Source organism: Crocodylus siamensis, chromosome 4 (genome assembly GCF_052110815.1).
Source record: "Crocodylus siamensis isolate JL-2025a chromosome 4, ASM5211081v1, whole genome shotgun sequence".
Classification (NCBI taxonomy): Eukaryota; Metazoa; Chordata; order Crocodylia; family Crocodylidae; genus Crocodylus; species Crocodylus siamensis.
This window is the reverse complement of record NC_143398.1, coordinates 144363153-144434931: the sequence shown is the minus strand read 5'-3', so window position 1 is coordinate 144434931 and position 71779 is coordinate 144363153. Positions and strand designations below refer to the sequence as shown.

Here is a 71779-nt window from a genome sequence, read left to right as displayed (position 1 = left end):
GAAATGGTGAGTTTTTAATTGAAATGGTGGATTTTATTTTTCCATCACTCTATACGCACCATTGCCATGGTATCTGCAGTTGCCTGCTAAAGGTAGAAGTGACAAGGGGCCTGATCCTTTTTTTATTTTTTTGGCGGAGCCTGCCTACCACTCCAGGCCAGGGGGGTGAGCTGCTGGTGTGCCGAGTGGCTCCTAAGCTGCAGGTGGCCTTGGTCCCTCCCTCTGTGGCAGCAGTACCTCTCAGGGGTGCCTGGGTGGGCTGCTAGTGGGCTGGGGGCTGCCCCAGCTTGGAGGTGCCTGACTAGCACCCCATGCACCATCCCCATCTTTTTCAGCCACCAGCACACCCAGCTTCCCTCCTGCCAGCTCCCTGCACTGCCCCAGGGACAAGCCTGCCCAGAAGTGGCAAGGGGCCTGATCCTTCCTGTTGAAGAGTCTCTTTACCTGCCCCGGGGCTGGGGAGTGAGCTGCTGGTGGGCTGAGTAGCACCTAAACTGTGTGTGTGGGTGTGGGTGTGTGGGGGGAGGGGGTGGGTGGGCTGTCCTTCCCTCTGTGGCAGCAGCATCCCCAGGAGTCAGCTGGGTGGCCACTAGCTGGGCAGGTGCTGCCCAAACTTTCAGGTGCCCAGTCCAACTTCCCCAGAGTCCACCCAGGCTTCCAGCACCTTGCACACCATCCCTGCCACCTTTTCCTATCCCAGTGCATTGTGCCGCACCCCCCCCACCCCCCCCGCAACTGCTGTGCCCCTGGAGCAAGCCAGCCCTTTTCCAGGCAGTGCCAAGTTTCCTAGTGGCTACAGGCATGTGCTGAAGAGAGAAGTGGTAAGGGGCCTGATTCTTTTTTTGGCAGAAAATGCCCACCTCTCCTGAGGCCAGGGGGCGAGTTGACAGATTAAAGGCTGTAACGTTTCAAGTTGCAAAATTGCAAACTAAACTACATCAGAATATGGTTTAGTTTGTGATGGTCCAAACTCATTTAATCCCTGCCAGAGTTGCATACATTTAAAGGGTGATGCCATTAAGCCATGCAAAGGGGAATTTTCATCATGTGTACATAGTAACATCATCACATGTATAAGCACCCCTAATCACTTTTAAGATGGAACTCAATCAGTTCCTGAAGGGTAATGATGTGGTTGCCTGTGATAGCAGGCTGTAGATTCAGTGACACAAACAATCCCTTCCAATCCTACATCCCTTTTATTACAAAAGACGTGACATGTCAACAATAAAATATTCCACAAGTTTGGACAAAGCTATTTTGTATGCATACTTAGATCCACAGCTGGTGAGTCACTTGTGTTCTGTTTTTTTTAATACAGTGACCATATGCAATCCCACTGCATTTTATAACATCTACGGGAACATGAACAACAAATCTTTTTCTAACAATAATAGGAAAAAATAGTCATTAATGTCTTGAAAAACTGTCATATTGTGTCATTTAGTACCCATGGATAAGCAAAAGTAGTAATCTAACCTTCCTGGTTTCAAAAGGGCAAATTTTAATAGCCTACGGAGAATGATTAGGAAAGTTTGAACTGAAAGCCTTGTCACATATTACACTTAGGGTGTGTTAACTGCACTTGAAATGCTAGTATCTGAGGCTTCAAGCAGTAAAACATGGGCTAAATGCCATCATAGCATAACAAAGTTAGGACTCTTCTGGCAAGGAGCATCTCTAGAGCATCTCTAGAACATATTACCTAACACCTGTTGAACAAATGTCCAACTGTTCCACAGTGGTAATATGAGCAGGAGACTTTGGTGTGGTGAGGGGGCTTGGGAGTGTGGGTTTGGCACACTCAGCCCCTACAGCACATCACAGCACACTGGAGTTTTCAAGGGCTCTAGTGCTTAGGACATTTTATTTTATTTAGATTGTAGTATGCATTAATGTTTTACTGCTTAGACAACTTTCTAAGCTGTGGTAATGCATACTGAGATCTAAATAAAACATGCAAGGGTCTGAGAAGCTCAGCAAGGCTCTGAGAAGCTCAGAAAATGAAAAGTGAAGGAAGCCTTGGATTTCTTCAAGCAAGTGTGCTAAAACCAAAAGGAATATGTACCCTAAGCAAAAGGCCAACTGCATATTAAGGGGCCTCCAGGCTTAACTGTATTAATAGACATCTCAAGATGGTTTGGGGAATAAACAGAAAGCCTAAAGAAAGGGAGAAAAGAGCTGATTGGCAAAGGAAGCTATATTATAGGGATAAACAAGAATCTCAAGAAATCAGATTGAGTTAGACCTTGCAAAAGTTTTTATAAATAAAAAGATGGAAATAGGTGGAGTTTCTATTCAGGATAATTCATTGGCGAAATACAAAACAGTTTGTAATATCAGTACATCAGATGGAGTAGGAGGGTCATTGCTCCTTATGCAAAAGTAATGACTACGACAAAAACATCCAGTCATTGAAATGATTGACCAATTTCAGGCACTGGATCCTATTACCTCCAGAGGCCAATAGAAAACAATACCAACATATACATAGCATATTTGGACTTCCAAAAAGTCTTTGTCAATGTCCCCCATCAGAGGCCCTTAGCTAAGTTGGTTAGTCATAAGATTACAGGGAATGTCCACTCATAGATTAGAAATTGGTTTAAAGATAGAAAGCAAAGAGTGAGTATAAATGGCCAGTTTTCAAGATGGAAAAGAGGAGCCAGTGGGGTCTCCCAGGGGTCTGTGCCATTTAATGTATTCATAAATGATCTGGAAAAGAGGGTGAGTAATAGGGTGGCCAAAATTTGCAGATGACAAAAAGTTATTCAAAGTGATAAGACCAAAGCAGACTGTGAGGAACTACAAGTAAATGGGCAACTATATGACAGATAAAATTCAATGTAGAAAAGTGTAAAGTGATGCACCTGAACAAACTGCCCCCCCTCCCCTCCCCAGACTATACCTACAGTATGATGGGCTCTATATTAGCTGCTACCATGCAGGAAAGAGATCTGGGAGTCATTGTGGACAGTTTCCTAAAATTATCAGCTCAGTGCTCAGCAGCTTTCAAAAAGGCAACCAAAATGTTAGAAATTATTAAGAAAGGAATTAGAAGCAAAACTGAAAGTATTATTATATCCCTTTATAAATCTATGGTGCATCCACACCTAGAATACTGTGTCCAGTTTTGGTCCCCACACCTAAAAAAGGATATAGAAGAATGAGGGAAGATACAGAGAAGGGCAACAAGGATGATCAGTGGCATGGAGGGGTTTCCATATGAGAAGAGGCTAAAGAGGCTACACCTATTTTGTTTAGAAAGGAGATGCTTGAGGGGGGACATGATACGGGTTTACAAAATGGTGAAGAGAAAGTAAATGGGGATTTATTATTTACTCTCTCATATAATACAAGAAATAAGGTTCACAAAATGCAATTAGGTAGTGAGTTTAAAACTAACAAAAGGACATTCTTTTTCATACAGTATGTCATTGAAGTGTGGAACTCATTGCCACCAGATGTTGTAGAAGCTGACAGTTTAACCAGATTTGAAAAGGGATTTGACAAATTCCTGGAGGAAAAGGGCATCAGTAGTTACTGAGCATGGGAGTTAGGGATACAGTCTCTGAATCATAACTTCCTAGACCTCAACGGAGAGAGGAATAGTGGGGGGGAGGGGAAACCCTGGTTATGCCCATGTCACTCTCCTTTTCAGCATCTACTCTGCCACTGTGTGGCACAGGATACTGAGCATGATGGACCTATGGTCTGACCCAGTAAAAGTCAATTCTTATAGTCTTATGTAAATAACACTGATGCAGTGAGCACAGAACTACTCATACATATCCCTGAATTGTCTTTGTGCTCAAAGAAAATATATTTATTATGAGGTACATGAGCAGTCCTCTAAAGCATCTTACGTGGATGAAGTAGTAAGAGCTCACCACTGTGATTAGATGGAGGATTAAAGTGTAACAAAATAGCATGTGGATTACTAAAGTACTGAAAGGCAGGATTAAGAGACAGTATATATACCATTTAATTGTTGCTGGATGCTTGTCCATAATGTGGGACACTATTTTCATGCTCATTGTAAATTGTTATAACACGGCAATCCACATTTAGCTGCAGTAACTAGGTAGTGGTCCTCTGTCAGATAAAAGAAATGGCAATGATCATCTGTTTCTTTTATTATTCCCACTAATCATCCTGACTTTGCTGAATTGCATTGGTGGCTCATGTTCATCTTGTGGTCAATCATGACTCCCCCAAGTCTCTTTCAGTCCTGGTGCTAGTAAGTGTAGCACTGCCCAGCCTGTAAGTATGATGTGGGCTTTTTCTCCCAAGATGGAGCACTTTGCATTTCTCTATGTTGTTTGTCATCGCATTTTGGTCTGCCCACCTTGCAAATCTGTCCAGGTTAGCCTGAATTGCTACCCTGGATTATAGCATAACCACATTCCCCCATAATTTGGTGCCATCAGCGAACTTAGCCAGTCCGCTTCTGACACCAGAGTACAGATCTTTTATAAATATATTAAAGAGAACAGGTTCCAGTACGGAGCCCTGGGGGACACCACTGTTCACCCTGCACCATGATGATTCAGTTCCATTAACTAATTGTTAAGGAGATTAGCTTTTTCTTGGGTGTTGGTTGTCAGCTGCCCCATTTGGTTTAGCAAGGGTCCAATGTTGCCCTTGTTTTTTTTCTGACTACCCAGGTATCTAAAGAAGGACTCTGGGCTTGCCTAGTTCACTCCCTACAGGTGAGGGCCAGTTCTGAATACTCTTCCTTAGTGGTCTTTCCTGCCTTTCATCCTTTATAAGATTCTCTTTTCAGGTGCAGGAGGTCCACAAGTTTCCTGTTGAGCCATGGGGATGGCAGCCCTTTTGTTACCTTTCCTACAGGCTGGAATGGACTTCCCTTGTGCATCAAGGATCACGTCATTAAGGAGCGACAACTCATCGTGGACTCCCCTCCCTGTCAGATCATAGTCTCTCAGGGCCTTGACAACTAGCCCCCAGGGCTTGTGAAAGTCAGCTTTCCTAAAGTCAAGGATTTCTGCATTGCTGACTGATTTGCCAGCTTTGCTATGGATAGTGAAAGTGAGTGATTCATGGTCACTGTTTCCCAGCTTCCCTTTGATTATCCGGTCACTCACTAGATTATCCCCTTTGGCCAGTACCAGGTCCAGCAGTGCCTTACCTCTTGTCAGTCTGTAGACTTCTTGAGACAAGTAGAGCTCATCGATGCAAGTGAGCAAGCTTCACAACTGATCAGATTTGGCTGAGTGCTCTTCCCATGAGATATCAGGGTAGTTGAAGTCACCCAGGACAACCATGCACCAAGAGCATGCAGTCTCTGCCAGTTCCCTAGCGAATTCATGGTCAAGCTCCTCCTCCTGATTAGGAGGCCTGCAGTAGACATCTACAGTTATATCCCCTTCACCAAGTTTCCCCTTCACCAAGTTGGGTGCCAAACTCTGCTTGTAAGGAAGTGTACTGCTCCTTCACATAGAGATCTATACCCCTGCCCTTTCTTGAACACAATCCCTCCTGTACAAGGTATAGCCATCTATACCTGTGGTCTAGTCATAGGTGAAGTCCCACCACATCTGCGTTATCCCTATGAGATCGTATTCATTTTTGTTTAGCAGAAAGGCCAGTTCCTTCGTTTGTTCCCAAGGCTCCTGACATTGGTGTACAGTCAACCAAGCCTGAAGTTGGAAGCTCTAAGCTTCCCTGCACTCCTAGAAGAGTGTTGTTCCTGGGCTGGGGTGAGAGTGAATTCCCTTGTGCAGCCTAACCTGCCAATTCTGTGGTTGATGCTTGGTGGGCTTGCACTGTTGGTTGTCTGCCCATCCCCCAGAAAACTTAGTTTAAAGCCCAGTCAAGCAAGTCAGTCATTCTAGTCAAAAAGAGCTTTTTCCTGATTGGAGTGAGGTGGAGATTGTCCCTTCCTAACAAACAGCTGAAGCCTTTATGATAGCACCAGTGATGCAGTCTTGTGTTTACTTCTTCAATTCATCTCTCCCTTCTTCCATTTTCACCTTATTTTAATTCAGCTCCTTTCTACTTAGTGGGCATGTCTACACATTCAGTAACACACCTTAGATACTGTGCATTTAGTTTACTACTTCCTTAATTTTGGATTAACTAAATGTGCAGTACCTAAAGTTACTGTTCATTAGTGCCAATGCATGGTTAATTAGTGATGCTTATTGTGAATTAGCCTAATAAACACTATGCAGTAGGCTATTAGTATCGTTTGTGCTGTGACACTTTACTGCGCAATGTTTTTAGGCCAATGCACGGTAAGCATCTTGTGTAGATGCACCCAGTGTCTCCTATGCAGAGATATTCCAACAACTCTCCTAACTATACAGTAGGAATATCTACATGTGCAATTAATGCAAAGCAATAAATGCTGGAGCTTATTGCTGTGGAGTTTTTTGCTCCTAGACATGCTGTTTGAATGTGCACCCATTACTGTAGTACATTGCACCAGTTTGGAGCAGCCCCAGCTGGAAGGGGGTCCCAGGAGTCAGCCTGCCATCCCAGAGCTAATCCCCGCTAGCTTAGTATGCTGCAAAGGGGCTGGTTGGGGCAAAAGGGTGCTCCAGTGCAGGGCTAGTTAGCAGGTAGCCCCCTCGCTGAAACACCCTCATGTCCCAGTCAGCCAAGGGAGCATCTATATGTGCACTGTTGCAGAGTAAAAAATTCTGCAGCAGGATAGTACTTGTATTGAAGAGTTAATTCATTTACTCCAGCCTAATAGCCTTGCATGTGTAGACGTGCAACATTTACTGCAGAGCTAGTTAGTCTACTAGCTACAGTAAACCTCTTGTGTAGATACACCCAGTAGGTCTAAGAAAAGACATTACAAAAAATCCTTGCTTCAGACATTTCCTGTACCATTATTGTCATGACAACACTCCAACCATAACAATACTTTGTGACTTCATAAATCACCCTCTGATGTCATATATTCTTTGCTTTTTGGCATTATGCAAAGGCAACACTGGTAGTAATCTCTATAATATACTTTTTTTCTTTCTTTCTCTCTCTTTCTCTGCCTTCGGATACCAATCTCTTGCTAGTAACAACAGCAAATAGTGGTGAATCCCAGGAGTCTGTCTTTTCTCCTTTGACTCTACTGTCTCATGGGCAAATGAAGTAATTGGCCAACATTAGTTTCTTTGCATCAGTCAGAAGTCAATGCTTATTTGGAGTGAAGTTAAAGATTAACATTTTTTGTTTTCTAGTCAACTAATATAGGGAAACCTGAGGGTTCAGTAAGAGTATTTAATTCTTGAAGTGTCTGAATTGACAGTTTAGCAAAAAGGGCAGTTCTGTGGGTCTTAGTGGAAGATTGCTGTGCATATTAGAGCCACACATCAACATATGAGCTATAAGTATAAGAAACCATTTCACCTGGAATGAGAATCCATTCCCAGTTAGAATCCATGCCACACACCAGTGTTTCAAAATACGTTTTGTTAAACCACACTTTGAGCGGGTCCAGTTTACAAGAGAAGGAAGTAATTTTTGATCATAGTTGTCTTTCACTGTCAGATCTTGATCATCTTCTTCTGAATTGTAAGTATCTTTCACATAACTTCTCATTTAAAAATGGAGAGATGATTGAAAACAGCTCAGTCTGATCCTTCACTGTCTTTTTCCAAAGACAAAATCAACTGTGAGCCATAAGGGGATTAAGTCATTAAAATATATATATATATATATATATATATATAGGCAGATTTAGAGTGGCCTTTAAACATCTATGAATATTATATATTGATTGGGCAATTAGGATAATTACTGTATGTACACTCTGAGTCAATGGGAGGATTCTCAGGAAATGCAACACAAGCAAATGCAAATGCAAGCACTGGCTGGGAAACAAGAACACTATTTCACAAAAATCATGTTTTGACACTTGCTTTCATTCCACATCAAAACAAAGTAAACCTTTAACTTTCTTCAAACAAAGACTAATGCAGAACTCTAATTTCTGAAAGCCCAATAGCGTCATAGTAATGCTGCCGATCTATGTTGTAGAAGATACAGCTTGAAATCCTTACTCTGAATGAAGGTTTTGAGTACAGGTGAGGATTTCTGAACCAGGATTTGAGCATGAATCTTTTACAAAGCATGTGAGTTCTCTAAGCACTGGGCCTGAGTATCAGCTTTCTCTTTCTTTCACCCACTAGACATTTCTTATTGGTGCAAGATCTCCAACAGAAGAAGTAAAGACATGTTCTTTGCTTCACTTAAGCCAGCTACAAGATACAATTATTAACACTTTCTGATGCTTGTAAGCATTTTGAGATTTTAAAAATTCATTTAATTTTTAAAAACCATATTAAATCATGTTAACATTTCAGTTGTTTTTAAGATCCTTAACATATTTTTATAGCACATATTTTTAGAACAAATGGTTTGCTACATGACTACTTGGTGTTTAAAGATAATATGGATGATGTGCCTAGCTGTGGAGCTACACTGCTACTCATTAGTCACATATTGAATTTCCATATTACTAGCTGCTTTCTCTTTGCATGAAGCCATTGTAATGTGTCTGCTCTGCTTCAACAAAAATGTTGCTTTTCATTCTTTTGTCTTTGCATTTCAGTATCTGATTTCTATGTGTGTGCACATAGAGAAGGGTATCTCTGCTAGTGTTACTAGTGTTACCACTAACACTGTACTCTGTAACCCCTAACAGTGCTGCAGACAGCAGTAGACAATGAGTAAATTCTAGTGACAGAAGTCCAGCCTCAGCAGCATGGGGCTTGGCACTGGCTTGTTTACCCCGCAGAAAGTAAACTCATCCACCCTGTCAGGACTGTATTTGCCATGTCCTTTCTGCATTCCTTCCTTTGTACTTTTTGTTCCTTGCTCTCCCCAGAATGGAAGCCAATTCAGAAAATCTTAGCCACCCTCAAGAATTTGTGCTTCTGGGCTTCTCAGGACTCTGGGAGCTGCAGAACACCCTCTTTGCCATCTTTTTAATACTCTATTTGATAACAATAACTGGCAATGCAACAGTGATTGTCTTGATCCATTTGGATTCCCGTCTCCATACCCCCATGTACTTCTTCTTGAGCACCTTCTCTTTGGTGGAGACCCTGGTCATCACAACGATCATCCCCCGGATGCTGGTGGATCTCCTGACTGAGAAGAAAACCATCTCCTTTACATGGTGCCTCACCCAGTTCTACTTCTACTTCTCCTTAGGCCTGACAGATTTCCTTCTCCTAGCAGCCATGTCAATCGATAGGTATGTGGCTATATGTCACCCCCTGCATTATTCCACCATCATGAGCAGGCACCTCTGCAACTCACTGGTCCTTGGCTCCCTGGCCTCTGCCTTCCTCACCATGATTCCAACCACCATTTGGATGGCCAGGCTGTCATTCTGCAGAAGCAATGTCATAAACCACTTCTTCTGTGACAACGTGCCCCTCATCAAACTCTCCTGCTCGGACACCCGCCCCATTGAGCTCTGGGATTTTCTTCTTGCTCTCATCTTCATTCTGAGTTCCCTGCTGGTGACAATTATCTCCTATGTTGCAATCATTTCCACTATCCTGAGGATCCCATCTGCCAGCAGTCAACAGAAGGCCTTCTCTACCTGTGCCTCACATTTCACAGTGGTGGTGATTGGCTATGGAAGCACCATCTTCATCTATGTGAGGCCTAGCAAAGGCAGCTCCATGGACATAAACAAAATGCTCTCTCTGCTGACATCTGTCTTGACCCCGCTCCTAAACCCCTTCATCTTCACTCTGAGGAATAAGAAGGTCAAGGAGGTTTTCAGAGACAGGCTGTGGAAGTTGAGAGGCTTCCTAGGAAGGTGACTGAGATCCTGTGTGACGTTTCAGTAGACTAAACTAGAGGACCATTGAGCATTTTGCTTTTTGTTATTTCTAATCTAGTTATTTTATTTTATTTCATTTTTAATGCTTATGCCTGCTGTTGGAACTGTTCTGAGTCAGGCCTAGAGTGGCTTTCACCTCTGAATTCCTCCACCCTCCAGGGTAGCTGTTTCATGCGGCTTGTAACCATGACAGCAGCTTGATTTTAAGACTCTCTTAAACTTATGAAGTGCATCCTATGTGTCAGAATTAAGATTCTTGTAAGAATATGTAAGGTGAGTTTTCACATGTTACTAATCAAAAGCATGAGCCTTACAGGTAATAAAGTTTTTATGCAAAATTCCATAGTTCCTTATGTAATGGCCTTTTAGGTGGATATATATTTGTTGTGATTTCTTCAGTTATTCTATATCCTATATTTGGCAAAAGTAGGTCTTATTAATTATTGCAGCATCTTCAAAAAAAAAAAAAAAGAAGAAAGAAAAAAAGAAAGAAAAGAAAGACAGACAAACAGAGACAGACCACTATAAGGCTCAGGTTTCATTTCACCTGCTGGGTGCTTAAATTATACTTAAACTTGTTTTAAACATCTACAGGTGTGGACATACAACACAGGGTAGAATCCAGTTTCCCTTTGTGAGCCTAAATGTTAGTTTCCTGCAACCTTTTGGCACTTACACACAGCCTTCAATACTTCTACTTCTGTGGTGTAGATGCTTAAGCATACATGCATAGACTGCACATACGCAGCTAAGTCAACAGACACTAGAGTGTAGGTCCCAGAAAACAGGGTAAAGAGGAGGAGCATCCTCCACAGGTTACAGAGGACCCACACCTCTCTCAGTCACAGGGGGTTTGATCCAGTTTTTCTTTGACTTCCTAAACATAGTGCTCTAACCACCATGATACAGGCTAGGCAGCAGTCAGTACCGTCACCAATGCTTATTCTGAAACTGAGTCATTGCCCTGCCATTTAATAGAAAGGGATGGAGTGCAGTGGGAAAGCTTACACTCCATCAGGAGCACAGGTCTAGGGCAGGGGTCAACAGCCTATGCATGTGTGCTGAACATGCCACGTGACATGATTTTGATTGGCACACAGCCTGCCTCCCACCCTGAGGGGTAGGAAAAGCTGTGTGCAGATTCCCAGATCCGGGAGCACACAGCTGGCCCCGGCCTGATAAGAGCCTGGCACTGCAGCCGGCCCCATCCATGCATGGGCCCCATCCCAGCACTGCCGCTGGCCCCAGCCGCAGTCAGGCGCCACTGCCAGTCCCAGCCCTGCTTGGGCCCCAGCCCCAGCCTGGCACCAGCCCCAGCCCCAGCCCCAGCCCCATCCCAGTACCAGCGACGACCACAGCTGCAATTGGGTGCTGCTGCCGGCCTCCGCCCTCAGCAGGCCGCAGCTTTACCCCCCTCCTGGTGCTGCTGATGGCCTCAGCTCCAGCTGGGCACTGTTGCCAGGCCCATCCCCATCCCAGCACCGCTGCCGGCCCTGGCCCCAGCCCCAGCTGGGCACTGCTGCCACCTCAGCCCTGCATGAGCCCCAGCCTCATCCCAGCGCTACCAACGGCTCCAGCCCCAGCCGGGCATTGCTGTCAGCCTCAGCCGCTCTCGGGCCGCAGCCCCATCCTGGTACCACTGCTGGCCCCAGCTGCAGCCAGGTGCCCCCACTGGCCCCAGATGGGCACCACTGCTGGCTCCAGCCCCATCCTGGTGCTGCTGATGGCCCAAGCCCTGCTCGGGCCCCAGCCCCATCCTAGTGCCCCCAGTATCCCTGGGCCCAGGCAGACACTGCCAATGGCCCCTGCCTGGATCCCCTTGTCCTGCTGCTACAAGGATTATTAAAACACAGAGAGAGTCAAGGAAGAGGGCCAAGTCCCCTGCTACAAAAGAAGGCAAATACCCCAGCAGTCTATACAATACTGAGCATGAGATAAAGTTCCTTCCTGATCCCAGCTGGGTGCCACTGATGGCCCCAGCCCAGTGCCACTGTCTGTTGTGACTTTTTTCCCCTAAGGTTGAAGGGTATATTTGACAAAATGTCAGCTCCTAAGAAAGCAAAACTTAGCTGTCCATTCATTTCAGCCTTCTTGGACAGACTAAGTTGGATTTATTCAGAAGAAGGACCATGCTGTTTGTGCTTTATGTTGTGAAAGTGTTGTTTGTTGTGCATCAAGTGTTTGACAACATCTTCAAATGAAGCACGAGCAAACCTTTCTTGACAAAGCAGACACAATTGAATTGATCAAAAAGGCAGTAGCAGAATACAAGAAGCAAATCAGTGTTTTTAAACGCTTAAGTGTAAGTAAAAATCAAGCCACAGAAGGAAGTTGCAAAACTGCACAGTGCATTGCAAAAGACAGAAAGCCATTTGCAGATGGGGAATATATAAAAGAAGCTGTCCTCAACAGTTCATAGGCTTTGTTCAATGATTTGGCAAATATAGACATGATGCTTTCTAGAATAAAAGAACTGCCTGTCTCTGCCAGAACAATTGAGAGACGTGTAAATGAAATGGTGAAAAACATTAGTGAAAAGCAGACAACTGCATTATAAAACACAGTGATGTTTAGCGTTGCACTTGATGAGAGCATGGATATAAATGACGTTCCATGTCTGGCAGCTGTTGCAAAAAATTGTGCTTCTGATGAAAACCAAGAGGAACTTTGTTGCCAAAACCCCTGCATGGCACAACAAAGTGGGAAGATATCACAGAAACTTTTGTAAACCATTTTGAAGAATGAGTCATCAACATCAGAAAAATATTTTTATGTGACAACAGATGGTGCTCCCGCCATGGTCGGAAAAGGAGAAGGAATTTGTAAAGTTACTTGAAGATAAAATCAGCCAAATTTACAGTCAAATTTCACTGTATCAACCATCAAGAAAACCTGTGTGCTAATGTTTCTAATTCAGAACTTAATAATGTGATGAATACAGTGGTGCAAATTGTGAATTTCCTTGCTGCTCAATCTGCTTTGACTCACAGACAGTTTCAAGTACCGTTAGAAGAGATGGACAGTGCATATAACGACATTCCAGTTCACAGCAACATCCGGGGGCAAGGTTTTGATGCACTTTGTAAACTGTTTTGATGCAATCGAGGCCTTTTTGTTGGAAAAAGGACAAAGCTACCCGGAACTGGATGATGACAAATGGCTGTGTAAGCTCACGTTCCTAACTGACATCACCACTTACCTAAATGAACTCAACCTCTGTCTCCAGGGTGCAGGGCAAATGGTCCTGGATCTTTATGAAATCTGGAAAGCATTTGTTGCAAAACTAGCAGTTTTTTTCTCTGGATATCTGAACTTCGGCTTTCCGCTACTTCCAACATATAAAAGAGCTATCGACACGTTGCACTGTCAGTGTCGATGAGATTGGAATGTATGTGTAAGAACTGGAATCAAAAGTTTCTGACAGACTGCAAGATTTCCAGTGATTTGGCCCAATGTTTTCTTTTCTAATTAAACCATAAAACTTCAAGGAAAGCAACTTGGATTTGTTTGTTTTTCAGTGGATGGGTGTTGAGTCCTCTGTCCCTCTTGGAGCCAGTTAACAGCTGATCACTCAGAAACCTGCGTGCAGCTTAAAGTATCCAAATACAAGCTGGGCACTGGAAAACTCAGCAAGGAAAAGCAAGGGCAAGGATCACACTAAACTGGTAGGATCTGCATTTAAATTTAATTTTAAATGAAGCTTCTTAAGCATTTTAAATATCTTGTTTACTTTACATACAACAATAGCTTAATTATATAAAGAGAGAGGGGGGCTGGACTCAATGATTCTCCGGGGTCCCTTCCAGCCCGAATGTCTATGAAATCTATGAACATTAATATGCAGTGCGCCCTGTCATGTATCCCTCCCCTTCCCCCCCGCCCCCCTTGTTTTGTTTTCTGACATACTGGCACTCAGGTACCCTCTAAGGTAGACTTTGTGTTTTTCTCAGCACTCCAGCCAAAAAATGTTGCCTACCTTTGGTCTAGGGTAAAAGCTAAGACCAGTTCCCTTCTAGAGGGGGGATCCATTTTATAGATCCAAATATCCTCTGACTTGTTTGCTTCCTCCTGGTCCCATACATCTGCTTTGCATGGCTTCCCAAGGAGCCAGCTTAAAAAAATAATTACAGAAAGCAACTAGCAAGCCTGAGTTGTGGTGTGAACAGTAGAACACCATGCTGGGAATTTGGAGAGATGTAGGTTCAAGTTCCCTCTAGGCAAACAGCTGGCCTTTTCGCTCTGTGGGAAAGTGCTTTCAACCACTCAACTCTTGGGGCTAAGGCACTGGATGGCCCCTTCCTTGTTAAGTAACTACCACCCATCACTTGTGTTTCTTTTGATTTAACTGCAAGTTGTGACTTATGCATGTACAATGGATGTGTGCACATAGCCATGCACCTACCCAAGCAGTACATATCCTATTACACCTGGTCAAGCTGCATGTGAACACTTACACATCCACAGTGCAGGAATAGTAAAATTGTACTGTAATGAGGCCAGAGCAGAATCAGGCACCCAGCTGGCTCCAATCAGAAGATCAGGGGAAATCACCCATCTCCTGAGGCAGCAGATAAACAGGCACCACCAGCAGCAAGCCCAGATCAATGCCCAGGTCCCAGCTGGTCCAAGTGAGGTAAGCAAGGCAGTCAGTCCCCTGAGAGCACAGGCAGCAGGTCACATCCTCTCCAGCCTAAAAGCCAGGCGCTGCCCACAGTACCCTTGTCCAAGCAAAGATTAAGGTGTGTGCTCCTGACCTCCGCGTGTTGTAAATTCTATCCTCTTCAAGGGAAGATTTTAAGAGGAATGAAATGTAGGTTATTCTTTGTGGTTATGGGGACAGGACAAGGAGCAATAGTCTCAAATTCCAACATGGGAAACTGAGAGTGGACATTAGGAAGAATTTACTCACTATGAGGTGCTAAAGCATTGAGACAGGCTACTCTGAGAGGTTGTGGCGTCTTCATCCTTGGAAATCTTTAAGAGCATGTTAGACAAATACCTGAGGGTTCTGATTTGATTCAGAGAGATTAAAGGGTCCTCTGATTTGATCTGGAGATTCGGCCACCGAATCGAGCCAAATCTCTGGTGAATTGAGTTGGGGACCAAAGCTTTTCACAGCCTTACTGCTAAACCCCTGCGTGAGCATATAAGCATTATATATATATACATAAATTTGTTTTTGAAACAGGGTGCCACCAAATTCAGAAAAGCTATGGAGAGGTACCTTAAGAATAAAAAGGTTGAGAACCATTGCCTTCAACATACCTTTGGACCACCCAGAACAGAAAATAAACTTAAAGGGGAGTGATTTGATAGCCAGCAAGAAAGATGTATACAAGGGACCAAGTTTGTAACATACTGCTAGCAGAAAAGTGCTGGTCTCTCACCTCCCCAAACGTTTGTCTTGGAAAAAGAAGTGGTGCATATATCATTTTACATGGAAAGATTATTTAGATAAGCCATAGGTTTTTAAGTTCACCTTCTAAAGACAGTCTGCTTTCACTCCCTCACATCAGGGTGCACATTAATTATTCAAACGTGAGAATTACACACTACTAATGGTAATTATGATCAAACATCAAATACTATGGCAAGAGTTTGAACAAAAAGGCAGTAAAAAGGAGATAAAAAGGGGGATGAGGATGCAGAAAGAGAGAAAGGATGAAGGGAAGAGGCAGGAAAGCTGTTAAGATCATTGTTATTACCATGCCAGGGAGGTGGTAAGTGGAGCCATACCAAAGTGGGCAGTGCTCTTAACTTCAAATGATTTCAGTGGAAATTGAGGCGTTATTGTTAAATAAGATGTGAAACATTTCCTCTATTGTCCTTGGGTCAAAAACGTGCCACATCCTGAGCACTCAGGGTACACACGAGGGAAGTGGGCCTTGAGAGGGCCTGTATGCATGGAACTGACATCATGACAGAGTCTGTTCTGGAGTGGCTGGTGCTATGAACACCTTGTCTCTTCCCAGCAGTCAAATTATGATGTTCAGGTGTTCTGGGAAGCATGGTCTTAACTCGTACTGGGGCTCCCCTCCTCTGGTTTTTCCCTTGCCCAATATTGCCAGGATAATTCTGCTGCCCATTTGACTTCTTGAACTAGAGCAAGAGTGGGGGAAGGGCTGGGTTTCTGTCTTACTAAGAAAAGCCTTCCATTATATATCTTTTCATCTACAGGGTTTCTAAGGTATCTATCAAAAGGATACTGCCCAGCTTGTAGCTCTACAGTACTGCCATTATTCTGCCTCTGGCCAGAAGTTGCTGCTGGGAGATGATAACTGATGACCTCCAAATCAGAGCCATCACTTGGAGCAGAAGAGCTTCAAGCTGCTAGGGTTGCCAACTGCCTGTAAATTTACAGTCAGTAAAAATCAAGGCTAAAAATGCCTGTTGGTAAAGTATGTAAACAAACAACAAACAACAAAATCTGAGCTATCAATATAAACACTAAACAATTTGAGGTTGGTTGAAGTGTTGTGGTCAGAAAGAAACTAGAAGCAAGCTGATGGACAGACAGAGCACTGTAGCTGCACCTGGTGTCTGAATGTGAGTGCTGCACCCTGCAGGGAGCCTTCTCTTATGGCTTTGTAGACCTCTTCCCCTGCTACTGCTGAGTCCCATCTGCTGCTTGTAAAACTGTTGGGTCACAGGGAAGCTTCTTTTTGGGGCTCTGTGCTAAGATGGGGGGAGTGGGGTAGGCTAAAGGGATAGCATGGTGCAGGGTACAGTTAGGGACATCAGAATATGAGGGTGAGTAGGGGACCCCTGTGTTGGGTGGGGATATGGCTGCAGTCAAGTAAGGTTACCAACCCAAGATTTTTTTCTTTTTAATGAAAACATGTTTCTGACAACTAAACTTTCTTACTTTAGTTGATGTTAAGCCCCTAAATTTGAACCCAGTCCTTTGAACTGGGGCCTGGCAGCAGGGCAGGACCTGGCAGAAGCTTTATTTTACATTATGTAAAATGTATATTGTTATATACCCCACCCCATCTTAGCACTGACCCCTAAAGAAGTATGTCAGCCAATTCTTTGTCCTCAGTGCCTCTAGTCTGTGAGTTCCTACCTAATAGTAAAACTTTTGGTTCTTGTCTCTGTTGATCCAACTCCTAGTTGTCTTCCGTGCTATTTATCCACTTAAAGCAACAGCATGGGTGTGGCTACAACTGGTTGGAAATTTTCCAACAGAACAAAGTTTCACTGAGCCTGAAATATTTCATTCAGAACATCTCAGGTTCCATGGATTTCTAGTGAGTAATCTGTGATCACAGGAAATAAATTAGAGGGAAAAAATATAGCAAAAAATTTTCCTGAAAAGTTTTCATAGATTAAAAACAAGACTTTTGCTCCCCCCCGCCTTGCCCCAGTGACAAAGGCAGCAGCTGCAATAGAGGGTCTGCATTAACTCTGCTGATACCTTCCCCTGCAGCTGCAGCACCTCTCAAGCAGCATGAGACTGATGCAGGAACCGGGGTTGATGAGGGGACCCAATAAATGAACCACCAGCTGTCCCTCTCACAGGGCAGGCCCTGACCCCCAAATGTTGCCAGTTCCAGTCACCAATGCAAGTGCAGCCCTGGATTTAGCAGCCCAGTAGGGCAAATTTCCCTTAGAGCCCCTTCTTTGACCTCCTTGACATTGGTACCTTGGGTCACGCAGTGCCGGTTACACTAATGCCTTTTAAATACATTAAATACACATGAAAAGGAGGGAAATAGTTAGACCATTTTAAACAGTCAACAGTCAAAGAATCTGTAGTTTAACAAGTGCTGTAATTATCTCCTTTTTTAATACAAAAGCTTTAAACGGGAAATGTGCTTTTTGACTATCTGCAACGGTATCAAAAATCATTGCTGGGAAAAAGATCTACATCTTGCTGGAACATCTTAATACAAAACAAGACAAATGCCCATAAAGTGGAAGAGAGAAGAACATTTCAAAGATTGGAAATATAGAGTCAACATCCAAGAGCCCAGATTGACGAAAACAATTTTAATTTCATCTCAGCGGTGAACAAGGACATTTTCTCCATAGTTCAGGCTGCTCAGTCTTGCTTTCGGCCTTGCTTGCCAGGCACAGTGAAATTAATGATGGTTTGCAGTTACGCAGAAGAATTTTAGTGAAGGTCCAAACACTTCATGATGGCATATACACATCACTCCTCCTATTTTACAGATGCACAGAAGAAAAACTGATCCAAAATCCCCCTGTGAGTCAGTGGGAGAGGTGGAAATAGAACCAGCATCTCTGGAATCCCTGTTTTTTCCCTTAGCTAAAGAAATGTGGTTTCATAGCTTCAGTCGCCTTAAAAGTGGGAACACAAGGTGTGAAATGACCACGGGGTGGCAGCAGAGGGTAAGAAAAAAGAGAAAGGTGGCTTCTGTCTCTAGGTTCTGCAAAGGCCCAGCCTGTTTAAACTGGTGCTTTTTACCATGTGGAAAGTGGAGTGTTGGAGGGCAGTGCACATGGACTTGTTCTGACAAGCCAGTTGCTTCCTTTCCCATAGGTATTTGGAGCATGTTACTAGTGGCTGGAGTCATTCCTGAATCTGGGCAGCTGGAGGTGTTTTGTGAAGGCTGAGTGGTAAGATACTTACGACCGGGTGGGGTCTGAATAGGGAACCTGAGGACTCACGAGGACTTGGCTCTAGCCACATGTGTCTGCAGGGTTTGCTTTGCTACAGCAAAAGCAAAGGGCGTGGATGCACAACACTCAGAATGGTTTCAATTTGGTTTAAACCTGAAGGGGACAGATACATAAGCCTGATAAACCAGTTTAACGTTGTATCTGGAACAGTTCAGAAGTGTTCTGGAAAACTCACGTTATTTTGAATTGGGTCACTGTGAACGAGCTCAGTGTTACTTGTGGATACCAAATGCTCCATGACACCAGAGCATTTGGTTGGTCCTGTTGGCATGCTACACTGCACTGCTCCCCTCTTCCCATGCACAACTGCAACTGGCTGCTCTGGTACTGCCCAGAACTCTACTGCTACCTTTTTTACTTTCCTTTGCCTGATATTTTTTTTAAATCAAGGAGCTTCCTTGCACTGTTTGTTCAATATAAGTTATTTTTCTAACAACCAGCTGTGTCCTCACTCCCTGCTTATCATGTACACCCCTCTGCCCTAGCCCCTGGGAACCTGGGTCCAAGCAGTTCCCCACCACTGCCTACCCAAATCAAGAAAGCACTCTGAAGACTCTAGTTATTTGCAATTTGCAGGCTATTGAAGTTTATTGAACTCTTGTTTAGGAGAGAAGGGAAAGCAGAAAAGTGAAAGAATCCCAGCTACAGGTCACCCACCCGCTGGGACACCAAAGCATGGGGGCAAGTATTAAACTCCCATTCACGCACTGCAGAGCAGGCTGGGCTGGGTGCTTACTCCAAAACTGCTGGTGTCAGAGCCTCAGTGCTTCCCAAAATTGTGATCTGGTTCCCAATCAGTGACATTCTGGAGTAGTTCAATTGTTATGTGTGTCTGCACCCAGAGTATCTCCCCAGGCACGGATACATTTAACACTTAGAATGGTTTAAATGTGGTTTAGCCAGTGTCTGAGCTACGCAGCAGTGCAGGACACCTGCAGTCACACTCAAAAGGTTGGAGAATCCTACTCAGGATCAAGTAACTGGTTCCCGTCACTTCAATCCTCTGAGCTAGTGCAGAGTGGCACAGTACAGTTTTGCTGGGGGCCAGCCCGAGAAAACTGGGACTTGGGGGGGTTTTGGGAACAGTGACCCAAATAGAGGCATGATGAGCAATGTCTTGGGGATGGAAGAGATACACTGAACGAAACAATGTCCCCCTCAACAGTGCAGCAATGTGAATGTAGGAATGTGGGTTCAGAAGGAGGGCGGTCCCAGGCATCTTCTGGGATTGGGACCCCTGTGAGATAATGCAGGGAGTGCTTATTGGAGTTCCAGTTAGTGCACCACAACACTCCAGTATGTGTGCAAAGATATATATAAGAAATTCCTGGGGTGCAGATCTGGGCCCATATTATAAATGCTTAGAGAATTTCAGTGCCTTGCTTATAGGGTGGTTGTTGGAGTGAAATTAAAAAAAAAGGGGGATTTACACACAGAATAAAATATACTTGATGACATACAAATAGGAAAATAAAAATAAGATGAGAATAACAATAAAGATAGGAATGAAAAGAATAAGAATAAAATAAGAATAAAACTTTTTTAAAACATTGGTGTAAAAAGCATTTTTAAATATGTGTAAAATTAATGAAACTAATGGAATGACACTTAATTCAATTAAATTAATCAATGAAATCACACCACTTTTGGTCATCTGTACATATCAGTGAGCTGCAAGCTAGAGACATCACCAGTTTATAGTGGGGATTAGCGGTGTGCAGCACACCTCCTGCTGTTATTTAGTATGAAGAGATCAGTGGGATGGATTGTTACGTGGCACCCCCTGCAGTAATTTACTATGAATAGCACACTGAACATTTCTTTTCTTTTCTTTTTTTGCATTTGAATTTTTTTCCAAATATCTAGTTGGTCTAATAAATTATATTACCTCTACCATGAGTTCTGATTCCTTTTGCCTGTACACTAATATGGCTACAAACAGTGCCCCTGAGCATTTCATGAGCTTTAAGACAGTATAAACAGTGACGGAAAAAATAAAACCCACTGTTCCTATTTAGATATTAGGAATAACTTTTCTCTCCAGGAGGGTAGTAAAGCATTGGAACAGGCTACATAGAGAGGTTGTGGAATCTCTATTCGTTATGGGTTTTAAGACCTGGCTAGACAAAGTCTTTGCTGCAGAGCTGGCCCTAGGGGTGGGCAATATGGGTGACTGCCCAGGGCACCATGGTCAGGGGGGCACCAAACACACACATGCACACAGACATGTGAATAGCCTACACTCTCCTCATTCTCTGTCCTGCCCCAGCCGATTCCCACCCTGAGCAGGACAAGCAGTGCCCAGCCCATGGTGCCCCCCACCTCCAGCTGCTGCTCAGGAGGAGCCAGACTGGGTACATATAAGTGGTGTGGCACCTGCTCCATTCTGCCCAACTTGCTCCCACACAGCAGCAGTAGTGCCTACCTGTCCACCTGCCTGGCGCACCATGCCACTTCACCTCCCTGATGGGCTGTGTCCCTGCCTACCTGCCTCTGCGTGCAGCAGTGCTGCTGACTTTGTGGGGAGGAGAAGGGGGGCAAAACCCAAGTTCTCTCAGGGCACCATTACCCCTCAGGTTAGGTTCACTTGGCCGAAATGCTATAGTTGGGGATGGTCCAGCTTTAAGCAGGGGATTGGACTAGATGACCTTCTGAGGTCCCTTCAAACTCTCATTTTCTATGATTCTGTGAGTGCACATCCCAGTGATCTTCCATTTTTTCTTAGGTAAGGTATTACTATCACCAAAGTCAGGCAAAGAGGCAAGGGACATGTCCATTGCCCAACCTTTTATTGACTACACCCCAAAGCAGAAGAATAAGCATTTATTTTAATGCCTGCCTAACTACCTACAATAGCACAATACAGATTCTGACCTATACTGGCTGAGGAAACACAGGAGGGAAAAGGAAGGTGACATACACTGGCAGCAGGTTGCCTTTGGTGCAGTCTCCCAATCCCCACCCCTACCCCCACTCTCCATTTACATACAATAGTTACATGTGGCTTATTTTACTAAATATTCTCTGATTGCTGCTATTCAAATGTCATTGTTTCACTGATACTTTGGATCTGAACTGAACCAGTTTTTCTATGGACTTGGAAGATGCCAATTATCTGGGGTTTGTGTCCTTGTGAAAATCACAATTCTGGGAGACATCTTATCTTATCCCTTGCCACTTGGGAAGGTTACTTGCTATGTTATATTTCTTTTACTGTGCTGACCAGGCTAGTTGTAATGTCTGCAAAGGTTTACACTGAAAAAGGTGCTGGGGCCTTCTGCTTTAACAACACTACCACAGCTTAGTATGAATCTGTTTAAAAAAGGCCACAGCTGACAACAGGGTAACAAAGACATGATTATTTCAACAGGATTCTACTGACTACATATGCCTTCATTCTTATCAAAAGGCAAAACATCAGCTCTTACTTTTAGCTTCTGTTCAGCACTTTTCCAAAAAGCAGTTATTCACACCTAGCCTAGCCTAATATTAGTAGCCTTGATGATCAGCTGCTTATTCTACTTTCCCAGACTACTGGTTACATGGGAGGATCCAGGATTTTGGAAAGGGGAGTATGAGGGCAATGATCTGTGCTGCAGGGGCAGATGCACAGAGGCTCCCAAGGCAGACAGACTCTACTGTGGGTGTGGGAATGGGGGACTTTTTTTTAAGGCCCTAAGCAGATAAGAATCTTCTCTACCCCATCCTGTCTTCTCCATGCTCAGCGGCATGTTCCTTCCCCCACTTCTCTCTTCTTCCCACAAGGAGGGCAACAGCCAGGATAACAAAACCTTGGGTGAATGCATCCCTTTTCTTTTTCACCAGTGGTAGCACATATGGGGGTGGGGGGGTCTTGGGTGGAGAACTGGGCCCAGTGAGGGAACTCTTTGGGGATTGCATCTTAAGGCAAAGTGGGAGGTTAGTGTGGTTCAAGGCATCTGCTCTGGCTACTTCCAGCCTCGTGGTGAGGGAGGGGTCTTGGTGCGAAGAGCTGAGAACTGGGGAGACTTCTGAAATGGAAGATTTTCAGGAGAATTCCTGGTGCAGTCAAAAACTGCAGGAAAGGTCCAATGCTTTGGGATTAGGATGAGGACCTGGGGACTGGGATATAGTTATCTTAGTTAAGCCCGTTTTTTCTCCTTGTCTCTGCTGCCTCAGTGCATGCCAAGTGAAATTCTTTAGTCTGCATAGTTTGCACGAAGTGTTATGTGGCCTAACCATGTCTATCAAGCTTTTTCCTTTCCCCAGGAGGGAGAGGGCAAGGATAGCTGTCAGTCCATTCACAAGCCTTGTCTTCTCTTTTTGGAGCTCCTGAATTTTCGCCCTACTTATCACCGCAGCACTGCTTGTGTCCATTCATTTTGAGATCCACCTATACTTTGTCCCCCAGAAACTGAAGTACAGTTACAGTAAAGGCTCCTGGGGGAACAGACTGAATGGCTCAGAGTGGGAAAAGGATTGGATATGGAGTCTGTAACCCCTTGGTTATCTACTTCAGTATAGGCCTGAGTCAGGAAGACTGGTGAGCTCAGCAAGGGTAGGGCGTAGGGAATGAATAAACCAAATCTCCTGGATTTGTGAGGTCCTCAATAAAGTTGGGTGACAACCATGATTTCTGTCCAGTTTGATCTCTCTCCTAGGCAAAGCAGCTAGCATTAGGTGTGCAGCAGACTAAATAGGGGAACCTATGAGAACTATTTGGATTTGTCCCTTAAAGGCCTGGATTGGTGCTGTTGCAGGAGGGGCTGTACTTCAGCTCGGGCATGAACATATTACAAGTTCCAAGAATGGATGCTTCAGAGGGACAGCACTGAGCAAAGCATACCTAGAGTGATCTGCCCCCTGTTCATTGCCATCCCTAGCACCATCAGTGGTTTAGAGATACCAGAGGATACATTCCTGACTCTTCTATTTAATAGCTATTAGTGGACCTATCATCCATGAATTAGTCTAGTCCCATGTTCAACCTGACTATGCTACCAGCTTCTACAACCTCCTGTGGCAGCAAGTTCTACAAGCTAACTACACACTGTATAAAGCAGTACTTTCTCTTGTTAGTTTTAAACTTGTCTCCTACTCATTTCAGTGGGTACCCCCTAATCCCAGTAGTTCTAGGTGATAGTTCTAGACTACTATAATATTCTAGAGTTCTAGGTACTGTGAGGAGACAGTCCTAGATACAGAAGGTTTTACAAGACCTATGAGGATCTAGTCCTTGGACACCTTTGAAAGTTGATGGGTGCGTCTACACTATGGCCTGACATGACCGGGGGACTAGCTTTCAAGCTCATCCTGCCACCCACTCCCATGTACAAGCAGCAAACTGGGAATGGGTCAGTGAAGCCATCCTGGGGGTGACCTCCTGCTGCTGGTCCTGAAACCTTGGTCTCCTGAGTCTGACAGCATCTGCTGCTGATGCCCCAGAAGTGGCTTCACAACTGCATTTCTAGGTCCAGCTCATGCAAACTGGAATAGATGGGCTGAGCATCCTCAAGAGTGGTCGCCCCTGGTGGCAGAGTGGTCATGGGCTTGGCGGGCCCTATGCTGCTTTGTTCATAAACTGATTGGTTTCTGATCCCTGTCCTAGAGGACAGTTGAGATTTGCCTCAGCCTTGGAGACTGGCTGAGCACTCACAATTCTCTAACAGCTGAGTCTGGCTACTGAAGCTGCTGACAGCAGATGGCAGCTTGCAACACTGGGCCTCAAACAACAACAAAGTGCATTTTCTGTATAATTTTACTACAAGCAGGAAAATGGGAGAAATCCAGCTCCAGTAATTGAGCCCACATATCTGAACTGGATGTGTTTTTGATTGTTTCCACTTTACAAAGGACAGAATCCCCAGGCTCTCACTAACAATGATTTTGGATCAATGCAAGTGTTTTGGCTTCTGCAGACTTATTCCTGGCTTACCCCCATTTAAGCAAGATGTGAATTAGGCCTGTTCTGTGTTTTGGAAGCTTGACTGCATCTACTTTATTTCAAAGGGCATTGTTTCATAGACTGTCTTGATCCAGTTCCATAAATATAGTATTCATGCCTCCTCCTTGATTTTCAGTTGCATCTACATTTTCTTTTAAAAAGAAATCATTGTAAGGGAACAATTGATTCATGCAAATAATTAAAATTGTATTTTGGCTTTTCAAAGCAACTCTGCTGTACGGATTGTGTGCTGCAGCTCCAAGTTCATTGCCTCTCTCCATGTTCATAGACTCCATGTAAAATAGATTTAATTTACAAGAGAAATCTGTCAGCCCTACAGTATCAGTCTAGGCTCTGTATAGCTCATGTAACAGCACCAACAATGAGGGTCTGCAGGCTAAATTCTGCCCTGACTGTTACTTCCACAGCCCTTTTACCTGGGTGTGCACAGGTGGCATTTAGCAAATTATCCTATGATCATGCACAAGGAGGAATAAACTCCAGCTGCCCCTGTTTCTGAGCCATACTGGATTTGTAGGGCTGGCTGGAGTAAATTGTAATAAACAGTTGTCTTTGGCACACAGTACCCCAAAGACGAGAGGTTAGCGAAACATTTTTTCTTAATGACTTTTCAGAACAAAGTTTCATTATTGGTCAAATGTTGAAATTCTGCTTCTATCTGATTTTGTTTCCAGAAAAGAAAAGACAAAACAGCAGCACTCCCTTTCTGTGCTGTGGGTCGCTGGATTTCTAGGTTGCATTGGAGGAAGTGCAATGCACTTCCTTGGTGTTCCTTGGAGAATCAGGAGGGGTTTGGAAGACGAGACTTCTAAATACTAATTAGGGTTTGAGACTGATCTGCAAGCCTTGGACATGAGATTTCATTTCTCTGTTTGTAAAATGAGGATAACTATTCATACTTAAACACTTCACAAGCACATGGGGGTAGCTTGAAATGGCTAAATGCCTTTAATTTTTTCTACCGCACCATTACATTTTTAAAAACTCTGCAGAGGCAGCATCCCTTTACGCATTTCTCAGAGTGATTACAGCCTCTTCTGGATGAGAGACAGGCTCTGTGTTCTCGCCTATGGGAACCTTTTAAAAACTTGATCTTATTGTTCCTTAATGTAAAATGAAATCTATTCAGATTGAAAGGTAAGATTTTCTTTGTAAAAGAGACAGCAAAACTGCCTGGGAGTGTGGGCAGAGTTCGTAGTTAATATCCAAATGTATTAAACACCATAAATGTACTAAGACTTGTGATGAACTTGAGTGTATATCACAGCATGTGGAAAAATCCTTTTTGGCTCACAGGACCATCTGCTGCAACATGCAAAACGAAACTCGCCAGATCTAGCCTCATGTGGATGTATAGGGAAACCCCGTTAACTAGTAGTTAATCCTTGCCAAGGCAGGCACCAGGCTACATAAAAGATGATTAAAGGCACTTTTATGCCCTCCAAAAAGGGTGGTAACATGAGGTAGGCGCTTACAATTTCTGCCTTGACGTTCCATCTCATAGTCATGCCTTTGAACTGTTCCCTGTCTCTCGGTGTCTACCTCCCGTACTCTCCATAGTCTACTTCACCCCGGGTTCCTGCCTCTCCCGCTCATTTTCTCCTCTCTCACCACAATTAGCCCTGTGGCTCTCAGGTTTTTTTTTTCTTAGCTTTGAACAGGCTGCTGCATCCTAGCACACCCAAGAGCAATCTAGAGAGCCTGTGGCATGCTACAATCTGCAGATCCCTTCTGCCTCCCTTTCCTCTTTCTTTCCCCTCCCTTCCTCTCTCCTCCTCCCCCCACATCCCCATCACCCTGGGGCTCATCAGCTTTCCCTGCCCACTCCTGCTTTCACCCTGGACTCCAGTTGCCTTTCTGGTTGCAGCATCCCTGTCTTTCCTCTTCTGTACATGTTCAGCTTCCTGGCCTAAGTCTGCTCTGGCTCCAGCATGGATAGGCCATTTTCTTCCTTCTGAAGCCCCCCTAGAGGTGGCACTATCCCATCCTCTGTGTCCCTGAACTCCTAGACCCTGGCTGACCTCCTCTGCTATGTGTCAGTCTGAGTCTTCCTCTGGGGCTCAGTGGCCTGGATCTGATAGAGCTCCCTTGCCTTTCTTCCTCCCTGGCCTGCAGCCCCTCAGCTAGCTGGCAGCACCACCATCTTCTCTGTCCTAGGTGTTGATAAGAAGCAACTGGAGAAGTGGAAGTAGGTGAAGGATTGAGCAGTCAGAGGGAGATGAGGCATGGCTCAGGAAAGGATCCCCATGCCACCTGTGCATCTCCACCAGCACCTGCTGACCCTGGCAGGATCAGACCCTGTCACCCATGGATTAGGTAGGTGGTACTGACAGAACCTGAGTGGTGGCATCACTCCTTGCAAATGCAAATTGTGGTGGACTCCCCTTCTCTACAACACTGTCCTGCCACCATGCTTTGCCCCTCTGGGTGTCTGGCCCCTGGGCTTGCAGAAGAAAGTTTGAAAACATGACTTGAGTGTAATCTGAGGCTACGAACAAACATTGCATTTTTCTTGGGAGCAAGCCTTTTGTCCCAGGATCGTATGGATGTAATTGTTCACTGACCCACTTCAAGTCTACTTGTTGTAAGCCAGATAAAATGTTCTAACACTCTTTTTCCCCAGGACATCCTCATTCTACAGCTAACTCATTATTGTGGTTCCTTCCAAGGCAAGCATGCCAGACCGTGTGCTCTCACTGACCACCTGCTGGTGAAGCAGCATTAATGCAGCCTGGAAGAGGATGTGTGTAAACTTCTCCGCCCCTCTTGTTTTGACTCAGGCCAAATGCCAGGACAGTCAGTTCTGGGTCTAATGAGACACCTGTTTACAGCTCAGAAGCCAGGACAAAGGGGGGAAGGAACCCAACATTTTTTTTTTAATATCCTTCTGGTTTCTAAACCAAACTCACAATTATGGTGGTTAGCAGTACCACTGTTGTATCTCTGTCACCCTGCCCTTTGTAGGGGAGGTGGTACCTTTCCCCAACATGGATGGGTTACAGCATCCTAGCAGAGCTGAGTCAAGTTAGGACATGTGGGGTGCATCTACCTTTAATGCGACGCAATAAACCCCAGCCACTCCGATCTAGCTCAACATGCTGCATTGCTGCCAGTAGGCAGCCCCCACACTGAAGCATATTCATGCCCCAGCCAGCTGGGTCCATGTCTACATGTCTGTTACTAAGGTCAAAAAAACTCTGCAGCAGGAGAGGACTTGTATTTACAACTCCTACCCTGCTGTGGGGTTTATTAGTTTGCTGAGGCCTAATAGGACTGCATAAATAGATGCTGAGACATTTACTGTGGAGCTAACTAGTCAGCTCCACAATAAACGTCTCTTGTAGACACACCTGTGGTATCCTACAGTGTGCAGCATGTGGTTACAGTTTATTTTGCTTACAGGACAGGCCTGACCTGCATCACGGGATGGGGGTTCAAGTAGTGAAAGAAAAACCCACTTAACTTGTGTCAGTACCTGACACCAGTACAATCACAGATATTGAAGAGGATCTGTGACAGCCAGAGGCATAATGGGGAATCGTATGCCCTGGGCAGTGGCTGTGGCAGTAGCAGTGGCAGTGACAGTGGCTGGGCTAACAGAACAGTGTTGATTTTTGTGCCCCTCCCGCCCCACCCAGTTGGCACCTGGGTGGTCACTTCCCCTGATGCCACTGGTGAAAGTTGAAAAACACATATACACCCATCCCCATTACTTTGTGTGGATCAGTTTCTGGCTGAGAGGGGATAATGCATGTCATACGGAGGAGAAAGCCATGGCAAATCTAGCAGCAAGAGCTCTGTTCACAACTCCTGGCCTCCAGGGAGCACAGCCCATCATCTGCAGCTTGGAGATGAGGGAGTTAGCTGATAAGGGCGCCTGTGACGTTTCCCCCTCTGACACTTCTGCCTCCAGCAGTGGCCAAGCAAGTTTCCAGGGAAAAACATTTTTGTTGGTCTTTTTAGAGGCTGATAAGGGCTCTCTTCGAAGAAACCCATGAATTAGCAGCAAAAACAACTTTGTGTGTGCCACACCTTTCAGCCCAAAGGGTCCTTAGAGCTTCACAGCCTACATATACATTATCAGCATTACACACTGACATAAGGTCTCCTCTGAAGTGGATCTCAGCTGCTGTTTAGGAGAGTTTCAAATCCAGTGAAGAACATAGGCAAATTTGAGCAATGCCCAGCATCTGACAAGGACAGGGGGTTCAACAAATCTGAGTCACTTGTTTCTGGGCTTTGCTGGTTCCCATATGAAGCCCAAAAGTATTTTTTCCCCTTCCTGCTGCTATATGTATCAGGCTTTTTTCCCCCTCCCCCACCTTTCCCCCAGAAGCATTGGAGGTTGGCTGCACCCAGAGCTGCGGATTTTGACCGGGGTGTGCCAATGTTCCTGCTGGACTTAAATCTGGATGTTCCTGCCTAGTGTGTCTTTTCACCCTAATCCCCTCAGGGTCAGGCTGGTCGCTACATTTGGGATCCAGAAGGAATTGTCCTCCGTGGTTGGATTGATACAGAGTAGGGTTTTTGCTTGTCTCTGTAGTGGGGCACGGCTCTCTTCAGTTCATTTTAACAACCTGGCGGCAGCAAGACAAGTTTCTGACCGCCCTCATCACTTGCTGAACCTGTGGCAGGTTAGGGAGCTTTTTGCATCTTTGGGCAATCAGCCTTTTGTAGTTGTGCAGCAGGGTTGATTCTGTAGTTTTAGGAATAGGTTAGACAAGGGCTTGTAACGGATGGTTTGGAAAGAGGGATGAACCTGCAGGGGGCTAGACAAGATGACCTTCAAAAAATCCCTTCCAGTTCTATGTCCTATGATTTTGTGAATGAGTGCCTCTTTCTCACTGCACTGGGAATCACATTCCCTGCAGCAACCTAAGCTAGGGCACACACTCCAACTGAGCCATCCCAGCTGTGCTCATTAGCGACACACAGGGCTATTTGGATCTGTACTAATTTGCAGGAGAGTACCGTCCTCTCCAGCATCACCAACACCACAGCATACTCCTGACTCACTGGAACATGTCCTGACTTAAAGATGAGTATTATGTATGGAACAAATGGCACCTCTGCCTGAGGCATCCTAGCTAATTAATCCCTCTAGAGGTCCCCCATGCAAGTGTAGCTCAGGATCAGTCCTGCTTATCTTGCAAGGTATGGGGGGAGGTGCGAAACCTCTCATCCCCCAAAGTAGAAGCAAATGGGATCTATAGCAGTGTTGTGATACTAGTGTAACCTTTTCTCCTTTAGTGGGTTACGTATTGGAGAAACCCAAAGGATCTATGGGATTGAATTAAGAGAGTGTGGATTCCTGCAAATGAACTAACTCAAACCTCACCAGTGTTTTGTATGTTATCCAAAAGTCAGTCCTGGGCTGATTCCAGCTTCACAATCCTTTTAAAAGAGCATGCATGCATCTGGGACTTCATGTTCTCAGGCAGCTCACACTAAGTGCAATGAAACTATTCCTACTTGGCGTCTCTGAAAACTAGACCCAGGTTCACTGATTCTGCATGAGCTGGAGGATGGTTTTTGTCAGCAGCTGTTCTTTGATCTGCTCTAGCAGACCTTTGCTTTCAGTTACTGCCAAGGGAAGAGAGGATCTTTTTTTCAGAGATATTTTGAGTGTATGAAAATGTCCAGATTTTTAGGTCAGGAGAGTTGAATTAGGTTTTCTGAATAGCAGGAGAATTAGCTGTATTTGGCAAGTCAACAGTTGCAGTAATATTACTGCTCTTTGTTTTAAATCATACCATGCTCAGAGCATTCTTATCTTACAAACAAAGGAGGAAATAATGCCCCTGCCTCAAATAGCTTACAATTCCTTGTCCCTGCTGATTGCAGAGAAGTAAATATAACTTTGAGTGCATTCCTTAGTTTTAGGAGGCTTTAAGATGCCATAGTTAAAAAACATCATTTAAGAAGATTTTATATATATATGAGAGAGAGAGCTCCATGCACCACAATGAGCAAAGCTGGATGATTTATTTACAAATGCTTCTTCATTTTATGATCAATCCTAATCTAATCTAAACTATCTACCCAAAGTCCTCTGCCATGTCTGTTCCCTTATTTAGACAACTAGGTGCAATCACTTCTGAGGGAGAATTGCAGTTTACAGGTAAGAAGTATATTTTGAAGTGGGACTTAGGAGGGTGGTTATACATAGCCCATGGATGAAGGGGATTCTGTATAGGGCCCCTTGGTGAAGGCACAGAGGCAATCATAGAGAAATGATATGAAAGGATCCGCAAGATATAGAGTTTGGGTGGAGAGCCAAGGGAATGAGTGAGGGTGAAAGAAGACATGAGGAGAATAGGAGGAGACATTTAAAAGTGCAAGTCCATGAGGGCAGAGTCCAGGCACTTGAATATACACACAAGACCTGAAGTGGTTTCAGGCTAGGCCTCAGGACAGCCACACCAACTAGTCTGCAGCTAGACCTAAGGTCTCCTGGCTGTCACCTATGCTACACAGTCATTTCACAGCCACTCTTCCAACGCTGGTTGGGAGCGGGTTGTGCTGCTCAGAGAAAGAGGAGACTCTGCTGAAGGCTGAAGCTAGCTATCTGTTCCCAGTACCCAGTCAGAATCCAAGCTCCTCACTCAATTTGATTTGAATGAGTAACTGGAGCCTATCTGACAATGACTAAACTACCTTCTAGCCACATCAAGCCAGGAGTGTCTCTCTATCAGACAGTTCTGAACATCCTGACATGTGATGCTGCCACTCTCAGAAATGCATGTCTTGGGGTGATCCATGGGAGGGGTCACCCTCCTGTCTTAACTTAGCCAAAACCTGATTGCTTATTGAAGTAGCACTTACGAAAGGGAGGCTGGGCAGCCCACGGACAGATCAGTGAGGGCTGTGCCCCAGGATATTGAGAACTGTCTGACATTCATGGAGGCTGTCATGGGATGACCCTAGCCATACAAGGATCTGGGAATAACCAACTTTAGCCTCATGCAGGGTCACTCCTCGTTATGAAGCTACACATCTGCACAAGCACTTTGAGGAAGAGCAAATGAAAGTGATTGAAAGGGGCTGGTAGACACTGGGCAGGCCTAATATTTGGAAAAATATGTGAACACCTGAACAGAAATCCAGACCTATTTGCTTATCCCAAGGTCAGTGCCTTCCCCTGGAGAGCCTGCTGGTGCGGAGTGGGGAGCACAGGCTTTCTCCCTGGATCTCCAGTAAAGTCAGGCATTCTGTAAGCCAGCGGCCACCAACCAGTGGATCTCATTCCACCAATGGATATTGGAGCCTCTTATGGTAGATCTCGGAGTCTCTTGGAGTCGATCCGATGCAGGGGTCAGGGGCCGAGTGACCACATACATTCACGAGCACGCCCCAGCCCAGCAGGTTAGTCTGTGGGAGAGGGAAGGGGTGGGAGCTAGATTGAGGCCCCCGCAGTGAGGGACAGTGCCACAGAGGCAGAAGCAAGGGTAAGGTGAGTGGGGCCCAAGCTGGGTGGGACTTTCCTGCTGGGGAGGTGCACCCCCTAATATTTTTTTTCCTCCATCCGCCCTCCCCACCCCACTTTGCCTCCCCACAGACTTACCTACTGGGTGTGGGGGAGGGAGGGTGGCAGCAGCTCACAGTAGATCTCGGGTTGCTTTTAAATGACAACGGTGATCTACTTAAAAAGGTTGGAGGCCATTGCTGTAAGCAATTATCCTCAAATGCATCCTTGCAACAACCCTTCCTAACAGCTCCACTTTCACTCTGCTTCACTTTAGGGAATTGGTGTTGATCTGCCCTCCACTCATCTGACCTTCAGTGGTCCACCCACTGGTTTCTCCAAGTGGAGAAACAAACCCAGAGCCCTGCCTTTGGGCCAGGATACAGCCATGACCCACAGGACCTGCCAGCATGCTAACAGGAGCAGGAACAATAAATTTGGTTGTGGCAAGGGTTGGGCTGAAAATAAATTTGGCATGTGGAGATGTTTTGGAACAGACCTGGATTGCTTGCTCAAAGAGGTGGTCCCCAATATGGGATTAAATGAGGTACAAATTGTGGAAGAATGGAACGGGTTTCAATGTAGAGGGAAAATGTGGAAGCAGGTAGGAATGGGAAGGGGTTTTGCAAGGCAGGATGGAAGAGGATTAGAAGCAGAGTTGTGCACAGGGCCCTGCACCATCCTTCTGAAATCCTCCAGGCCAGTGTCTCTGGTGAGGTTACAGTAGTGTAAGAGTTATCTTGTAGACACAATGGTCCATAAATCATGGGCGAGGCAAGGATTTCTGAGGACGATATCTTTTATTGCACCCAAGGTTCAGCTCCAGAGTTCCTGGCACATGTCTTCTCTGAAATCCTGGGACTCTGGGGGACAAAGGAAGAGAACCACAACTGGTTTCTGAGCCTGCCTGGGTTGATTTCTAAGTACAGAGGAGGGAGCAGCAAAAGAGGAGGCATGTCTAGCTGCACCTCTTGGGGGAGGAGGAGCGGTGGAATCCAGAACCTACATTATCTTGGATTAAGCCTTAGGGCCCCAGAACAGCAGGTTGAAACAGGCTACTTGCAGTGAGAATATCAGTCTTATGCAGGCATGTGGGGTGGGGAGAACGGCCCAGCAGTTGGGGAAGAAGCAAAAGCGGTGAGTTTGCAAAGAGAGAGAGCTGCATGCTTATGGCCAAAAAGAGTTCCTGGCATGGCAGGGTGGGGGAAGGTGCACAGGGTAACTCAGACAGACAGACATGGTAAGAGGCAGGAAGCAAAAATTCGTTGCGTCAAGGGAAGCACTGGTGTATGAGGGGAGGGAGGATGGAGGACTACAGAAATGTATCCATCTATCAATCCATCCCTCTCTCTCTCTCTTTCCCCACCCTCCCTTCCTTCCTGGATTCCTTGAAGTATTATTCATAGACCTTTCTCCCTGTTTTCCTCTCCAGAGCTGTCAGCCAGGGTCAAAAGGAGAAAGTGTCTGTGATCCAGCCCTGTGTACTTCACCAGCCCTCTGGGAGAAGAAATAGGCATAAACAGCCTAGCAGCACGGACAGCAACAGAGGCCCCACAGGGAGCAGGGGGAGGCTTCATAGAGAAAGCCATGAGTACACATCAGCAGGTAGGAGAAGACCCCTCTGTCCCCTTTATTCATATCATCTGATTCAAGTCATGCTCAGTCTCTTTTCCTTTGCTGCTACATTGCTCTGTGTCCTATAGAGGTCTGAGAAGTTGCTGTGTACAAAAAGGACTTTCATAGGTCCCAGCATAAGGGTTCAATCTATAGCACCAAGTATCTTTGGAATTTGAGTTCCAACTTCTTGAACTTGCCTTACTGACCTAATAACCCCTAACTGTCCCTGTTAAATCACCCTGGCAGTCATTTTGAGGTTGTGTTTGGAGCTAAGGGAACAATTTGCAACAATAATACATCTGACAAATTTCATTTTTAGTTTTCACATTGTTTCCACAAATAAATGACTTCCAGGTGTACTCGTTAGTCAAAACTATTTGCAAAAATTGTTCAACAAATTCTGATGTGATTATTCTTGAGCTGCAACTTTGCAATTTGAAAAGCAGGTTGACTTGGCTAATTACATACCCGTAGCATTGCTTATCTTTCCTGATTGGCTGTCTTATATAATTAGTCAGAACATGCACAATCAACTATTCGTCCAAGATCAGTTAAATACAAAAGACATCCAAGCAGAACAGAAACAATATTGTATGTTATGTAACTTATGAGACACAAATGGTCTACTCTGCTGTAATGAAACCAGTGTGTGCAAACATTTTTATATAATCCATTCTTCATGTTAATAACTAGCTTTATATTTTTATCATGAATATTCAGCCAAAGAGATTTTTTTCAGCACAAATATAATGGGGGTGCGAGGGGTGGGGACTGTTTTATCTGCAGATACTCATATTGCCACATGATAAAGAATATCCCTTATTCGCAGTTATAATCTTTTATTTACTATGCTTATGTTTCAAGATGTTCTGTGGTGCAGGACAGGAGTCATCAAACCACCTCTATTCAGCAAAGAGCATTGCACTTTGAACACAGGCTTAATTCTATTGGCTTTAAGGCACAAGTTCAAGTTCTGTGTTGAATATGGAGGGATGTAAGCAAGTGCTAAATTGTTTTGAAGGGTTGGGTCTCTGGAGAGCATAAGCAATCCCATAATTTTAACAACAAATAGGAAACAAATCAAGAGGAACAGACTGTGAACAACCTACTGACTGAAAATTGTTTCCCCAAGTGATCTGGTGAATTCTTATGATTAATATCTCCAGTTTTCCATTGCCTTGTTATCATTTATATCTGTTCAAAGTAAGTGCAAGCTGGATGTTAAGTGTTACCATTCTTTTCTGGTAGCATTTGAAACCTGCTTTGCACTTATTTTATACTAAAACTGATGATGACAGGGGCCCAGGCAGGAGAGAATCAACCCCAGGGAACACACTTGCAGACACAAAGGCAGAGAAATGTATTTGCATCAAATAGTTCTCCTAAAGAGGCCTCAGATTTTTATTACATCTGTAGACAGGAACTGCAGCAAAGGATGCCAGAGAAATAAATCTCAAAGCACTGAGCCCCTTGCAATCCACTTCTTTAAACAGAAGTTTACAATATTACTTGATCAAAATGAGGCAAATATGGTCAGAAGGGGGTGATGTTCGTATGTTATCCTGTGATCAGACTGGAGCATAGTAACTGGGCGCACAGTGATGTGGCTGGGTGTCTGGAACAGAAGTTGCTGCCCTGCTATTGGCATGATTGTATGGCTTTAGTGGCAGCCTTTTTTCTACCCCCCTCCATGTTGGGGGCTGGGTAGTTGCCCTGGTTGCCTCACCCTAGTTACTCCACTGCTATAAACTTTCATTAATTAAAATCTGAGCTAGCCTTTCCTTGAATGTTCTCTGGCTCTTCTACTGCTTCAGCAGGCCAATGCTAACTTGGCCTACCTTAAACTTAACACCGCCTATGTTATTATATCATGCACTAAATAATTCAAACTTAACCTAAATGTCTACAGACTTCTCTCCAAACTCCCTTAGTAGGGTTTGTAGCTCAAAAGGAAAACTCTACTACAAGCCTCTATAGTAGCGTAGGTTGGTTCTGGATTTTGGGAAAGTTGTTGCCTATGTCTATTAAAGTGTCAAATAGTTTTAGCTAAGTTATTAACCTTATTACACATAAATCATATCACAACAATTAAGATTAATAAAATAACTACTTTGAAAATTATCCATCCTTTAAGACCAAACTATAACCAGAAGGGAATTGCCAGTATGTCATCCTGATCATTCATTAATTGATTTGAAGTAGTCCTGGTTCTTTGTATATCATTTTGCATTTCTGTAAGACGTGACTCTCTGCCCTACAATATGTTTCTTCATTTCAAAACTAATCTTGGAATACGTAATAGGTTTTCCAAAGTATGGCATAGCTTTCTTAACTAATCCTTAGTGTTCTGGGAATTACTGAATTTCTACATTCTCTGCATATGGCATCCAGTCCAGATGAAGTTAATCTTCTACCTCATAATAAAATTCATAGGGAGTTCTTTCCTCTGTTTCCACTTCTCAACGTATCTGGACTAAATACAATACCTATTCTTTCTCCCTCTTCCCTTCCAACCTCTGTACTCCTCCAAGAATGTATACTATATGCAGTGCTACATGTGCCTGAGCATCTAACAAAACCAGTGTCACCATAAGTGAAATAGACATTCTAAATACTATTTTTCAACTATTTCTTCCTTTTCTCTATAATTTACTTTCCCCCCCTTTTGTTGCTGTTTTTTTTTTCCTTGTGGCTGAAGGGAAAGTAAGTTGAAGAAACCAGTTGTAAACTTTGCCACAAGAAGTGGGTTCTACACTAATTTTCTCCATCATGGAAGTAACTTCTGTAGTCCAAGGCTGGGACAGCTGTGTCTTCCCTATTCCCAAGGCTCACATTCCAGACGGACACTTTCATCATTCCTCTACAACCAACTGGGAAACCAGGAAGACAATTTCCAAAGCTGCAAATCTATTTAGACTACAAGTTTTAGTCTTATTTAAAAGGTGCTGGCTAGAGAATCCCTGGGGGAGAGTTCTTTGCATGCCTCAGGCAGGCCTCTCAGCCAGCAGCTTCATAAAGTACATCAGCCCTGATGTAGGTTCAATCTCAGCTGGCCCTCAGGATGTCCATTTGACCCTCATAGTCTCTGCATGGACTGACACCATGATTGTAATGCAGGCACTTATTCCACTACTAGAAATGAGACCAAGAGGTAGAGCCAGGTGTGGCAGAAAGCCACCTTGGTTTCTCCCCAAAATCTCTGCCCTGTGACAATGTGATTAGAGGGGCCAGCACAGAGGATTCACACCTCAGCCTGTCTCTTTAGGTAACCTGAGCTGGCTGCATTCCTGAGGGAGGGGGGAAACCTGCTCCCTCTGCCTACGTGACTGGTATCAGCCACCTGGGTGAGGGGCATCTACCTGGGGAGCTGGAATCTGCCCCGTGACAGGTGATGTATCTCAAATTGGTTGGCTGACAGCCAACTGGGGCTGACTTCCACTGGACCAGGTGAATGAGGTCACAGGGGCTATACAAATTAGGATGGGCTAGGAGGCAGGCTCACTCTCTTCGGCCATGAGGTGAAGCAGCAGCCATGTGGGGGACACAGAGGAGCTTTACCATCTAAAGTTGGCTCTCTCCCCCAAACTCACAAGCTAGAAACTGCCTGCTTACAGAGGGGAATTTCACCAGCCTCTGGAAGATGCTTGTGAGTAAGCTACTTGAGATCTGTTAGCTGGCAGTAACACAGATGCGTGATCAAAAGGCTACCTCAGCCACACTGTTTGCTCTTTAGGATTCCTAAGATATTGCTCAATCCTGTACCCTAGTTTACCCTACCCCTTGTAATCAATAAAGTTCTCCTTTTTGACTGGTGTGGGAGACTTATTGAGGGGTGGGTCTAAATTATGCCTAAGAGACCCCTTAGGTCTGCGGACTAAGGGAGACTTTACTTTTTGCCCCCTGACTTGGGGAAGTGCCCCAAGTGCCTGTACCAGGTCGAGTACCCGTCAGACTATTAGGCCTGTGTTTCCCCGAGGACACAGGGCCGAGACAGTCCCTTCTCGGGGTGGTGGCAGAGACGTTACCCCCAGGCTAGCGAGTGTGCTCCAGGAGAGGGGTCGGCCGAGCATAAGGCGCCCCTAGGGAGGCATTCGGAGCCTGGAAGGTGGTCGGGCGCAGGGAGGTGGGCGGCTCAACGCAGGAGCGCCCCCTATTGGCCCGCCACACCAGAGGCACTCAACAGTCTTTAGAAAGTCACAGGCTTGGTCTTTGGGTCTGTCATAGTGCATGTCTTCCATAGATGACAGGTGCCAGATCCCATAGTCCAATCCCAACCCTGCATTATCAATGCCCTACAACATGAAGCTAAATTGGAAATGGTGACTTGTCTCTACTCTTCCTCTGAACCATCCAAACACCCCACTGCTCCTGTACTGGAAATGCTGATGGCTTAGAGATGAAGGGCTCTTAGTCCCCTTCCTCTGTCTCTTCCTTTCCATCTAGAATATCAGTTCACTTTTTTCTTACCTGGGCTTAAACCAAGTGGGGCAGCCTGGGTGTTAAAGACTTTGTATCATATGCCACAATCTCCTGTAAACCATTTGAATTCCCTGCAGCTTAAAATCTGATCCAGCTTTGGAACAAGTCAAAAAACATGTTGTATCCCATTCCCGGTTCCCTTCAATTGTTCTAGATTGGGTTGTCAAATTTACTGCTTGTGGGCCAGATCCAGCTCTTGGAGCTGTGCCATCTGGCCTGCAGAACATAAAGGGACCAGGAATTTGGGAGCAATAGTGTAGAATGGACAAGGTTTTTAACATGAAGGGGGACAGAAGGGAGCCATTTGATTTGGGTTGGAGTCAAGGACCTGCACACAGGAGAAGACAACCTGTGCTCTCTCTTTTCCAGACGAGCAAGCCCTCTCTTTCTATGTTTCACTAACATACTTCCCTATTTCGGAATTAAAAACTTAGGATCTATTACGGTGCAAGGAAGCAAAAGAGAAAACTATATTTGTCCCTTTGCATTCCCTTTATTCCATGATGTTTGTCAAGGAACTTCTTATGTTTTCTACCACACTGGTTTTAAAACTTTTTAAAATCATGGAACCCTTTCCTATCCTTTCTGCTGCAGGACCCCTACCTCTATCCTAAAGACTAAAACGGAGCCACGTGACACAGCCTGGTAATGGCAGTGCACTGCCTCCTGGCCCACTCCACCATTACTCTTAGTCTCTTTGCAAAGCCCCTGCTGACTTATCATGGAGCCCCATGGTTCTCTATCATCTGTCTGAAGGTCCAGTTCCAAACTGTTTGATTTCCCCTCTTTTATTGTGTGTCCTGCCATCATTAGGTGTGGGAAGATGGGACAGCCAGTGAAAGCAAGGCATCTTTCACTGAACTTTTGTATTTTCTCCAGTAACAAGTGCATTGCATTTGGTGTATGTAAAATGTCCTAGCCGATCAGCATCATGGCTCTAGCTTTGATCTCCTTCTGTGATTTCTGCTCTGGTTTCAGAGAGTTTCCTTTACAGCATTCATCACCCCACTGGGTAAGACCCTTTTTCCCTGGCCAACATCTGCTGTGTCTGACTTGTTCTCTCAGCCTCTCCCCAGGGGTGTGTTTGGTTTGCTTAGACAGCTGGGAGGTTTTTTTAATTGCCCATTTTGTAGCTTGCTGTTGTAGCTGCAAGTCTATTTTCATAAGCAAAGACAGGTTGAAGAAATTGTCCTGCACTACTTGGAGTGGATGGTGATGATATGGGCTGTCCTTTACCCTACTGGACTTTACTGCACAATCTGGGATGGATCCCAGAGAAAGCTCAGACTCCCACACAAGCCAGCTTTGCCCTTTTCCCACTGTACTCTCTACTCACTCTTCCTCCTCTGTCTGGGTTTTCTGTTATTCTTCCTTTGCTTGTGTCTTCTCTCTCTCTCCTGGGCCTCACTTCATCACTTTCTTGTTCTTCCATACTTTCTCCTTATCTTTCAATCTCCAGTATCTTCACTGTTTTTATCTGATCCTATTCCTCCTCCTTTTTCTTTTGCCCTGTTATTGTCTGGTATTTTCTTATAGGGCAAGGCATCCCATATACCAGAAAAGGCTGACACAGTAGACACTGCTGTACGTAGGCAGATGTAGGATTTTAAAGAGGGGAGTGGAGATGGTGTGGTACATCAAATACAACATGAACCATTTTCTCCAGTTAAAAAGAAGCTAGAAGCTTGACTAATGAGCTAGAGGACTAGGGCAATATTATTCAGTTTAAGATTCAAGCAAAAAAACCAAACAAACCCTTTATTGCAATGCACGTTAACTTCCTTTATCATATACTATGTATAAAAATTCAACAAAATTCAACAAACTAGGCAAAAATAACCACATAGTGTTAGAGGCGCAGTGATACATCGTTCCCAATTGGATTGGCACCAATATAAGGAAAATTGACTGTATCAGCAACTGCCTTTTCTTGAGTGATGTGGCAGGTAATGTCCCATGCATGCATTCAACTCCAGTGCAACACGCAGGCAGCCAGGAGCTCAGCCTGGCAGTGTGGGGAACAGCTAGGTCCGGCTGGTAATTCTGTTGTGGGGGAAAAGGGTGTGGGAGAGGGGTGTAGATAGAGGCCCCAGCAGTGAGGAAGGGAGCGGGAGTGGGGGTGGGGTGGGGCAGGGGCTCCATAGCCGAGGCAGGGCTTGGGACAGAGCCACGAGTAGCTTGTCCAGGGGGTGCAGGGAAGGGGGTGGCAATTCCTGCTGCTGCAGGGCGGTGCTGGGAGGGGCCTATGGCAAGTTCTGGGGGTCTGCAGCCCTCCCCCATCCTGTAGCCTCACTCCCAGTGCTGCAACTACCTGCCCCAAGCACAGCCTGGCCCAGTTCCAACTGGGAAGAGCTCGGCGGTGCTCCAAGTCCAGGCCTCAGTGGCAGCCTGCCTTCACTCTGTGCACAGACCTGGGGGCACACACCCTCCATGCCCTCCTGGGGTATGTGCAGCCACCCCCCCCCCACCCTGCAGCCGAGCCGCTCACAGCTTCATCCCGCGCTCTGTCCCAGCTGTGTGGCCCCTACCCCAGACTCACTACCTCTGCCACCATGGGGGCCTCGATCTGCTCCTCCTCATACCCCTTTGCTCCCCCTCACCTCTTCCCCCACAACAGATTTACCAGCTGGACCTGCATATTGGCAATCGGATTGGTATCAGCAGATATGGCTTGTTAAAAATCAGCTGTCGGTATCAACCCCAAAAATCTCTATTAGTACACCCCATACCCAGTGTTGTTTCATTAGTCCAGTAGTCATTAAAATTAAATACACATCTTTTTGGATTCATAATAAAATCTTCTTGAGCATCTTGCAGTGCATGCCATGCTTTACTGCAAGTTATGTTGATATCCGAGTTAAATATTTCTAGAAAAGTTAAAAACAGTCTGCAGGGCTCTGAAACGGGAGCTACGTTACAGGAGCAGCTAGCAGAATTGCAAAAGAAAGGATAGATTTATTAATGGAACCATTAAAGGCCATTAAAAAGGAGAGAGGGTTATTAACACCTGTGAAATGAAGACTTTAAAAGAAATCAGGCAATTTTAATGAGCCATGAATCCAATTATTTTTTTTCCCTGCTGCCTGAATAGAAGTGCTGCTGCCACTGCCAGCAGTTGGTTTTAAAAACTTTGGGTGGAGACCAAGAATATAACCGGAGAGGGGGTAGGGGGTGGGGCAACTGTACCACTGCACTCTCCCTGAATCCACCATGCTTCAACATGGCTTCATTAGAGGCAGGTCCTGTCAGACCAACCTGGTGGCCTTCTACTATCAGGTCACAAAATCCTTGGACACAGGTGTCGCGGTGGATGTAGTCTTTCTGGACTTTAGGAAGGCCTTCGATACTGTCTCTCACCCCATTCTCATAAAAAATTAGATGACTGTGGCGTCAGTGCCTACACAGTCAGATGGTCGCAAATTGGCTGGAGGGCCGCACCCAGAGAGTGGTGGTGGATGGGTCATTTTTGACCTGGAGGGATGTGGGCAGTGGGGTTCCCCAGGGCTCGGTCATTGGGCCTGCACTGTTCAACATCTTCATCAGCGACTTGGACAAGGGGGTGAAAAGCACCTTGTTCAAGTTCGTGGATGACACTAAAATGTGGAGAAAAGTGGGCACGCTAGAAGGGAGGGACAGGTGACAGCTAGGCCTAGACAGGTTACAAGGGTGGGCAGATAAGAATAGGATGGATCTCAATACTGACAAGTGCAAGGTGCTGCACCAGGGGAGGAAGAACCAACAGCATACCTACAGCCTGGGGAACTCCCATCTCGTCAGCAGAAAAGGATCTTGGAGTCATTATCGATTCCAAGATGAACACTGGCCGCCAATGTGAGGACATGGTCAGTACGGACAACCGCGCCTTGTCATGCATTCACAGATGCATCATGAGCAGGTCCAAGGAGGCGATCCTCCCCATCTATGCGACATTGGTAAGGCCACAGCTGGAGTACCGCATCCAGTTCTGGGTGCGGCACTTCAGGAGGGATGTGGACAGTGTCAAGAGGGTCCAAAGGAGGGCCACTTGCATGATCGGGGCAGCAGGGCAGACTATATAAGGATAAGCTACAGGACCTGAGCCTGTTTAGCCTTCACAAGAGAAGGCTGAGAGGGGATCTGATGGCCATCTATAAACTCACCAAGGGGAACCAGCAGGGAATGGGAGAGACCCTGCTCCCCCAGGCACTATCAGGAGTAACTAGGAATAATGGCCATAAGTTGACCGAGAGTAGATTCAGGCTAGATATCAGGAGGTGCTACTTCACAGTCAGGGCGACTAGGATCTGGAACCAACTTCCAAGGGAAGTGTTGCTCACTCCTACCCTGGGGGTCTTCAGAAGGAGGCTGGATAATCACCTAGCCAGGGTCGTTTGACTTCAGCATTCTTTCCTGCCATGGCAGGGGGTTGGACTTGATGATCTGCTCAGGTCCTTTCCGACCTTACCAACTATGAAACTATGAATAGGAGGCAACAGTGGTGACACTTAGGGGGTGCACGGGAGTGCACATGCACCCCCTGGGAGTGCTGATGCACCCCCGATCAGCTGTGCTTGCTGCTTAGGTGACGGGCAGGGGGGCAGGCAGGAGTGCCGGTGTGCCCCCTGCAAGCACCGGTCAGGAAGTGGAGTGCTATGGCGCTCCCAGAAGTGGCCAAAGCCACTTTTGGAAATGACTGCAGCTATTGGTTGTCTCATGATCAGCCACAAGATTGGCTGAGGGAGGATTGCGGGGGGTGGGGTATGTGCCCCCCCAACTAAGGTGGCACCAGTCACCCATGGGAGGCAGTCTGTGAGCATGCCACATACATCAAAGCATGCCTCTGATTCCATGTGGACATGGATCCAAGGTTGCAGATATGGGAACAGGAGCCCCCTAAAACAGTGTTTCTCAACCTGTGGGTCGCAACCCAAAAAGTGGGTCTCAAGAATATATGAAAGGTTGCCAACAAACTTTAAGAATGGATTCTCCTTTAAAGGAGAAAAACATAAGAAACCATGACTTCTCCCTTACTAGCAGGCAGAATTGCAGCCTGCGAGGAGCTGCTTGGGCTCCCCCTGCCCCACATCCCACACACTCACCCCCCCACCCCACACTGGGGGGCCGGAGCCTTGGGGCAGGGGGCAGCAGGTCGGGAGTGAGGGACACTAGGTCAGGACTGGTCGATGTTTACAAATGGGGCCTGGTACAAACAATGGGGAGAACCACTGCTCTAAAAGACAGCATGAGGGGTGCAGGACGTCTTCCACAGATGGTGGACAAGAGGGAGGTGCAGAAATAAATTCCCAAAAGACCCTATTTGACCAGACCGTTGTCAGCTTCATGGTCCCAGGAAGCCAACAGGTCGTTCAGGTCTCCTGCAAGATGATACAAACCTGGGCAAGACTATAAGGAAGACAGGACATTCAAAATCAGGACATTTCTGGTTTTGATACATTCCCCCTCTCCTGATATCATAAGATGCCTGCAGCTGGAAAGCAACAGAAGGTAGAAGCCTGGCAGGACCCTCCATTAAGGGGTCAGCAGCCTGCGAAGGGGATAGAAGTAACGGGAACTGGTACAACTGCTAAAACCCCTGGTTAGCTAGATTGTTAACTACCACAGGAACATTCCTCTCTCCCTCTTTTTCGCTCAGGCCTGCGATGAGGAGCCAAGAGCAGCTGCAGGAAAGGGGAAATGTCTCCGCAGGAAGAACCTGCTCCTGGGTGTGCTTGTGGTCAGCACAGTCTTCAGCCTCGCCCTGCTGATAACCTACATCATCCTGACCTGCCGCCTGGGTACAAGAACTAAAACAGCCTTCTCTCTGTCCTACTTTCTCTCTCTCCTCTCTCATCAGTGGTCCATTTGTGCAAGGCCCAGGCTCTGACCACCTCACAGATCATAAGCAAACATAAAACCTCTCAATAAAGAAAACTGCAATTGAGAGATACTGCCCTGCCCTACCACTCCAAACCCTACCTGTCACTCGGAGAACTCTTTACTCCCAAGCCCTTTGCCAGCCCCACTTCCTAGGGAAGTAGCAGCATACCTCTGGGCTACCCCTCAAGAACGCTTTTCCTTCTGTGCCTTCTGCTCACTGACAGTTTCTGCAGGATTGTGCAGCACTGCTCTCCCTGCAGACACCCCAGTGCAAAGTGGAGTTGTGCCTGGTATCTGGGACTGGGAAACAGCTGGCTTTCTCTCCCTAAATTCCCAGTCCAGACCTAGTTCTCACAGGTCCAACACATGCAGTCCTGGTGCTGGCAGGAAGATCATGGATTCCCATTAAATGACAAAGCTGAGATCAGAGAGTTCAGGAAGCTTGTCTCTCTCTCTAAACACAAGGCAGATCACTGCTAGAAGACTACACAAACATGGAGAGCCCAACCTCAGGGCAACAGATACCTTGCTCCAATTTAATTATAAAGTCTTTTCTTCTGGCATTTTTTCTGAGCATATCTTCTGCCCTTCTCACTGGTATCCGAGGAATGGGATTCCCTTCAAAACAGAGCCTTAGGTATTCAAGGTTGGGAAGTATGATGACTCCTGATCCTGTCCATTTCCAGGGAACAAAGCCTTTGCCAGTCATTGGACTTTTGTCCCATGCTTATGCATTCCACATGACCTTGTCCAGCCAGGCTTCAGTGTTTCACACTATTGCCCTTCTACCCATTCCCATGGGATACTAGGTCATGAGAATGAGGCCTCACAAATGCATACACTTGGATGACTTTAACTAAGCTGGTTTAAAAATTCACCTTTAGTTAAACTGCTGCAAACACAAGAGCAGGCTCTCTTAGTTTGATGTACAAGTGCCTTATTTCAGTAAGGAATTGACTAAACCTGGAACCACCATAAGCCATTCTTAAAGTGAGTTTGGAATGTACATATAGGGGTTTAATACTGGTTTAACTAAAACCATTGTTTAAACTAATGTAAGTAAACCTGAAACAGTTTTCTTATCTGTAGATAAGGCCTAACAGAAAGGCTTCCTGAGACTTTCCAGCACACGCATGCTTGCATTGTTTGGGTTTATCTCCTTTATTGGTATTATTTCCTTCCCTTCCTGCTCATGTTTATGCACTTCTTTTCTTGGTAAGTGGTTATCATTTCCCTTCCGGTATAACTTTTGGCGAAACAGCAAACACTGAATCACAGCAAATGTATTAAGCAAACAAAAACAGGAGAAGTTTGTCGCTAATCAGCTTCGGGCTGATGTCACCCCTGGAGTCACTATCCATCCTTTATTTTAAGCATCTTCCCATCCTGTACAATCAGACATAGGCTACACTTTGCCCTTCGTTGAGCAATAGCTTTTGTAGGCAAATGAATTTGTATCACACATCAAATTTTCCAGGGAAGTGTCGTCCTCTCTCACTATTTTCTTTCTTATATGTTTTAGCTTGTTGACCTTAATTGTCCTACTAATCATTCTTCCTGTGTTTTCCCCCTGCCTAGAGTCCTGCAATAATGAGGAGTGCCTTGTGGCCAAACTCCTGGACACCAGGAATGCCACCATAGACCCTTGCAATGACTTCTATGGCTATACCTGTGGCAACTGGGAAGACAAGAACCCGAGCAGGATGACTAAGGAGTCACTGAATGTATTTGATGTATTATTGGAAGAAAACCAGCTGATCCTGAGGAATCTTTTAGGTAAGGGTGGGAGGTGCACTGATAGGATCCTCTGAGGGCAGAACTGTGACTGCCCATGTATATCACATCCCCAACAGGGACCAAATCTTTCCCTTTTCACTTCTCAGGAAGTACAACCACAGCCACAACCCCATCCCTCACTCCCTTATTTGCAACCTGTCCCTACAAACCACAGTCACTAAAGACTGAGTGACAATCAGAAAATTTGGCTTCTGACAAAAATTTACACCTTCACTCTAGTATGGGCAGCCCCCTCAACTAGGCAGTGATACAGGCAGACAAACAAAACTGCCTTCACTCCATCTCTTACACCTCTTCTTGGCTCAGCCATCTCAGTTTGGAATATAAAGCTGTTTTAGAATTGCCAAGTGTTGCCTTGTGACTGAAGCTCCCTCTACCCCTTGGGCCTCTGCCATGTGTTACAAATGAAGACATGATTAATTAGTTAATCCTGTCTTAAATTGTAACCCCGCCACACATTAAAGCAATTAATGGTGTCATAAAACAAGGAATAACCCACAAAAGTGATTCTATAAAAAGTGTTCAACAACTTTGTAGCTGGATCCTATCACACCATTGAGCATCTTGCCAGGTGTACCCTGCAGTGGGGAGCTCCATCACCACAGCCATGGCAGCTTACTACTTGCTGGTGCGGGGAGAGCTCAGGATCTTGATCCCAGGCTCCCCCTACACTGTCACTAAGACATAATGTGATCTGATGCTCTGTCCCACAATCATGCCTCCTGCTATGCATGTATGGCATGGAAGAAAGCACAATTGTGAGGGCTGTGCATCAGATCCCATCATGCTTTTACCTGCATATCTGGCAGAGGTCTCAGAGGCAGGATGTGATTATATTTCTCACTACCAGTTGGGCTTCTAGAAACTATAGTAAGGCCTTTTCCTCCTTCCACACCATTAAAATCATACCATATGCTGCAGTCACTTTGGGCTGTGTCTTTAGAGCTGAAGAGGCCAAGTTGGTGATCAGCCTGTCTGGGTTTATTCAGTCGTAGTACAAGGCCACAATCTACCATGGGTTACTAACTAGGCTACAGTAGCTACCTCCTCATCTAAGGCCACTGCTTGTTCTTTTGCTTTATCCTCAGTGTTTTCAGTCTCCCATTTGTTATCCTTTTCTTAGAGGCTCCAAAGCATTGGACAAAAGGCTCGGCCAAGGAGAAAGCCCACCAGTTCTACAAGTCCTGCATGGATACCCAACAGATTGAAGCACAAGGAACTGAGCCCTTGAAGGATATCATCAATGAGGTGATCATACCAGCTGCTTCTAGGCTGGGGAATGCAATTCCACTTAAAAAACAAGTTCTTATTATGAGAAAGATATAGTGAACATAACTCCCATTTTCCTTGGGACAGTTCTGGATGTCCTGTCTCCTGGAGAAATGAACATGTTTGTCCTGTCTTCAGCAGGATGCCTAGGACAGGGGCTTAAAATAGGACTATCCTCCTCTGCAGTGCTCCATACTCCTATGTTCCCATTTCACAGTGGTCAGCCTTCCCCTTGCAGGGATCCCACTCCCACAGTTACCAGAAATACAAAAGATAAGTGGGTCCCCTTCCTCCTTGTTACCTTTTTGCAATTCAATACTGAAGGTCAGGTGATGACTTGTTATGAAAGTAGCTGCATTAAAGGTTTCAGGGACTTGAGCATGGTGGAACAGAATCACACTTAAGTCCACTTAGATGCCCAGTCTGGAACAGAATCAATCTCTTACTAACTCCTGGGGGTGGCAGTTTAATGCCCCTGTCCATAGAATAAGCTGATGCTCAGGAGACAAGAGACTGGCTCCTAAATAATATGCATTCATATCACAGACCTCCCCTCCCTGATGGGTAGGATGAGCATAGTTCTCAATTCTGGCTGTCTGACATCATGTATGTATGTCAGGCATCATGCATGTCTGAATATGTATGTATAACCCCACTTGCCAGTTTAGGAACAAAGTCTAAAAATCCTCCTCATTTCCCCACACTAGCCCTTCCTGTGGGAAGGGCGTATTTTTCTGAGCAGGAACACATTGTAATTCAATGGGAAACATCCTAGGAGATAGGAAGATCCTTGGAAAAAGAAAAGAAAAAAGGAAATTTTTTTGCCCATGGACTGCAGGATCTGAGGGAAGCATTTAAGTTGTTAATTCTTATAAGACCTGACCATCTAGCACGAGGGCTACCATGTGTTGCTACTTCTGAATTCTCTCTACTATGCCTTATCACCCACAGCTCTTTCAGATGGCTCATTCTCACCCTCTCTCTCTACTGCTGCCTTGTTTGGTCATTTTTAATCACAGCATTAGGGTAAAGGGACAGTGTTATTTTAGGCTTGCATGGGGTATATGAAGATTTTCTTTCATGTCTCTAGTTGTTTTTTTCTTCCTTGTTTGCATTAATCATTTTTTCCATATTATTTATGCCGATCTTGCTTCTCAGCTCTGATACCATATTTATGTGCATGCTACATACCAAAATGGGGGTGCATCTCTTAAGTGAGGTGTGGAAACTTGCAGCCACAGGGGCAGCCACACATTCCCTGTCTGGATCAGGCTCTAGTGTAGCCCTCCATTGTGCACTTGCCCACCCAGTGTAGGGGAGGCTGCTTTTGGGCTTTAGAAAGAGTGAGTCTGCACAAATCTCCAGTGGGCCTGCCCTGGACCGCCTTCATCTCAGCTCAGCCATCAAGCCTAATAGGCAAACTGAGAAGCACCTATACCCCTGCAGTCACCTGTAGCCTTAAGGACAAATTGTGTGACTCCATTCCTGTCCTACACATACCCCAAGTCTCATGGGTGTTTATCTCACTGATGTCACCTGTTTATATACCTAGCCCCTTTAGGTTCTTGGACCTCCTAGTCCCTTACTCAGCCTCTCTCTGGGCACCTGGTTCCACATGCAGCCCTTCTATGAGCCTTCAGACCCCTCAATCCAGCTCTCAGCCCCCTCTGGGATTAGGGACCTTCTAGTCCAGCTCAACCCCCTCTGGGCCTGTGGATCCTCTGATTCAACTCAACCTTCTCCAGGCTTGTGGACCCCCTGGTCCAGATCTCTAAATGGACATTAAGCCTGCCCCAGCAGACCTTAAGGCTAAACCCTGGTATAACTAAATCAAAGCACCTGTGTCCTTTAGAAGGTGCTAAAACCCTTGTTGGGTTTAACCTAAAACCAGTGCTACCTGCCTATAGATAGAAGCTGTTCTCTGCCCCAGGTTCCTTTCCTTGTTTCCCAGTCTGCAAGTTTCACACTCAGCTCTACTATCAGTTCAGGAGGCCTACTGCTCTGCCCTTAGAAGCTCCTTCCTTCATAGCTACCAAAGCAATTGCTAATGAAGGCTCTAGGCTTATATAGTTCAAGCCTGAGCCCTCTTCCAATCAAGTGAGGCTCTCATTAGCCCCCTTTGCCACCTGCAGTCAGCCTGCCTTAAAGGAGCAGGCAAGCTCCAGTGTCTTGCTACACAGGGGAGCTGCTTTCCATTCCAGAATGGAGGCAGGGGGACACTGAAATGCAGCAAGGGGCTGTGTTCAACATCAGCTGAGCTAAACTGGACCCTTCTGGGCCCAGGGAGTAGGGGCTTATTTTAGTATCAATGTCACTCTCCCCTCCCCCTGCTGCAAAGCCAGTAGGTACAGGTTTAACCCTTCCACATCTGCTGCCAAATCAGCAGTAGCTGCTGACTAAGTAGCAGGGGGTGAGTTCAGCCCTGGCTAAGCTGGTAGCATGGCAAATAAGACTCTAGAAAATATATTTTTTTTTGTTCATTCTGCCTTCCCAAAACAAGGTGTGTGTTTTACGTAAAGTAATCTGGTATGTAGATAATTGTGATACTTGCATGTTCTTAAACTGTGGGAGAACTCTGAATCAGATATGGAACAGCTGTTCCTGCACCTTTTTTTTTTACCAGTCTTAACTAGTAACCAATTTGTTTTTCTCTTTCTCTTTTTGTCTCCACTCTCCCCCACCAACACCTATTTGCTTGCACTCCCATTTGACGCTTTCTATCACTCTCTTTCTGTAGATCGGAGGATGGAATTTCATGAGACCAAAGGAAAAGATAGATTTTAACCAAACTCTGCGAACACTCATGGGCAACTATAGTACATTCCCCTTCTTCAAAGCCTTTGTGGGACCTAGTTTATCTGATCCCAGTACCAATATCATCCAGGTAAGAGGATTAAAAGGAGTACCAAGGAAAGCGAATCAGCCATGGTCTGGTAGGGCCCAGTCATTTCTAATGATCCAAATCTATGGAACTGAAGCCCCCACTCCCTCCCTCACTGCAGAAGCCTTGATCTGCTCCCCGCCATGCTCCTTCCCTCCTCCCTTGTCCCTTCCCCCACAACAGACTTTCCAGCTGGATGATGCTCTCCAAGCTGCCTGGCTGCATATTGGCAATCAGATTGGTTTCAGCCAATATGGCATTGGCCCCAAAAATCTCTATTGTGGCACCCGTATTAATGACATTTACATCATGTTAGAACAAAAAATAGCTCCTGGAATAGCTTCAGTCAGAGTCGGCAACCCTACTGACAGTCTTGACCTGGCTCTGGTACTATGCCGAATGCCAGTCCCTGCACCAGAGACTTAAAGTCATATTACTGCCATGCAGCAGTCTGACTGTTGTATGAAGGAGGCAGACACATGCAGCCATAGTGAGGGTTGTAATATGGCTTCCCTTCAGGGACTGTCCAACCTTTATCATAGTCCGTCTAGTACAGCATGACTAATGGGTGTGGAGGACCAGGAATGTGATCGCTCCGCACCGATGATAGCTGAACATGTGCTATTTAATTTGATCTGGAGATACTCTTCCCTCAAAGTCACAACTTTATTACAATAGTATCAAACTTAACATGTGTTTTACTATTTGAATGCACAGATGCTTGCATTTTAAGTTTAATAAACACATTCTAAGCATACCATGAGACATAGCACAGAGACCCATGTTTAAACCCTATCCGTGGGAAGGGGAGTTAGAACCCAGCTTCCCAGGTGAACAAACTACCCACACAATTTCTGGAGGAAAAGATAGCATGTGTCTGATTTGGTTGCCAGTCTATGTGACAACATGGTTGCATTGTCATCCATATGTGCAGGTCTACATGTCCAGAGGACAGAAATCCTCTGTATGTCTAAGTGCCAGAAATTGCCACCTCAGTAAGCAGGAAATAATAGAATTTCACCTTAAATGTTTTCATAATGGAAGGATGACCACAGTAGCACTTCTTACAGGGCAAATCATATAAGCTGCTATTTATCGCGTTTCAAGGCACTAACTCACCATAGTTTGGGAGGCCAGGGTGTCCTTCCCGCCCACTTTGTATAATTTTGTATAATGAGATATATTCACAAAATTTTGAAGACTTCTTCTGAAGCAAAGTCTTGGCCACTATTGGAAATATGGGACCAAATATTCTTTAATAACAGTTCCAACATGTTCATTTGTGTGTTCCTGCATTTTCATGTATTTCTTTTTTTCTTAAATTAATACTTATTATTAAATTATATGAAAAATTATCATTTGTTTTTGGGACTTAAAGAGTTGGAGGGAACATGACAATGAAAACCAAGGGCAAACTTTTTCCCTTTCTCCTGCTGGTTGTCTCCCTTTCTCATTTAAATTCTGAGCTGTCCTGAGCTGTCCTAAGAGGGATAGGTTCTTCTTTTTTGGCATGTGTGCCTCTCAGGGTGGGTTTATAATTAAAACAATCCAAAGCTACTATCAGACCAATTTGTTAACAGAAAAAAGAAATACAACCTCAAGGAACCTCTTTTTCCACCACTAGTGCTTTGGTATTAATCCAATGTTTTTCCTTCACACCCTTCCCAGATTGACCATCCTGAGTTTGAGATGCCAGCAGAGAGTGACTACAAAAAAAAATCTGATTACCCCAAGGTAACCTATCAGAAGCTGGGGCAAGGCAAAAATTAAAAACAAAAGCAAAAAAGTCCCACAAGTTTCAAAGAACTCCTTTGAAATGTCCCTTGATTTATGGAGGCGATTTTTTATAGATGATTCATCATTTATGCTTATGTCTGATGCTTTCTTGAACATTTCTTCAGAAGACGTATGTTGCGGGTTTTCCTGTTAGGAAAAAAGTAGGTACATAGCCTATTTTTTCCTAATAGCTTTGAAAATCCTGGTCCAGTAATATCATGCTGTGGTTTTAAACATGTGGTAAGGGTGAACACTGGGCTCTCCATTGATTCTATCTTAGAGTCATACAGTCGTTCAAAAATAGGGCTGGAAGGGACCTTGAGAGGTCATCTAGTCCAACCCCCTACCTGAGGCAAAATCATCCCTATTTTGACCAAAAGCATTGTAATAAAACTCACCCCATCTACACTAAGGCTTTACAATGTGTTACTTATAACATACTTGTTAACATGTTTTAAAACATGTGTTTTATTCTGTATATGTAAAAGACCTTGGACTTTTGCAGCAAACCTAGGGAACCTAATTCCATAATGATGTAATTTTATAATAATCTAATTTCATGACTATCCCAGCCCCTTTGCCTTTCTCAACTGGATAATCATATATAGCTACAGTTACAGTGCAAGTCTTTCAGATCAGAGCTTAAAAAAAAAGTTCTGCCTCCTTACCATGGACATTTAAGATCCTTGTAACAGGAGCCTGCCCTGCCATTTCCATCCAAAATGTCACAGGGATTCCCTGAAGCCTACTCCCACCCTAGACCTGGTTGCATTTCAGTGGGCACATCTACATGAGGCATTTTCTGTGAAGGTGACTCATTAACTCTTCATTAAAGCCTACCATCTACATGTGTAGTGCTATTAGGATAGAGTAAACTAATTAACTCCACTGTAGGATAGTCCTGACAGACACAAGTACAATAATGACAGTTATTTACTCTGCTGCAACACAAATGTAGATGCTGATGGGGTTGGTTGGTGCATGAGGGTGCTTCTCTGCAGCAGCTGCCTGCTGGATGGCCCTTAACTGGAGCACCCTCATGTCCCAGCCAGCCCGTTGTGCATCACATTGAGTCAGCTCAAGGTGCTACAGTTCTGGGTGCATGTGAAAATGGGGCACCTGGGAGCAATAAGCTCTGGCACAAACTGTGCCAGAGTTTATTCATTCGCATTCATTGCATGTGTAGATGTACCCAGTAATGACTTTTCCCTGTATTAAAGACATGCAAAATATGAAGAAAATAGAAGACCTTATTTCCCATGGAGGATTCAGTAATGCTCACTGAGCCAGAAATTATATTCAGCAAATTATGTTTCTTGTAAAGAGTTACAGAAGAAAACAGGGTTGACAGAGACAGCATTGAAAGTGCAAGGCTTGGGTGGAACAGCTCCAACCTCAGCCTTGTAGATCTCCTGGGGATGTGCTTTGTGTCACAGGATGTCCGTCTGTATCTGTCGTATCTGCTGAACCTGGGGAGACTGCTGGGAGTGCCCCAGGACATTACTGCCACCTACATCTCCTTCACCTTAGCCTTCATCTCCAACCTCCAGAGTGTGGTCACCCCACTGCAGAAGCGACAGGAGAGGAGGATGCTGTTCTATACAACCACCATTGAGGAGTTGCAGGTAGGCATGCCCTGCAGCATGAGGAAGGCTGCACATATACTTTCCACTTCTTCAAGACTCAGGTGGGAGGGGAGGGGAGGTGCCTTTTGCAGGGGCCAGCCAGAAATTGCCATCTCTTTCTCTCACTCCTGGAGTCTCCTTTCCCACTGAGCTGCCACAGCAATCTGCTGGGGCTGGTCATCCCTGGTCCCATGGTGGTGCTCCCATCCTCACACTCAGCCCTGATATTTCCCTCCCTGTGTTATCCCTGCCTACCGAGCTCAGCCTGGGAGGGTGCCCTCTGCTGGCAAGAAGGAAGCCAGTGCCATATGCTGCCATACAGTCCTGGGGGTTTGCAGGGAGTTGACCTGTCAGCCCATCTATTGTTTTGCCTTTAGGAAAAGGCCCCAGCCATTGACTGGCTGTCATGTCTAGAGGCAGCCTTCTATCCTGTGCAGCTGAGTCATTCCCAGCCCATTGTGGTTCATGACATGGACTACTTGAAGAACATGTCACGGCTGATCATAGAGTGGCAGGACAGGAGGTAGGAGTTCATGCTCATTACCATCTCCATTATGCCTCCAGACCGGGATGCTGTGATAGCTTCAGATGTGGTGAATGCAGCATGACTGACTAGACCAGTATTCTGAAGGGGAACTACTAAAGAAAGGTTTGGAGGGTGATGCAGCAGGTACTTCTTCCACAGGCAGTCATGAAGTAGTAGGCAGACATATAGAGCCAGATCTTGTCCTACTTTCTAGGCACATAAGTAGACTAAGGCACCTAGGGCTGTAAACAGATGCCATAATTGTCCTGGGAGAAAGCTGTTTGTCCTGGGATTGTACAGATGTACATATTCAATGTCTCTCTGAAGTGTGCTAGATAAAATGCACTGGCACTTTTTTCCATTGTACATCCTCACAGGACTCCTGTTTTGATCTGAGACACACTCTGCAACAATAACTCCTGGATCAAATGAGGTGTCTTTTTGTGCCCACAAGTGATCCTATTCTACCCTGGTTGGATCCCTGAAAAACTGTTAATGCAAAAGGTGGGAGGGTCCTCCACCTATTCCTCACTGCCTTTTGTGCATAGGGGTAAGATCATGGTATGGTACAAGAGTTGCTTCATTAATGAACCTATGTGGAGTTGAGCAGGGTGGAATAGAATTGCATTTAGGAGCCCATGCCCACTTAGATGCCCAACAGACAGGGTAGAATCTGGCCCATTGTTGTCCAGTTCTAAACTGCAGGTGTTCAGAAGTATTATTGTTTAAACAGTGACCCTAGCCCAACAAAGCTGCAGCTACATTTTAGTTCTGGGCAAATTGGTCCTTATCTATTAAGTGTACATATGAATGTCCTACTACCCTATATGTTTTTTTCTTTGCCTAGCACCCTGCAGATCTATATGATACTTCACATGGTGACGAATCTCTCTCCAGCCCTGGACAGCCGGTTCCAAGATGCACGCCAGGAGCTGATGAAGAAGCTTCTTGGACCAAGAGAAGAGTTGGGGATGGTGAGTCAGCTTCCCGTCAGATTCCTTGGCAGCTGTCATGAACCATTCCCACTTTCTGCAACCTCTCAGGGTGGGGTTTCTCAGGTCGGGTGTTGGGGCAAAGAGGAAAGAAGGAGGAGCTGGCCATGCCAGCAGCAACATTTCCAGTATCTGTTCCCTTAGAATTGATACTGTGGATTGTGGCCATCCTGCACAGCCCCCTATCTACTCCATTCCCAGTATCCAATCCACTCTTTGAAGCTTCCACAAAAGCAGAGGCTGGGGGACAATATACTGGTGGGTAGCTTCCCCCTTGCTCTTCTTAACCTGGATAACAAATCCCTTCCCTTATCAGCCCTTATTCCTGGGGCTATGATGTTGACATGACATTTTTCGAGGTACTCAGAGGCTTTTGCATTTAATAAAAATATAGACAAAAATTAAACCAAATGCTGGATTATTCATTGCCATCCCTACTACAAAACAACATGCATTCAACCAGTGTCTCTTCTGCCTGTGTGTTTCTTTGCCTTCCCTCTCCACATATCTTTGCTGTTGTCCTTCCCTGTGTCTTTATCATTCTCTCTCTGCCTCCCAGGTACAAAACAGTCGCTGGCAGAAATGCCTGAGTGAGACCAGCATCTTTTTTGAGCCTGTCCTTGGAGAGATGATGGTGCAAGAAATTTTTCCTCCAGAGGCCAAGGAACTCGTAGGTATTTTCTTCCCCCACCCCAAACATGAATGCAGCTTCCCTCGTACCCTGATGAGGTGACACTCTCAAGGTCAGGTCACCCCCTTATTCCCTCTCTTTAGTTACATACCTCCCATCTTTCTTTGAGGCTTGGATGGACTTAGTGCTAGAATAATCAGTCTAAGGATCTCAGTGTGTACAGCTTGGTACTCATGCATGACCCTCCAATGACAGCCCACAGGAAGAGCACTTATGACCAACCCTAGCATGGAAACCAGATTGGCAGTCCCTGTACCTGTCAGTCATCTTGGCCCAAGATGCTGACATGAAATGTTTTGAGGCACTTGGAGGTTTAGCAGTATAGTCTGAGCAGGACTCATGAGTAACAATAACAGACTCACGTGCCAGGGCTTCAGAGTGGTCCTACAACCAAAAACAAATCTGTAGGCAGAGGGGAAGAGAAATGCTTTTGTTAAGATATTAGATTTCTATTCCCAGGTAGGTTAGCATGTGCAGTGAATGGATGAAGGCTTTCCAATATGTGAAATGAAAAATGCCATTAAAAAGAGGAAGCAGAACAGCAAGAGACTGAGACCATTGGGCGGGGAGGGGAAGAAATGAAGGAATAAAGAAGGGGAAGAAAAGACACAGAGTACTGTATGTGTTATACATGAAAGTATGGTTCTTGTCATTCTGGGGCAGCCTTGAAGCAAGTCTGTTGGACTTTATCCAGGTTGGGGTTGGGTTTAGAGTCATCTTGAGGGAAGCAACCTCCTGTCTGCTATGTCAGGTGTCCCACTGCCCTCTTATTCAAGCAGTAGAGATGTTTCCAGGTCCTGTGCTCTTCCATGATAGGAGAGCTGAAGTTCAGGAAGGAATGGACATATGGTTGGGTTCCTCTCTCACCTAAGACAGGCAGTGAAGAAAGGAGATGTCCTGTGCATACCTGGGGCGCAGCAAGTGGGTAGTATGAAGAGAAGAAGTACATGTTTAAATGGATTGGTAGAATGAATTATCTTCAAGCTTCAGGAGAAGTGTCCTCCCTAGATCTGGGTTGTAGTGGGCCTGGGGCAATGGGGCAAGGTGGTTGCCCAGTACTGAATGACCACAAGTCCTAATCTCTCAAGCCAAGTGAGGCATTGCCTCCAGAGCACCTGTTTTCCATAGGCCTGATCAGGCTTTTTTTTCCCTTTGGAAGGCTGAAAAGATTTTCTCTGAGGTCCAAAATGCCCTCCAGAGCCGGCTGGATCAGGTGGGATGGATGGATGAGGAAACCCGACAAGAGGCCAAAAGCAAGGTGTGTGTGGAAGTCACAAACTAATCAGGCCTTCAATTCCCAATAACCTCTGCAAAAGAGATAGGGGCCTGTATATACATATACTATGAAATATGTGCATTGGTATATCTCCCTATATAGATGCTCTTACACTTACATGCTTGACCTAATTAGGCACGTGAAGGCTGTCCATATACACATGACCACACCCCTGGCATGTCTGGCTGTGCAAAATTTTGCCACCAGTTTTGTTTCAACCCGTTTTAAGGTCGAAACAGCAGAATCAAAATGGAACAGATACGGTTGAAACAGCCTCAAAACAAAGCTAGGCAAGTCAAAACGTTTTGCCGTTTCGACGCTGTTTTGATGTATCGCCCATAGGCTATAATGGGGAAGGTTAAAACAGCCTATAACTGTCATGTCTGGCCAGATTTAGATGAAACTTTCAGGAATGGTAGCCCTTTCTACAGGCATGAAGTCTGCCGTGTTTTAAGGAGATAGGTGCAGGGGTTTCTGGGAAACCGCACCTCAAATTCTTAAAAGCAAAACTCATGTCATGTGTTAAACCACAGCAGGGTCAAAACTGCAGGCATGCTAGCCCCTGCTGAGGCCACAAAGCCTGCCAAGTTTAAGAAGATAGGTGTAAGGGTTTGAGGGAAACTGCACCTCAAGCTGTGGACAAGCAAAACTCACGGCATGGGTGACACTGTGTGTGTTAAGGCACAGCAGGGTGAAAGCTGTAGGGATGGTAGCCTCCACTGAGGCCACAAAGCCTGCCAGCTGTCGAGAAATAGGTGCAGGGGTTCTGGGTTTTGAGGCCCTGCACCCCTAGCTGCTGACAAGCAAAACTCGTGTCATGGGTGCTTGTGCAACTGTGTCTGTCTTGGGGCACAATATGAACATGAGCCAGCAGTGTGATGCTATAGCCAGCAGGGCCAACAATATGCTGGAATACATCAATTGATGCATCTCCAGCAAAAACATTGCAAAGAAGTGATTCTCCTGCTCCACTCAGCACTGGTGAGACCACAGCTGGAGTACTGCATCCAGTTCTGGGCACCACACTTTAACAAGGACGTGGACAAACTTGAGAGTGTCCAGAGAAGGGCTACCTATATGGTCAGAGACTTGCACGGCAAGCCATACAAGGAAAGGCCGAGGGACCTGGGCCTCTTCAGCCTGAAAAAGAGAAGGCTGACAGGAGACTTGGTAGCAGCTTACCACTACTTCAGAAGCGTACATCTATGGCTCAGTGTACAACTATTCACCAGGGCACCCTTGGGGAAAACTAGGAGTAATGGTCACAGTCTGGAGACCCTAGTTGTGAAGTAGTTTTTCCTAATGTTGAGCCTGTCATGAGCCTGAAATGATCTTCCAGGAGTTTGTGACTATAACTCCTAGTTTTCCCCAAGGGTGCCTTGGTGAACAGTTGTTCACCAAGCCCTCGATGTACGCTTCTGGTATAGTGGTAAGCTGCTACCAAGTCCCCTCTCAGCCTTCTCTTTTGTCCTTTCTGGCCTGATTTGGAGGAAACATGCAGAAATGGTAGCCCCATCTGAGGGCATAAAGTGTGCTGAGTTTCAAGAAGATAGGTGCAGGGCTGTTTTGACCTTCCCCATTATATCCTATGGGCGAAACGTCAAAACAGCATCGAAACGGCAAAACGTTTTGACGGAACAGAACAGCCATTTTGACTTGAAACAAAAGTCAAAATGAAACACTGTTCTGTTGAAACACTGGTCGAAATGAAACACTTCCATTTTGCACAGCCCTATTGGCATGTGTATTTGGAGATGCTCAGTGCTTCTTCACAAGTATCGCCTCTTACATATCACAAAATACGCATGTACATACCAGCTTCCACGTGTGGGGAGAGAAAAGTATAAAGCTACCAAAGGAAGCATTTGCATTAGAAGAGTGATAGACTTTTACCAGGGCAGCACTAGGCTTAGGGTCACAAAAGGAGAAAAGTGAAAGGAAAAAGTGTCATAGAGAGCAGCCAACAGAATAGCTCTGAATGCAATGGAGCTAATGGAGAAGGCTTGTTTACCCTCCACTGAAATTCAGCATTAAGGGGGAAAGCAACACAGAGATGACCTTGCAGGTAATGCTTGTCTTGTTATGATTTAAGGTTTCAAAGGTCCGGGTGGAGATTGGCTATCCAGACTACATCCTCCAAACCGCTGAAGTGGACAAGGAGTATAAGAATGTGAGATGTACACTACAAATGTACCTTTCTTATTACGGACAGCGTACTGGTACCAGGCCCTACAGCATCTGCTGCTGACAGAGACTGGGGACAACGGGTGTAGACATAGCTCACATGGCACTCCTCTTCCTTCCTTCTTCCCTCCTCTTTCTGAAAGAGATCAGCTATGGGGAAACTGGGTGTGAGCCTGTTCATCACCTTGTGTGCTCTGCTTGTGCTCTGGTAATATCTCTTGGGATCCTTTAGCACATACGAGGCAGGAGATCTTTGAGGTGTGTACAGCAGAGACAACATTTTCCTGATTTGTCCTTTGAATAAACCTCACAGACAGCCTTTTCTTTAAGCTGTTTCTTTTCCTACCACCTTTCCCTGATTCATTTTTTTTCCTCTCTCTTGCTCTTCCCTGATCTTTGACACTTTCTTTTGTCTCCTTCTCTCTCCTTAGCTGAAGATCAATGAAGACACTTTTTTCCTCAATGTGGTAGCCTCCCTGAAGGCCCAGAGGGAAAGTTTCTCCCAAAAGCTCCTTTATCCACTCTCACAGGATAGGTGCGTGTTAGTCATTTGGGAGTGAAGCAGGGGAGGGCTTCATGTGTGTCAGGGATAGATTATAGGATGACTGTTGGTGGTAGGTGCAATATATAGAAGGTACAATAGAGTCAAGAAGATTTGAGCTAGCAAATAGGAATGAGTTAAGGCAATGCGGAGAGAGGATGTTCTTGTTGGGAAAGCATGTGCATGAGTACTAGATGTTCTGGGTTCATATTCCTGTTTTACCACCTACTTTCTATAAGAGATTCTGCAGAGGAGTCCTACTCCACTACCACAAAGGCGTGGTCTGGGGGGGGAAGGGGCTGGGACAGAGAGAGCTGGGACACCGGGAATTAACATTGTATACCTTTCCTCTTCTCTTTTTGTGAATCTAGCTGGAAGGTGGTCCCCTGGTCAGTCCGTTCCTACTATTCGCTGAGGAACCATGCTGTGGTCTTCCCTGCGGGGATGTTCCGTAGCCCATTCTTCCACACCAGGTTCCCCAGGTATGGAGATGCTGCAAAGCCCACAGCAGGCCTGTTAGCTATGTGTCATCTCTTTTGCACGTACACTACAAAAATGGTCATTTACTGCAGCAGACCAGAAAAGTCCTTCATGCTTTGCCTTTAAAAAAAAACCCTCAAAAAACTTGAAAGAGGAATACAAAAACAATGTTGCTTTTACTAAAGCCAAGTGAATACTATCTAATTGAGTTCTCATGCCCTCGTGGCTCAGAATATGATAGAAAGGGAAAAATGAGTCTCAACAGAAAGACTGTGAGGACCTGCTGGGCATCTAAGTAGGCTTAGGACACCTCAGGTAATTCTATTCCATCCTACTCAAGTCCAGAAAATCCATTCATGTGTCTATTTATGTGATGCACTAGCATTTGATACTTCAGACTGAGTCACAAAAAGCAGTGAGGAGGAGGGCAGACCTACCCACCTTTTGCATTAACTTTTTTCAGACTCAAGCAGGTGAAATAAAATAGCACTTAGGCACCCAGTGGGTAGACGAAGGTTTGTCTCAGTCTCTGAGCCCATTGTTTTCTTATTGGAAAATAAGAACATACTATTGCCTGGATTCCCAGACTGAAATACAGGACCCTTGTTACATAACATCCCACCCAGCATATTTACACATGGACACAACAGAATTCAGCTCTCCCTTTATAAAAAAAAGACACACTTCTTTTAAGCAATCCCTTTTTGCATTATGAGGCAAGTATGCCTCCGCGTGAACCATCAACTCTTTGGCACGGTCGAAATGTACGGAGTATAATTTTGTTCTCTGATTCTAATGAGAACATTTCTGCCAAGCAACCACTGTGACACTGAGTGATCAAATAAGGCAAAGATCACTGTAAGGCATTGCTTTATGTCACGTTTCTTTTTCCAGAGGAAATGGATGCTCAGACTTATTAAATTCTCATTATATAAAAAGGCTGTCATTAAGTGAAGGTGTTCAAGTTGAAATGAAACAGGTAGTCTGATTAATATAATTCTTCTTGGTCTATGGTGATTTCCCATCACCAACAGTATAACCCACCTCAGCACACTCAGTGACTCATAAAACTCATTAGGATGTCAAGAATGAAATAGAGCTCAAAAGAATACTGGCTAGAGAAATATATTTCCCAGCACTATGTTCTTACAATGGATGCATCAGTAATATCTGAAAAAACAGTACCTTTTAATTCAGTAGAGTTCCCCACCATATTTAGAGTCACATCTACTGAATAACATGAGACAGAAATGATTATTTAGCTTACCAATGTCAGCCCAGTTGAGCCTATGCATTTGGAGTTCAGGAGTTATTAAATGGGGCTTCTTTTTTTTTTTTTTTGGAGTGATCTAACAAACTGGTGTTGTCTCCTTATGGCCCTACCATATAAGCTTTCTTTAAAAAATAGGCTTAATCCAAATGGTGCCAAAATAACCATAGTCTTTAAGGATGAGAACAAAACAGAACCATTGCAATAATAGCCACTCTGAAAGCAAAGGCTCTGAGGGAGTTTTGATCTGCCACAATCATGTCAGTGCTGTGTTGACTCTGAAGTTTAATGGTGAATGCATGTACGTCAGTGTTATTTGCTGTTTCATTACTGATCAATATATGTAAGAAATGGAAGAAATGAGAATATAGTAGAAATCTACTGCTGGCAGAGTCTGGCTTTGATGGGTCAAATGGGTAGAACTCTGTTTGTGGGAGTACTGCTACTTTTATTTCCTCTGGTGTCCAGCACAACGTTTACATGATTGTGAACTAAGGATGTCTTGTAGAACTGCTCGTGCAACATTTCTGTCTTTACGTTATACCTCTAAGGACATATCTTGAGGACAGCAGAAATGCATAAAGGCAGAATTTCTCTTGCAGACTTTTTCCCTATCAGGAAAAATCAAATAAGAAAAAGATCAGCTTGACTGTCAGATCCTGGGTGGGAGGGGGTTGCTGTGCTGACAGTTTGAAGAATCAGACTCTTACTTGCATTTTTGTTCTGCCCATTTGATCTGAGAGCACTGGGAGGGAAAAAAAACCATGGAGCCTTCCTGCAAAGAGTCATTTGTGAGAGTAGTAGGTACTTCATAGAGCCAAAGAGCTGGTAGACATGTTCAGTGGCAGTGCAGAGTCTATCTCCTCCCTTGCCACAAGCCTGGCTTCGCTGCTGATAACCCTTCCCATATTTTTTTTTGTCTTTCTCAGTGCTGTAAACTTTGGAGCCATGGGGGTCTTCATGGCACATGAGCTGCTTCACACATTCTATGACTATGGTGCGTATGGACTGTGGGGAGTATTTAGCATAGTCTCTTCTCCTTGCTCACTGCCAGAGATTGCAGGGGGTTTCCCCCTCTAGAGTGCTGAAACTATCCCCTCCAGGCTGTGCGCCCTATAAGAGGTATAAGTCAAAGGCAAGCTTGGTGAATCTAAAGAGAATCAATCCCAGACCATGTTCACTATTCAGGACAATGAACTAAGTGGTAAAGGGAATTCCTAGTGGACACTGGTATTGCACTGACCTTCCAGGTTTTCCCTATTCTCCACAGTGCTACCAGACACCTGTTCCAGATGCAATAGGACGGTACTGGTGCAAGAAATAGACTGCCTCGTGAAACAATATGAGAGCTACTCTCTGCAGGGTCTGCAGGTCAATGGTACTTTCACGCTGTTGGAGAATGCAGCTGACACTGGGGGACTCACCATTGCCTACCAGGTATCACAGTCCACCTTCTGTTCTAGTTTTATATGCAACCCATACAAGTCTACCAGTTCCCCTCACTCCTGCCCTGCAACCCCAGTCCTAGACCTTTTTATTCCACTAGAGAGGGGTTCCCAAACTGGTATGTGTATCCCTGCAGGTATGCAAAACAACTCTATGGAGTATGCAAGAGAAGCTGTGTAATGGCTGATTTAGCTTGCATTATAATAATAATAATTGGCATGTAAAGCATTAAAATATAAATTGTATGCTGGTAAGGTTATGTGGGCAACTGGTAAATCTGGAAGGCGCATGCAATAAGAAAAAGTTTGGGAACCTCTGCACTAGAGCCATTTGTGCATACAATAAAGGGTTACTGTTTTAAGCTGAAAAAGTCTCCAGGAACTAAGCTACTTCCCTTCAATTTTAAATGTCTCCTGACATGGGTGAACAGGAGCCCTCTAGTCTTTGGAGGGCAAAAACTTTCACTGTGTGTTCTGTAAAATAGAACAGAAAAATTCTCCTTCAGCTTTCCCATAAGAGGAAAAGTGTGAAGCTTAATTAACATTATGGTCTCTCATATACTTTGTGATCCTTAGATGGAAAACATTAGTAATATGCTAGGTATTTCAACTGTTATTCAAGCATAGGTGATTCAATTTAAATCGCTTTCATACCTTCAGGATAGAGTCATTCTTGTCTCATCTTGTGGCTCTCTGCTGCCACTGTATGGTAATGTCTGGAAAGAGAAGCAAAAATAATGACAGAAAATAGTGGACTGGCAGTTATAAGCCATCCCAGAGCTAGGGGATTTGATGTCTTTGAAATGGACACTGGACTTCCCAGACAAGTAGGTGTCACCATCCCAGCTTGAAGGATTCTGAAGAGCCTTTGTATTGGAAGAAGAGATTATCTTAATTTGACTTCTCCTTTTGAGTTAAACTTTAAATGTTTAAGTCTGCCATTTTTATTGTGTTTTTCTCTCTCTCTCTGCCTGCAGGCCTATAAGAACTGGCTGAAAAATCACAAAAAAGAAAGGCATTTCCACCACACTGGACTTTCGCACCATCAGCTCTTCTACCTGAGCTTTGCCCGTGTAATCAATTTGGTTTTGGTCATGTGGCTCAGTCCAGCTAACGTCCTCTCTTTCTGTCTCTCTTTCTCTTGTTTTTGGTGTCTGATCATCAATACTCCTCTTTTTCTCTATATGCTTCTTTTCCCCTGCTTTACAGCATTGGTTTTGGCTAATTTTTCAGAGATTTAGATTGTTCAGAGGTTTAGAATAGCCCTGCTGCCAATTGCTGTACTTCCCAAGGATGGACCATGAAATAGGAGGAACCTCAGATCCTTAAATGATCTGAATACATCAGTATTCAGACTTGACTGAAGACATAGGATCAGGATCCTATGCTGTGTAGTGAAGCTCACCAACCTAGCAAAGGAATTAGGTTTCAGAGGCAGGGTCCCTGCTGCAAACACCTTCTTGCTCAAGCCCGAGAGTGTTTTCATCCAGTCATGGAAAAATGAATTGAAAAATTACCAGGCCAGGGATTATAATATCTGTCTGTCTACCCAGTGCCATGATGATGACTGATGATAGTGAAAAAACTTTGCCATCAAAAGATAACTAGGAGTGAGCAGAACTTTAGGTTTGCAGGGGGGTAAAACATGGAAAGGGATCAAAAACACAATTCAGCCTGAAAGATGGGCTTCCAGGAAACAGCTAATCAGATATTTTTGAAGGGGGACTGTAATTATATGGATGGTGGATGAAGTTTCCTTAGGTACCTGTTTAAGGCTTATTCAAATGGAACCCAAGTGGCAAGTAAATAGGGAGCCAGGGCAGGTCACAGGTTTTATGTACCCAAGAGATCAACCTTTGCAATTCTGTGCCAGCCAGAGCATTTGTGAGGTTATTGAGAACAGCCCTGAGCAGAGTGCAGATATGATCCAATCCCAGGGCCCCAGGGGCTGGGTCACTGAAATAAGGTCTTCACTATAGAGGGAACTAGCACAGCTGCCAGCTTCCTACGAATGAAGGTAGGTTTCCGTAGCATGACCACCTGGGCCTTGAGCAATGGCAGTGGAGCCAATAGGAGCCAGATATCGCAAACCATACACTTGCTGCTCTTTCTGTTTGATAGCTTGCTCTCTACATGTCCTTTCATAGCTTGTGACAAAGTGAGGTGGTGTGCATGAAAGCTTAGGCATCTTGGAATCAGTTAGTCTGTAAGGTGCACTTCTGCCTAACCAGAGGATGGGCCATTGCCTCTTCTGAAGGAGTTTGCCGTGCCCACCCACACCATTTCCATCTCACTTGGGATGAAACAGATCTACACTGTCATTGTGTTAGATGGATAGATTTCATCTGTCGTCCTGCATTGGAACATGGTACTGTCCAGGTGACAGGAAGATAGCATAGATCTTAGTTCCACCTTCACAAATGTGCCACTGTGTCCCCTAGACAGGTGTAACAAACAGAGATGGTGCCCTGGGCACCCCCAGTGAGAGAGTGGGGTGGGGGGCACAGTTCTCAGATAAGCAGCAGGGGAGGGGTGCTCAGGTTATGGGAACAGGGGCCTTGGGGGAGGCAGCAGTCTTACCCCTGCTGGGAACTCCTAAACAGTCCCTGGCTGAGCTGCTGCCGCCACCACGCTGTGTGCTCTGCCCACCCCAGCTGTTGCTCTTAGAGCAGCAGCAGCACCCAAGGACCAGGTAAGCCCTGAGGCTACTCTTGCTGTCAAGGCACCTCATAACTGGACACTTGGAGTGGATGCCCCTCTCTCCCACCCATAGTTATGCTACCCCTAAATGACAGGGGACAAACTGGAAATTTAGACAACAATTTACATAGGGACCCTTGGCAATCTCACCTCTTTGGGTCTTGTGTTAGTCTGACGTGACTCTTCTGTTGTCCTCCAGGCAATGTGTGGCTGCCAGAGTCCTAAGAACCTGCAGGATTTCCTGAACAGGGATCACCACAGCCCCCTGCCACTGCGAGTCCGTGGCACTCTCAGCAATGCCCAGGACTTTGCCAGGCACTTCCACTGCCCCAGCAGATCGCAAATGAACCCAGCCTCCAAGTGCCACTTCTGGTAATCTACTTGGTCAAGGAAGGGGAAAGAGACTGACTGAGCAGTGGAAATGAGGTCTTGGAGTGTGCACCCACTGGGGATGGGCCATCTTGTTTGGACTTACGTAAAGACACCCTGGTCTAACCTGTTCCTTCCCTTCCCATCATCTTTACAGTTCCCTCAGCTCTGTTTGCTCCCCAGCTTCTCCTGTTAGAAGGAAATTTTGACCCATATAGCAGGAGGGTAGAAGGTATAGCAGGCCCTTCCCCTAATGTTGTCTACTCTCTGGCTTGCCCTTCAAGGGGCACCAAGCCGAAAGCTTTGCAAAATTAATAGGCTACATTCAGCAGTAGCTCTGAGGGGAGCCTCACATGTGACTATGGACATCACACATGAGGAAGACTAGGAACAGGAGATCTCAGGTCTGCTTCCCCAAGAGCAGGTGGGGAGGCAGAGGAGAAGAGAATCACTGGCCCCTGCTACCAGATGGCAGGGATGAAACACTTGATGAATGTAACAAAAAATAATCTCTTATTCTTATAAGAGATTTTATATACCAGATAGAGGTAACAGATTAGGAGAAGGAGAGGGCTTATTTAAGGGGAGGGTATAATAAAATAGGCAACAGGCACAGAGCCTTGTGGAAAACTCAATAGGTCAGGGTAAGCATCTAAGTTTCAGTGTCCCTCTGACCATCAAACCATTGATGTTCTCTCATTACTGGCTTTAGATTCATTTTGTGAACCCAATAATGGAATTTTGCTCCCGTTCTTTTTTGCTGTATTGTACTGTGTAAATGAATGTCGGGTATTCATGCAATGTTTGAGAGCAAAGCAAGGAAATATACAGAAATAGCAAGCATGCTGGAAGTTAAAGACGTTACCATTTTTTTTTAAAGCAGCCTGAAACTGTATCTGTTTAGAGGTTCTGATCATTAAGAACTGTATTTAAAAAAAATAGAAATGCATACACACACATACACACAACTAAAATTCACCAGGATTGACCCAAAAACTGTCTGACAGGGTGCAGACTCCTCATTTCCTCATAGAATTATCTTGGGAACTAGCCAACTGCCCATCAAAATGACAGGGGAGGGCAGGCGGGGACGGAGCACCGCCACACACCACCCTGTGCCACTGCTGCTTCCTGGGAAGGGGGCGGGGGGGAAGCTTGCACATGGTGGCAGCTGCTGCCACCCACCCTCCCATGCTGCCACCGCTCCACATCCAGCCACACACAACCTGCTCCCTGCCACTCTGCATCCAGCCCTGTGCACCCCCCGCATCGTCTGCTGCTCCGTGTCTGGCCCAGCACTCAGAGGCAGATTAATGTCTACTGGGGCCCTGGGCAAACACAAAATTGGAACCCCCTCATCCCCCCAGGAGCTGGGCTGCAAGGGTGGGGGAGCTGGGACCCTTCCTCTCCTGGTGCTGGTGAGGGAGCCTGGGTGGACTCTGCCGGGCTGGAAGTGGAGGGGCATATTCCTCCCTCTTCTCCCTGCCCCTCCCGTCCTGCTATGGCCAAACACACACACACACACACACACACACACAGGTGTGCACATAGATGGGAGCACACTACTCTCATTCTCTGCACATGGATGCATGGACACGAACATACTCTCCCTGCTAGAAACACAGACACGTGCACACACACACACGCACACATGTACTCACACAGACAAGTACATACTCTACTCACTCTCGGCACATGGACAGACAAACCCACTCTCCCTCCTGCCATGAACACAGATACACACACCCATGCATGCACATACACACACACGCGCGCGCATGCATGCATTCATACATGCAGACAGGCATGCACTCTACTCATTCACTCTGCACATGGACACAGACACAAACACACCCTCTCTCCTGCCATGAACAGATATATGCATGCACATACACAGAAGGAAAAAAAGAATTGTGAGGGGGGCAGGCTGAGTGTGCACGCATATGCCCCTGTGCCTCCCCAGGTGGGCAAGTCTGTGGTGGGGAGGGTAAAGGGTGGAGGAAATGGGGCTGGGATTGGGAGGGAGCGGAGCAGAGCTGGGCTCTGGGCTGGGCCTGCTGCGCCTGTGTGGCTGTTCCTTCCCTTGTGCCTGGGGTTGTTGCCCGGCGCTGGTGGCCCCCTCGAAACTGCTGCTTCCCAGCTCTGGCTGCCTCCCCACACCAGCCTCTAACCCTGCACCACCTGGGGGGGTGCCAGGGAGCCAAGGGGGGCATGCAGCCCCTGATCTGTGCAAAGAGAAGGGTGGGTGCAGCTGGGGCTGGGCTCTGCCTGCTCCTGGCCTGTGTGCCTCGCTCCCGCCTTTGACAGAGACATGGAATGGCCCTATTTGCCTCACTGCCCAGCCCGCCCAGTGGGAATGCACATCACGCCAGGCCGCTGTCAAAGGTGGCAGTGAGGCATGCGGGCGGGTAGCAGGCAGAGCCTGACCCCAGCTGCACCTGCCCTACCCCGTGAAAACATCGGGGACCGTGTGCCCCCGCTTGGCTCCCTGGCGCCACCACTGGAGGAGCCACCAGGCTGTGCTGGGCTCTTCCTTGGGACGATCCAGGGTGGGCAGTGGGGGTGCACGGGTGCCAGGGGCTCCGTCCCCCCTGTGCCGGCAGTGCAGTCAAGTCTGCCCTGCTCCGGCCCCCAGCTCTGGGCCCCCATGGGCAGTGCAGGGCCAGGGCTGGGGCCGGGGCTGGTGCCAGCGTGGGGCTGGGAGTCAGCAGTTTCGTGGTGGGTGCTGACACCGGGGGATGACCCGGCAGGGAAGAGGCAGCCACACGGACACATCCGGCCCTGCTCCATGCCCCCTGCCGCAGCTCTGTGTCCACCTGGCCCTGGTCTTCCTATTCCATCTCCCCTCCCTGCCGGCTGTCATGGGGGTTGGCGGGCTGGGCAAGAGGGGGCGCCCCCACCCTGATCCGTCCCCTTGCCCTCAGGCAGGGAGGCATGGGGTAGCTCCAATGCTTGGGTGGCCAGGGTGTGTTACCCGCCGCCAAACTTCCCTGGCAGTTGTACAAACTTGGGCCCCTACAGTCAGGGCAAGGAGCCAATTGCCGCTGCCCTCTTCCGCTTTTCCTCAGCTGGCCTCACCACTAATGAATTACAAATACCAATTTATTGGTTTTCTACGTGTGGCAAAAGCTGCACCAGATAGCGGGAGCTGCAGTGGGAAGGCTGCAGGAGCCAGCAGCACCGGCCAAGGAGCTCCCACTTTTTCTTAGCGATTCCCAATTGATTTATTTCTAATTATTTATTTCTAATGTGTGGAGATGAGGCGGGGGGAGCCCCCACACAGGAAGCTGCAGGAGGAGGTGGCACCAGCTCAAGAGCTCCTGCTTTAACTCAGCTGATCCCACCTGTGCCTACCTGGCCCACAGCAGGTTGGTGCATCCACAGTTCAGCAAAAGCATTACAGACAGACAGACAGACAGAGTAAGCCCTTTATTATACTAGAATTTTTTAAAAGTAGAAGCTTTGTTCTGTGTGCTTTTCATATTGGCTATCCAGTGATTCTCTGAGGACAGACCCATGATGTGGAAAGGCAACTTCTACTAAAGATCATAAAAATTAAAGCTATTAATTGCATCAGACCATGTCTAGCATGGCTGACATTGGGCATCACAGCATATTCTTCAGGAACACTTTTTTCAGAAGGCTAGTCTACTGTCTTATTCTTGATTATTACAGAAGGAAAGGAATGTGTGTAGATGCAAAGTGTTTTACTTTTACTGTTTTGAGAAATTCCTCTGAGCATTAAAATTACATTTTAAAAACTAATTGCGCTCTTTATTACTGTTGATATGTTTATTTTGACATTTCGTTCTTCATGAGAGAATGAAAATGGGTCAGTCTTCACTTTTTTTGCAACCCAGGTAATATGACTCTTCCACTAGTGCAATTTACACTGGAATTTACTCTGATGTAAAATTACACTGGTGTTGGAGGGACACAGGATTAGATGATATCCAAGTATAGTGGGGTAGACTACACACTGTATATGTTCTGCTGCTAGTTGCTGGCTGAAACATTGCTTACCACTATCTATCCCAGGGTTGTGACTCACCTTCCACAGTTCACAGTTTCTGGAAGAGATGTTGCAGTGCAAACTGGAAGTTTAAGACCAAGTTGTGTAGTGCTCCAAGGCATTGACTTCTGCTGATCATTTCCAGGCAGAAGACACTGACCAGAGGCCTTATGCCAAATTATATATCAGGAAGCTGTAACATTGAGAACAAGCAGATCAGTCTTTTTCCAGGCTGCTGAGTGCCAGGTAGTCCCAGCGTAGAGGATGTCACTCTGCAGGTACTTGATCCATCTCCTCTACATGCTCAGCCTTCTGTGTAAGGTGGTTTTCTTTGGCCAGTAGAGATGAAGGTGATAGGGCTACACAAAAGATGCATCTTGGAAATGTCAGGTTTCCTCTTTGCAATAGCTGGTGTTAGGAAAGTGATTTGGATGAGACTTTTGCTATTTTGTTCTGTCAGCTTTTCCAGAGTAAAAGCTAAGGCATACCTGTCTTTTCAGCCAAGGAAATCATTTCTTTATTGGAAAGCCAAGTTTGAGAGCTAGACAGCATTCAATCAAGGTGGATTGAGATTGAGTACAGAGATATGCCTAAGAATAAGAATGGAGAACATGCACTGCCAGCAAAGAGAAGGTATAAGCAACTCTGGACCATGACAATCAACCCTCCTCCACCCCCAACTGCCCAGTGAGGCACTTCATTTTTATAACACAGCTCCTTGTCCTTACTAATTTGATATTTACTTTGTGATTGGTTAATGTTGTTTCTAAGATGCCTTTTGCCTCATAAGGAAAAATAAGTGGATGCAAAAACAGGGTCTGCAAAGACTGCTGATGTTATCTTTTCTAAAATTTGTGACTTGATGGTGTCATGGCTGGGGTGTTATGTCTGGTGCTCCAAAAAGAAAAAAAATTGCAATTTTTCTTAAATAGCAACAGCTTGTGATAGCATCATCATTAGTGCTGTTTATAATTTTGGAATTAGTTGAGCCATTGACTTCTGCAATAAAACACAATGAATTTAACAAATGAAAAACAATTTGCACAATAGCTCTGCTCTTACCAAATGAAAGCAAGCTTTTCATACACGGGGTAACTTCACTCATGCTAAGACCTAAAGCAGGTGTCAGGCCTCCCCGGACCTTATAACTCAGAGCTTGGGGTAGACAAGCACATTGCTGAAAATGGTGCAGATGGTATTATCTAGGTCCCAATGGAGTGTGTGCTTTGCTGCCACTGAACAAAGCAGGGTGGCAGGGATGGGTGGGAGAAGATAGTGCTACAGACCTGAGATGATTAGTAGTAATGCGAATGTCAGGTGGAGCAAGGTGGCCTTCCGTGAAATCTGCATAGGCATGCAAATTCCTTTGGCGGTGAAGAAGTAGCTGGCAATAGCCATCTGAACCTTGGAAAACCCTGTTACCAACCTGTTGCCAACCAGTTTGGCATGGGGAAATCAAGAGCTAGAGCCCTAAAAAAGTTGCTAGTACTGCCTTGTGAAGTGGGCTGAATATGTCAACTGAACAAATGTGCCAAGGTTTCACCCCTCAATTCCCACGCACTTCCAAATATATCACCATGAAGGGCTGTTTATCTACTTTCTTCAGGACATCCTGAATCATTATGGGAGGTTCATACAGGCAACAGCCAAGTGCTGTTGGAAGGTATGCACAGGGAAAGATCCAGGGGAGGGGCAGTGGTGCAGTTGCACTTCCTTTGATTCCCCTTTCCACCAAAGTTTAAAATCAACTGCTGGCAATGGCAGCTGCATTTCTATTCAGGCAGACCTGAGGGAGACTTCATGCCACTTGGCTTCATGGCTCATTATAATCTGCCTGATTCCTTCTAAACTTCTCATTTCATGGGTCTAAATGACCCTTTCTCCTTTTTTTAATGGTTTTAATATTCCATTAAATAAGACATTACTTCTTTTGCAATTCTGCTGCCTACTGACTGCTCCTGGTAATGTAGCTCCTAGTTCATAGCAGTGCAGATTGTTTTGAACTCTAGCTAAAAACATTAACTCAGGTGAACACTAATTGAGGTGTAGAAATAAGTTTTAGTGAAGCATTGGATGCACTGCCAGGATGCTCAAGGAGGCTTGATT

The 71779-nt window shown here is 45.6% G+C and overlaps 2 protein-coding genes across 2 annotated transcripts; both read left to right on the top strand.

Moving 5' to 3' along the window:
* The first annotated feature begins 8861 nt into the window (after nt 1–8861).
* On the top strand, nt 8862–9812 carry LOC149866691 (olfactory receptor 6V1-like). Its single transcript, XM_090041640.1, has one exon. It carries the CDS (start codon nt 8862–8864, stop codon nt 9810–9812), a length of 951 nt encoding a protein of 316 aa, XP_089897766.1.
* Nucleotides 9813–33033: 23221 nt separating this feature from the next.
* On the top strand, nt 33034–69417 carry KEL (Kell metallo-endopeptidase (Kell blood group)). The gene is made up of 19 exons (XM_090044018.1): nt 33034–33127; nt 33320–33492; nt 43616–43757; nt 45418–45615; nt 46760–46884; nt 49643–49789; nt 51455–51520; nt 52999–53187; nt 53565–53710; nt 54561–54687; nt 55265–55375; nt 56556–56654; nt 58765–58842; nt 59288–59391; nt 59769–59879; nt 62077–62144; nt 62418–62584; nt 63570–63665; nt 65492–69417. Exons 2-19 carry the CDS (start codon nt 33475–33477, stop codon nt 65666–65668), a joined length of 2169 nt encoding a protein of 722 aa, XP_089900144.1. The 5' UTR covers nt 33034–33127; nt 33320–33474; the 3' UTR covers nt 65669–69417.
* The last annotated feature ends 2362 nt before the right edge of the window (nt 69418–71779 follow it).

Excerpts from the sequence above, each read along its gene's own strand:
- LOC149866691 (XM_090041640.1), top strand. The coding sequence starts at position 8,862 with ATGGAAGCCAATTCAGAAAATCTTAGCCACCCTCAAGAATTTGTGCTT.
- KEL (XM_090044018.1), top strand. Across the intron at positions 49,790-51,454 it reads CCAGTACCAATATCATCCAG|ATTGACCATCCTGAGTTTGA; the intron begins GTAAGAGGATTA and ends CACCCTTCCCAG. Across the intron at positions 62,585-63,569 it reads GACTCACCATTGCCTACCAG|GCCTATAAGAACTGGCTGAA; the intron begins GTATCACAGTCC and ends CTCTGCCTGCAG.